At 38.0% G+C, this 72,089-nt stretch overlaps 4 protein-coding genes across 4 annotated transcripts; 3 read left to right on the top strand and 1 right to left on the bottom strand.

Moving 5' to 3' along the window:
• Positions 1-16,033: 16,033 nt before the first annotated feature.
• Positions 16,034-17,784, bottom strand: LOC141337524 (GTPase IMAP family member 4). Its single transcript, XM_073843363.1, has 2 exons — positions 17,665-17,784; positions 16,034-17,541 (listed from the first exon to the last, which is right to left on the bottom strand). The coding sequence occupies exons 1-2, from the start codon at positions 17,753-17,755 to the stop codon at positions 16,799-16,801; spliced, it is 834 nt and encodes a 277-aa protein (XP_073699464.1). The 5' UTR covers positions 17,756-17,784; the 3' UTR covers positions 16,034-16,798.
• Positions 17,785-19,991: 2,207 nt separating this feature from the next.
• LOC141337483 (GTPase IMAP family member 8) lies at positions 19,992-24,568 on the top strand. The gene is made up of 3 exons (XM_073843312.1): positions 19,992-21,321; positions 23,362-23,419; positions 23,924-24,568. Exons 1-2 carry the CDS (start codon positions 20,040-20,042, stop codon positions 23,412-23,414), a joined length of 1,335 nt encoding a protein of 444 aa, XP_073699413.1. The 5' UTR covers positions 19,992-20,039; the 3' UTR covers positions 23,415-23,419; positions 23,924-24,568.
• Positions 24,569-26,323: 1,755 nt separating this feature from the next.
• htra3a (HtrA serine peptidase 3a) lies at positions 26,324-38,937 on the top strand. The gene is made up of 10 exons (XM_073842736.1): positions 26,324-26,826; positions 30,355-30,454; positions 30,536-30,758; positions 34,317-34,511; positions 34,613-34,645; positions 34,737-34,851; positions 35,080-35,139; positions 37,250-37,307; positions 37,823-37,918; positions 38,074-38,937. The coding sequence occupies exons 1-10, from the start codon at positions 26,409-26,411 to the stop codon at positions 38,240-38,242; spliced, it is 1,467 nt and encodes a 488-aa protein (XP_073698837.1). The 5' UTR covers positions 26,324-26,408; the 3' UTR covers positions 38,243-38,937.
• Positions 38,938-67,799: 28,862 nt separating this feature from the next.
• Positions 67,800-70,892, top strand: gpr78a (G protein-coupled receptor 78a). The gene is made up of 3 exons (XM_073843106.1): positions 67,800-68,807; positions 68,904-69,017; positions 70,328-70,892. The coding sequence occupies exons 1-3, from the start codon at positions 68,137-68,139 to the stop codon at positions 70,587-70,589; spliced, it is 1,047 nt and encodes a 348-aa protein (XP_073699207.1). The 5' UTR covers positions 67,800-68,136; the 3' UTR covers positions 70,590-70,892.
• The last annotated feature ends 1,197 nt before the right edge of the window (positions 70,893-72,089 follow it).

Raw genomic sequence — 72,089 nt, 5'->3', positions numbered from 1 at the left:
GGGTATAAAATAAAGAGTATACCCACTTCTCCAGGCACCACTATACCAATAGCCAAAAATACATTGTATGGGTCAAAATTATTGATTTTTCTTTTATGCCAAAAATCATTAGGAAATTGAGTAAAGATCATGTTCCATGAAGATTTTTTGCAAAACTCCTACTATAAATATATCAAAATGTAATTTTTGATTAGTAATATGCATTGTTAAGAACTTAATTTGGAGAACTTTAAAGGTGATTCTCTCAGTATTTTGATTTTTTTGCACCCTCAGATTCCAGATCTTCAAATAGATGTATCTCGGCCAAATATTGTCCTATCCTAACAAACCATATATCAATAGAAAGCTTATTTATTGAACTTTCATATGATGCATACATCTCAGTTTTGTACAATTTAACCTTATGACTGGTTTTGCGGTCCAGGGTCACAAATGTGTTTAGTGATTTGAAAAATGTGCATTCTGATCATTGGTTGTGAATTATGTGTCTAGAGAAAAATTACATTACGGTTCTGTTATTAGTGCAAAAACGATTGCAAAAAACTGTAATATCTGAAATTTTTTGCACTGATCTGCTGTACTCCATTATGCAGTAGTTTTGTTGTTAGGATGACAAAAACCTTTACAAATTATATTTCAGCCCAACTTCGAAGTTGTCTTACATCGCTGCAGAACCACCGACCCAGTGTTTACAAAGTTTACCCAGTGTTGTTGTGTGTGTGTTTCTCTGTCTGCATTGGTCCCAGTTCTCCTGATTAAATATATACTGTCCCTTTAACATGCTTGAAATATTGCTATGGAAAGACTCATTTGAGCTTTTGGGGTTATTATTATGATTTCTTTTTTTTTTTCTTTTCTTTTTTTTTTTTTTTTTGCAATATCTGTAAATGATATGTAAATGATTTCCAGTAAGTTCTGATAAGTTTGGTGTCATGTCATGTTTATTGGTTAATGGTTTAATTAGTTTGTACTATATGATGTGTTTGATAGCTATATCATTCTCTATACCTTAAATGACCCTTTAGTGCAGCCACGTAGGCAATCAGATTACAGGTGAACTCAGATAAAATATGCACCCTTTAAAGATGAATAATGTACAAAGGTTTACCTTTTTTTAAAGGTAACAGCTTTTTTGCACTGAGAGTGCAAATACCCAGATCTTAGCTGTATTAATGCCATGTGACTACCAGACTTTCTATGTCGGTGTCTCTACAATTTAATAATGAAATATCACACCTTTTGTACAGTGCTGATCCAGATTCACCAGCCTTGCAGAAAATATATCCTTTTTGTCTTTCATTTTCTGAAACACATTCTGTCCCTCCTATAGTTTTTTATTTGTTTTTGCACTAATAACTGAACCTTAATGTAATTTTTCAAAACTCTAGACACAAAATTCAAAACAGTCATTATTTGTAACACAGGATGTCCAGTGTTCAAAACTTTGCATATTGTGTTCATATCTTTAAAGAAGCCTTGCATTTGCAGAAGCATTGTTTCAAAAAACAAATTTATTGTAAAATATCATAGGAACATTACATTAGATCACCCATACACAAGTTACCCATAGTTTCACTGTGTTTTTGCAAGTACAATCATTTTGTACAACCATAGTTGTACAAAATATGGGATTCAGGTTTCATTTTTTTACTGTAGACTGAGAACAGTACAGACACAGTGGTATCATTGAAAAACTGTAATGTGGAATTTACCGATAAAATAAATCTCAACATAGGTTTTTCGATTCAAAGTTTTAGCTGTTTTTATTTATTTTTTTACAGCAGGTTACAGTATAAAGTTTACAGTATACTGTATCCTGCTGGAAAAAAAAAAACAGCTAAAACCAGCCCAGGCTGGTTGGCTGGTCTTAGCTGGTTTAAGCTGGAAGTAGCTGGTTTTAGCTGGTGGTTTCCCAGCCTGGCCAGACAGAAAAGTCGTCAATACCACTCTTAAACAGGCCTGCTGACCAGCTATGACCAGCTAAAACCAGCCAAACAGTCTAGGCTGGTTTTAGATGTTTGTTTTTTTCAGCAGGGCTAATTTGTGTACCAACGTTCTTGATACATTCTTTTTTTCTTTTTCTTTTTTTACCAGGGTAGCCATTAACTCATTAAAACCACAAAAGCAATAACATAAAAATGACATCTTGCATTCAGTAATGTTGAATATGATAATGTGTTCTGTAAAAGAGGTATTATGGGGCCATAGAAACCATATCTGATAAAGAATAAAACATGACATCCATAGATACACGGTAAAAAAAAAGTACTGCAGAGGTTGTTCCTGGGCAACAAAACATACAGGTCCTTTTAAAAAATTAGCATATTGTGATAAAGTTCATTATTTTCTGTAATGTACTGATAAACATTAGACTTTCATATATTTTAGATTCATTACACACAACTGAAGTAGTTCAAGCCTTTTATTGTTTTAATATTGATGATTTTGGCATACAGCTCATGAAAACCCAAAATTCCTATCTCAAAAAATTAGCATATTATGAAAAGGTTCTCTAAACGAGCTATTAACCTAATCATCTGAATCAACCAATTAACTCTAAACACCTGCAAAAGATTCCTGAGGCTTTTAAAAACTCCCAGCCTGGTTCATTACTCAAAACTGCAATCATGGGTAAGACTGCCGACCTGACTGCTGTCCAGAAGGCCATCATTGACACCCTCAAGCAAGAGGGTAAGACACAGAAAGAAATTTCTGAACGAATAGGCTGTTCCCAGAGTGCTGTATCAAGGCACCTCAGTGGGAAGTCTGTGGGAAGAAAAAACTGTGGCAGAAAACGCTGCACAACGAGAAGAGGTGACCGGACCCTGAGGAAGATTGTGGAGAAGGACCGATTCCAGACCTTGGGGGACCTGCGGAAGCAGTGGACTGAGTCTGGAGTAGAAACATCCAGAGCCACCGTGTACAGGTGCCAGGTCAAGCCACTTTTGAACCAGAAACAGCGGCAGAAGCTTTCCGGCCGCAGCGTTGCATGTGGTCAGACCACCAGCTCTTGTAGCAGTCGCTAGCGAGAGACGGGCCGTGTTGTTAATTATTTTTAGGTAAGTCCAGTGGTTTTAGTGGACGATATACGCAGGTATACGGCGTATACCCACTATTTAAAACCCCTTTTGATGTGCATTATTCAGTAACGTTAGTGTCCCGCATTAGCCAAAATCATGACAGTCTACCACATCCAGTCATATGTGAATAAATGTAAATATTCGCTAAAGACAGTGATAATGCAGTCAGGACCGTGGCGCCGGCTTGCTTTGAAATGTATTTGATGATTGCGCCTAATACGCCCGCTCCCTAGTCATTTGAATCACTACGAAAACAACACCTTACAAAGAAAACTAATAAGATTTTTACGATCAAAAGTTTCTTAAACCAGCTAACCCCTGTAAACATTTTAGTCCAAGGATCCAGTAATGCTTTCAAATAGAAAGTTAAAAACGAAATTCATAAATGAAGCGTATGGCCACTTCTCCAGGCATTACTACACCACTGGGTAAGTCGCTAAAGGCAGGTCAGTTATTGCTAAAAGCCGATAAACAATGCGATGCATAATTTATGTTCATGTAATTTCGTAACCAGAACACAAATTAAATTACTAAACTTTTCTGTGTGATGTTTCAGTAGCATTGTAGCTGTTTTTTTTTTTTGTTTTGTTTTTTACACATTGTACTCCGAGATAAATAAGATAAAGATGATAGAAAATACGTTCAACTGTGTTCTTAAATTAACAATTTTGAAGTGACAAACTAACAACTAAGGTGCATCATAAGGCAACCATTAATATTTTTGTTGAGTTCAACTACTGTAGCAACCTACCGGTATTTAGACTTTTTCACACACACACACAATCTCAGGGTAAAGTTTGTTCCGCTACAGGTCTGCTCCTGTCGTATGCCCTCGTTTAAAATAATGCTTCTTACCTTTTCTGTTTATTACGGAGCCCCTTACGTCACCTGTAGAAGAAAAATAATTTATCCGTGGGGACGGTTTTGCAATTCGTTCCCTCAGTTTATAAACCGTACTCACGAATTCTTAAACTGTTCCCTCGGTTTAACAATTCGTGCCCACGGATTAACAAACCGTGCCCACGAATTTCCAATCCGTGCGCTCAGATTTTGTAAACCGTACCCTCGGATTTTGAATCCGTTGTTGTGCCTTTTTTCGACCCCTGCCAAATTATGACCCCCTCTCGTTGAAAGCGCTACCTGATTGCCTAATCCTAACCCCACCCCTAATCCTAACCCCTCCCCCACACCTAACCCTAAACCTACCAATACTAGGGGGGTAGTAATCTGGCGGGGGTCAGAATTGGGCACAACACCGTTCCCACAAATTAATAATCCGTGCGCACGCTTTTGCAATCCGTTCCCACAGTTTGTAAACTGCTCTCACGGATTTGTGGCCCCGCCCCCAAATTCAAACAGGACACCTGTTTAAGTGCTGGATGCATTGTTTTGCATTTATTAAACTTTATTTCTCAGTAGGCTATATGAGACTATGCAACACTGACAAAACAGAGTTTTTAGCTTTATTTTATATTAATCACCAATAGATTAGCTGCCAAAACATCATGTGTTTTAACCTATTGGTTATTAATGTAAAATAAACGATAAAAAGAAGCCTGTTTTGTAAGTGCCGTCATGGTACCAAAATAAAAGAACAAGTGAAGAGCGCTGTTCAAACGGCTTTGTTTTATATAATAATATTTTTCAAAATATAAAATTACCTGAATTAAAAAAAAAACGAGTTTTGGAGAGGAGAAGGTAAAAAGCAATACAAAACAAATAATGTACAGGTGATGTTACCATTCCTTTGCTCTCAAACTAAATGCAATGTAATAATAGGCCTTATTTAATAATAACATTAATAGTGCAGCATGCATCTAACTCTGGGTGAAAAGCTTATAATAATCACAAATCCGTGAGAGCAGTTTACAAACTGTGGGAACGGATTGCGAAAGCGTGCGCACGGATTATGAATTTGTGGGAACGGATTCAAAATCCGAGGGTACGGTTTACAAAATCTGAGCGCACGGATTGGAAATTCGTGGGCACGGTTTGTTAATCCGTGGGCATGAATTGTTAAACCGAGGGAACAGTTTAAGAATTCGTGAGTACGGTTTATAAACTGAGGGAACGAATTGCAAAACCGTCCCCACGGATTAATTATTTTTCTTCTACAGGTGACGTAAGGGGCTCCGTAGTTTTTCAACGTGTTGTTATAATAAACAAAGACACATTTTACTTGTTTGTAATATATATGGTCATTCAGGCTGCTGACCGCTGACAAAATAATGTTCAAAAGCGCCAGCTGGTTTCTGTTTTCAAACTCTGGTCAATTTGAGCGTGTTTTCTCAATTTACTCCGTTAAATTATTACAGCATTTATATCCAAATGCACATTTTTCCAAAGAATAAATTATACTTCTCCTGTCGATGCATAAATTTAAGAAATAAGCTTAACAAATTTTATTATGATCTTGTCATGTTTATTCCTGGGTGCATTATTCAACGTACATTCACACTGTCACGTTAATAATGCGAGGGAGAGCTCGTACAAAACACAATTATTTATAAAAAAAAAAAAAAAAAAGTCTATTTATAATGCACAAATAGACAGAACGATAAATAAATAATGTACTTGATTATAAGCACCCATGTTCAGAATTAATAGACATCTATGAGTATCTATGATGACCCAAAGCTGACAAAGTTTTAGAAGAAATGTTTGCTCCTTGTAGAAGTAAAACATCGGTATGTATCATAGCACCACAAACCACTCCCCTTTCCCGTGACCCAAAGCTAAAACAGCGAAAACAAGCATAAGGCTGCCTCCGCCAGCTGTGCAAGCTGTGCAGGCCGCAGGACTCTCCAGCATTTTCTTCCGCATATCTCAAGCTTCAGTGACCTGCAACTGAAACAAAAGCGAAGTTGCTTCCGCTCGCAACAAGCCTTAACATCTCAGTCTTTTCCTCCCGTTAATTCTAATCCTTTTCCTTTTCAGTGGCCTACAGCTCCCATAGCAGACGCTAGTGCGAGGCCGCCTTCACTTGCTGTACAGGCTCTTCAAGATGTCACAAACCGTACTCTCTTCCCGTTGAAGGAGGCATGAGGCTGTCTCCGTTTGCAACTTAGGCCCACACATCTCAGACTTTTCCTCCTGTTACTAATAACCTATTTCTTTTCAGTGGCATCCAGCTCCCATAGCAGACACTAGCCCTATTTAAGTATGAGGCTACCTCCCTGACAATTGCGGCCCATGCTTCTCTCCCTCACAGCTTTCTACTTCATTCAAAATAATGTTGTCTTTCTCCAGGTCAAGTTCTGGCTCTTAAGCATCAGGATGCAGCAGGCCATCAGCAAGCCTAGGCCTAGGCCCCAGACTCGGCCACTCCTCACTGCACGCTATCATGGCTTTTTCTCCTATATTTCCCATGCCTTTCCTTCTATCTCCTGCAGCAGACGCTAGAGTGAGGCTGCCTCCGCTGGCCGCTCAAGACCTCTTACTCTTACCCTCCTGCTACTCCTTTTCCCTATCAGTAACCAGGGGCTAATCCATGCGTGAGGCTGCCTCCGCAAACTGTTATGGCACCGCCCTATCTTCATTCTTTTCCTTCTTTTCAATCTAAACCTTGGTACACTTTATTCACAGCAGTCCCACTACTTACTCCACTGAATGCTGTCGCTCTGGAACCACCCCCTGGGCCTCATATCATCAAGTTCCAGATTCTTGCAAAAATTCAGAGCACTGGATCTGGAGGCGGGCCAATCGCCAACCCCAGTACCTCACTATTCGCAACTCATATTCCCATAACTCATCCCTTGAAACCGCTCCTTGACACGTCACTCGACTTTATCCTCCAAGCAATTTCTTTGGCTTGGAGATTTTCAGAAACCGCAATAACGTCTAAATTAAACGGCATCAGATTTACCCATTCTGGATAACGAAATTATCGCTTATTTGATTAAACAAAGACAAACCAAGAAGGAAAGGCTACTACATTGACATTTAACCTCCTTTCTCTAATTTAACCTTATCACACCCCTTTTATTACTTTCAATTTGGGGACGCGCAAGCTAAATCTGCACTGTATCCTCAATTTGTCGTCGACTCTAACCACCCCGTTGTATGTTAAATTTAATCATATTGTCACCACCAGCCGTCAAATTCAATTTCTTATTTAGCATCGGACGGGGCTCCCCCTTCCGGTGCAGCAGAGCCGCGGCTCCCTTCGGCCGCAGTGTGAGCCCTCCGTCTGTCATTCGAGTTACGCTGCGTACTCATCAGCGGATGGGCTCTCCCTCCCGGTGCAGCAGAGTCGTGGCTCCCTTCGGTCGCAGTGGGAGCCCTCCATCCGACGCTCGTCGCCTCGCAAGGGGGACTCTCCCTTCCGGTGCAGCAGAGCCGCAGCTCCCTTCGGAAGAAGTGAGAGTCCCTCCATCAATTGCCTATTTTATTGCCTATCCAGCATCGGACGGGGCTCCCCCTTCCGGTGCAGCAGGGCCGCGGCTCCCTTCGGTCACGGCGTGAGCCCTCCGTCTGTCATTCGGGTTACGCTGCCTACTCGACGGCGGATGGGCTCTCCCTGCCGGTGCAGCAGAGTCGCGGCTCCCTTCGGTTGCAGTGGGAGCCCTCCATCCGACGTGCCTCGCAAGGGGGACTCTCTCTTCCGGTGCAGCAGAGCCGCAGCTCCCTTCAGAAGAGGGTCCCTCCATCAATCGCCTAATCTTTATCGCCTATTCAGCATCGGACTGGGCTCCCCCTTCCGGTGCAGCAGAGCCACGGCTCCCTTCGGTCGCAGCGTGAGCCCTCGATCCGACGCTCCCCTCAAGGGGGACTCTCCCTTCCGGTGCAGCAGAGCCGCAGCTCCCTTCGGAAGCAGTGAGAGTCCCTTCATCAATCGCCTATTTTATTGCCTATCCAGCGTCGGACGGGGCTCTCTCTTCCGGTGCAGCAGGGCCGCGGCTCCCTTCGGTCGCAGTGGGAGCCCTCCATCCGACACTCCCCTCAAGGGGGACTCTCCCTTCCGGTGCAGCAGAGCCGCAGCTCCCTTCGGAAGCAGTGAGAGTCCCTTCATCAATCGCCGATTTTATTGCCTATCCAGCGTCGGACGGGGCTCTTCCTTCCGGTGCAGCAGGGCCGCGGCTCCCTTCGGTCGCAGTGTGAGCCCTCCGTCTGTCACATGTTACGCTGCGTACTCGACGGCGGACGGGCTCTCCCTCCCGGTGCAGCAGAGTCGCGGCCCCCTTCGGTTGCAGTAAGAGCCCTCCATCCGACGCACCAACCCTCGCTTCGCAAGGGGGACTCTTCCTTCCGGCGCAGCAGAGCCGCAGCTCCCTTCGGAAGCAGCAAGGGTCCCTCCATCAATCGCTTTATTTTTACACATTCAGCATCGGAATGGGCTCCCCCTCCCAGTGCAGCAGGGCCGCGGCTCCCTTCGGTCGCAGTGTGGGGCCTTCCGTCTGTCACACGAGTTACGCTGCGTACTCTGCAGCGGACAGACTCTCCCTCCCGGTGCAGCAGAGTCGCGGCTCCCTTTGGTAGCGTGGGGGCCCTCCATCCGACGCACCTCGCAAGGGGAACTCTCCCTTCCGGTGCAGCAGAGCCGCAGCTCCCTTCGGAAGCAGTGAGGGTCCCTCCACCAATCGCCTTTATTAAAAAAAAAAAAAAAAAAAAAAAAACCCGCCTCGCAAGGGGGACTCTCCCTTCCGGTGCAGCAGAGCCGCAGCTCCCTTCAGAAGCAGCGAGGGTCCCTCCATCAATCGCCTCATCTTATTGCCTATTCAGCATCGGACTGGGCTCCCTCTTCCGGTGCAGCAGGGCCGTGGCTCCCTTCGGTCGTGGCGTGAGCTCTCCGTCTGTCAGCCGAGTTACGCTGCGTACTCTACAGCGGACGGGCTCTCCCCGCCGGTGCAGCAGAGTCACGGCTCCCTTCAGTCGCAGTGGGAGCCCTCCATCCGAGGCACCTCGCAAGGGAGACCCTCCCTTCCGGTGCAGCAGAGCCGAAGCTCCCTTCGGAAGCAGTGAGGGTCCCTCCATCAATCGCCTCATATTTTGCCCATTTCAGGGTCGGACTAGGCCCCCCCTTCCGGTGCAGCAGAGTCGTGGCTCCCTTCGGTCGCAGTGTGAGCCCCCTATCCGTCGCTCGAGTTACGCTGCGTACTCGACGACGGGTGGGCTTTCCCTCCCGGTGCAGCAGAGTCACGGCTCCCTTCGGTCGCAGCTAGGGGGCCACATCCGACCATCGAATCGTAAAAAAATAAATAAATAAATAAATAAAAAATTGGCACTCTCCTCCTTTTCCTTACATAAATTTAGTTCTACGTATATTTTGGGGGGGGGGGGGGCTACCTAAATTTCTTGCTTCGTGGCAGCTGTCCTATGCATAAAAGCTTCTTTGGGGAGTTCTCTGGGTCCGGCCTGTATTCCGGCCCGGAACCCTTCCCCCGGACAGCACGCCAAAATATGCTTAATACTCGCTCAAGCAGATTAGATGTAAGGGCGAACTCGTGAAATGATGTTTGATTAAACAAGGTTCAGGAGGAGCACGATCAGATAATCAACCCATTCGGCACAGGTGCAACCTGTTTAACCAATCATTCAATCAGCGCATCCTCTATATATTACCAGCCGTCTTACCTCCATCCAGCGACAGTTTCTTGGCATCCCTCCTCCACCCCTACTCCCCACTTCTAATCTGTTTCTATCCTACACTAGCAGGGGGAGTTCTCTGGGTCCGGCCTGTATTCCGGCCCGGAACCCTTCCCCCGGACAGCACGCCAAAATATGCTTAATACTCGCTCAAGCAGATTAGATGTAAGGGCGAACTCGTGAAATACACACTTCAGTCAAAACATACACATTTCAGTCAAAACATATACACATATTTGTGAAAATGCTATTAGTTTTCATTTAACCAACACCGTCCTCAATGATCAGACACGATTGCAGACAGTTTCACACTGCTGTGATAAATAAAAAACACATTTGTAAAAAAAAACTAATTTTAGGAAATAGCATGTGCTAGATTTTTGGGCAGACATTGTTATGTAAGGGATCATTTCGATGACAAAACAAAATAGTGACAAACAACATTCTTTATGATTAGTTTGAGATATAGGGAGAATGAACACAAATAGGCCTACTATAAACTTACCAAGCACTGCACAACACTGATGCTGCAGACTGAATATTTCAAGTATTTATTTCAATTCAAGAAATACAGTATTTCTTACCATAATCAGTTACAGTAATCAACCAACAATGAAATCAATGAAACAAATAAAATCTGTAGACAAATAAAAATTACTGCATGAAGTACATACAGTTTGACTCTGGAAAAAAAAAGCAACACAACTACTGTAACTATTCCTCATCTCTCCGTCTGGCTGGATCAGGCCATCAGATTTCATCCAGATCATTTTTGATGAATACAGGTGAACTCACCTGCTGCCTTTTATAGCACACCTGAGTGCTGCGTTTTCAAAGTAGCACATGTGTGCTTCCACACCTTGTGGATGTGTTTATCCAATTTGTTCATTAGTGTGGTCATTGGCAATCCGGTGCTTTGTAATGACAAGGAAGTAACCTCACAATCCTTATCTGTGTCTAAGGTGTCGAAATGTGTGTAGAGTTTTACAAATCACTGTGTGTAATATTTTGCAAAAAGAGTGAAGCAGACATTGTGTGTAATGTTGTGCAAATCTGTGGCGGTGTTTTGCTCCTTGGAGTAGAATTTTGCATATTGTGTGGAAATGTTTATTTTAGAGTGTAAACAATCGTAAAAAACTGTAAACTTATGTTCAAAACAATAACATAATGCAAAACTGAATAAGACAGCAAAATTCAACAGCAATATTTTATTGAAACATATTTCAAATCTAAAAATGCGAGTAGATTAGCATTACTATTGTATCTGTATCAGTGGATGGTGTGTATACAAATTCTTGTATTTTGGAATTACTTAGTGCAAAAAAATAAAAATAAATAAACAACATAAAATATTGATGAATTCTGCATCATGTCTGATTCCTTCCAGTAACATATATTGCTGTTATAAACAATATATATTGCAATTATAAACAGAGATGTGTCCTTGTTTTACACAAGAAAACACTGTGTAATGCTACATGTTGTTACTGTTTTTTAGGTCATTGTTTTGTGGGTGACAAAGTGTGTTTGTCGGCTGTCAACCTTTGCTAGTGTTCTGGAAGAATGAGTTTTTTTGAGACCTGAATAAAGTGTTTTGGTAGTTGTAGTGCATTTTGAATGTGAAATGAACTGCTTTGCCAAGCTGAAAGTCGGTTAGGAGAATTGTGTGAAGAGTTTTGCAAAAGTGACCTAAGTATTGAGAAATGTGTCCTAGCGTCTGTAAAAAACTGTAATTCCCAAGATAAACACATTAGTTCTTAATCTTGCCTGTATGTTGAAAATGGCTTTGTTAATGTTTATTGTTCTGTCACATTCAATTACGAATTAAATATAATTTTTCCATTTTTAATTTTGGGTGACACTTCCTGTCAGGGTTCTGTCACTTCGGTCTAGTTTTCTTGTGGTTTTGTGACAGAGCCCTGACACTCTCACCATGTCTTGTTTTCATGTTGTCTGCGTGCCTTGTTTCTTGTTGGAGTGTGGTGTTCGGATCCCGGTACTCATGTCTTGTTGAGTTTTGGTATTGTGTCGTGGTTCGGACACTCACACTCCATGTTCCGTCCTGCTGTGGGAGAGTGCGGTCTTGAGTTTTCTCGGGCCGTATGCTCTCCTGTCATGTGGATTTGTCTTTTGTATTTTCTTGTCTTGTGGTGTTGCACGCGGCTTGTTTTCAGCTGCGTGCTTTCATGTCATGTTTTGTGTGTTCATGTCTTGTTTTGTTCAAGCACATGGCTTGTGATTTTGTATTGCTGGCCATGTGCTTGTGTTTTTGTTTTGTGTGAGCACATGGTTTTTGTCTTGATTGGTTTCTTGTGCCATGTGCTCTCATGTCTATTGTCTTGACCCCACCCATCTTGTTTCCTGATTATTGGTTAATTTGCCCCACCTGTGTTTCCCTCGTTACCTGCCTCATTTGCTCCCTACTTATTGTCCTTGTGTTTGCAGTCCTGTGCCAGTTTGTCATCATTTGTGTCCTGTCGTGCCGTGTCAAGCTCTACCTCATCCTGCCCGGCTGTGTTGCCAGCCAGCTAGTTTTTTCCCCCTTGGGGTAGTTTTTGTTGTTCTTGTTTGTTTAATTTTTATTGATAATAAAAGCCCCATCTCCTGCATAATTGAGTCCTCGCCTCTCATCTTTACCTGAACCTTGACAGTACAAACTGGCCAAAAGAGGACTCAGCAGAGATGGGCATCTTCCTCTTCCCATCTCCCAGTTCCTGGGGCTCCGTGAAGGATCAGATGGTCTGGACCATCCAGCATGTGTCCCTGTGTCAGAGGGGAACTGACATCCGGGACTTTGCCTGTGATTTCCTCGCTGTGATTCATGATCTAGACTACAAAGACGACAACGATCTCAAGGATGTGTTCAACAGCTGCCTTGATGAGCCCCTCAGTTCCTGGGAGATGGGGAGGCTGGGGTCATTGACATTCTGGGAGTTTGTGTACCAGATTTACCATCACGGGGGGCCTGATTTTCTGGACTAGGAAGAGCTCCCTCTGGTACACCACCACAACCCCAGTCCTCTGATGACCCGTTCTCGGAGACGGAGGAGGAAGAACGGCCACACATCACTCTGCTCTGCAGCATCCCCAAGGAAGGTTGAAGATGCTGCAGCTTACCCAGAGGTGGCCGAAATTACTGCAGCTACTCCAGAGGTGCATATCCGTGCTGCAGTTTCCCCTGAGGTGCTTGTACTCACATCACCTTGCCCTCGCAAGCGCAGGAGAAGGAGTGCTCCTGTTGCTTCCCCCATATCAGTGGCTCGCAAAGACCCAATCCCAGCGCTCTCAAGTGTGGTAATCCCAGAGCTCCCAAGTGCGGCGGTCCCAGAGCTCTCTAGTGCGGTGGTCCCTGAGCTTTCAAGTGTGGCGGTCCCAGAGCTTTCAAGTGTGGCAGTCCCAGAGCTCTTAAGTGTGGCGGTCCATGAGGACCCAAGTCTGGTGGTCCAGGAGGACCCGACCTCCGAGGTCCCAAGTCTAGTGGTTCAGATGGGTAACGCTCCAGTGGTCCCTGAACTCCCTGTCACAAACTCTGAGATTGTCTCTGTCAGTCCTGCCATGGCCCAGAGAGCCATATTTGCCTTTTATGTCATGGCCGTTCTGCGTGCTAAGGTCATGCACTCTTCTATGCTGGCTGCTTCTGATCCTGAACCTGTCTGCCACCCTGACCCTGCTGTCTGCCTGGAGGTTTTCCCAGAGCTGCCTGTTTTCTGCGATACGGCCATGGATGCCGTCACTGAACAGTGCGCTCTTCCTGATATGACCAAAGAAACAATTGAAGCCACTCTCTCCTGCTATGCCTTTGCTCTCCTGTGTGTTTGGGCCACACACACATCCCTCCTGGCTTCCTCGACTCCTGCCATGAAGTCTCCAGAGTCAGCCATGGTCAAGGAAGCCACCCCAGAGCCACTGGCTCTCTCTATCGTAGACAACACCCATGAGCCTGCCCCTGTCACCAAGAATCTGCCTTGTGAACATTATGTCAGCCGAGCTACTTTTGGAGCAGTAATCTATGTGGGGTTCCCCTTCCTTACCCTGATTCCAGTCCTGGCAAAATTTGATCGGCCTGTCCTGCCCAAGCTTCCTGTCCTGTTGGCCCCACTCAAGTCCCCTACCCTGCCAGCTCCACTTAAGTTTCCTGAGTGGCATGTTCCTCTGGCCCCGCCCTGGCTGTCCGCTGGGGTTCCTGTTAGGCCGGAGCCTCCCTGCTTGGTGCTTCTGGCCCCTCCCTGGCCGTCCGCTGGTGTTCCTGTTAGGCCGGAGCCTCCCTGTTTGGTGCTTCTGGCCCCTCCCTGGCCGTCTGCTGAGGTTCCTGTTAGGCCAGAGCCTCCCTGGTCTGTGCCTCCAGCCCCGCCCTGGCCACCTGCCGGGGTTCCTGTTTGGCTGGAGCCTGCTTGGTCGGTCCCTCCGGTCCCGCCCTGGCCGTCCACCGGGGTTCCTGTTTTTCCAGAGCCACGCTGGCTCGTCCCTCCAGCTCCGCCCTGGCCTTCTGCTGGGATTCCTGAACTGCCCGAGCCTCCCTGGTCCCATTTATTATTGTCTGGGCTTTTCTGTTGGCTGGCTTGGCTCCCCTCCCTCCCTCCCCTCTATGTTTTTGTGTTTTGATTTCCCTGTCTTGTGTTGTCTGTTGTTCTTGTGTTGCGTTGTCATGCCATGTTCCTGTCTTGTTTTTGTGTTCCACGTTAGGGACGCGCGGTGTCGTCCCTTTTGAGCGGGGGTAGTGTCAGGGTTCTGTCACTTCGGTCTAGTTTTCTTGTGGTTTTGTGACAGAGCCCTGACACTCTCACCATGTCTTGTTTTCATGTTGTCTGCGTGCCTTGTTTCTTGTTGGAGTGTGGTGTTCGGATCCCGGTACTCATGTCTTGTTGAGTTTTGGTATTGTGTCGGGGTTCGGACACACCGTATGCTCTCCTGTCATGTGGATTTGTCTTTTGTATTTTCTTGTCTTGTGGTGTTGCACGCGGCTTGTTTTCAGCTGCGTGCTTTCATGTCATGTTTTGTGTGTTCATGTCTTGTTTTGTTCAAGCACATGGCTTGTGATTTTGTATTGCTGGCCATGTGCTTGTGTTTTTGTTTTGTGTGAGCACATGGTTTTTGTCTTGATTGGTTTCTTGTGCCATGTGCTCTCATGTCTATTGTCTTGACCCCACCCATCTTGTTTCCTGATTATTGGTTAATTTGCCCCACCTGTGTTTCCCTCGTTACCTGCCTCATTTGCTCCCTACTTATTGTCCTTGTGTTTGCAGTCCTGTGCCAGTTTGTCATCATTCGTGTCCTGTCCTGCCGTGTCAAGCTCTACCGCATCCTGCCCGGCTGTGTTGCCAGCCAGCTAGTTTTTTCCCCCTTGGGGTAGTTTTTGTTCTTGTTTGTTTAATTTTTATTGATAATAAAAGCCCCATCTCCTGCATAATTGAGTCCTCGCCTCTCATCTTTACCTGAACCCTGACAGTTCCACTCAAAATGACTGAAACAAATCATTACAAATTATCAGGTTGCACTATAGTTTGTCTGAGTGAAAAATCACAAAAAAAATCTGACTTCTGGATTATTGTTGTTGTGTGTGTTTTTCTCAGTCTGCCTTGGTCCCAGTTCTCCTGATTAAATATATACTGTAGTATCCCTTTAACATGCCTGAAATTTTGCTGTGGAAAGACTTTTGACATTTGAGCTTTTGGGGTTATTATTATGATTTTTTTTTTTACAATATCTGTAACAAATAATTGATTATTCTGATCAAATGTAAATGATTTCCAGTAAGATCTGATAAGTTTGGTATCATGTCTTGTTTATTGGTTAATTAGATTTTACTAGATGATGTGTTTGACAGCTATATCATTCTCCATACCTTATATGACCCCTCACATTTAGTGCAGCCACGTAGGCAATTGTTAATCAGATTACAGCTGAACGCATATAAAATATGCACCCTTTAGGTAAATAATGTACAAAGGTGTACCTTTTGAAAAGGTAACAGCTTTTTGCACTGAGAGTGCAAATACCCAGATCTTAGCTGTATTAATGTCATGTGACTACCAGACTTTCTATGTCTGTGTCTCTACAATTTAATAATGAAATCTCACACCTTTTGTACAGTGCTGATCCAGATTTACCAGCCACGCAGAAAATACATCCTTTTTGTTTTTCATTTTCTGGAATACATTCTAATCAGTTATTCCGAGCACAAATGTAAATGACTTCCATCAGCATTTTTGGTATCATGTGTTATCAATAATAATGATAACAAACATGCTGACTATATTTATTGGTTGTTAATGTTTAGTTTTCAATGTATGCATATCATATCATGGTCAATATAAATGACTTTAAATGTATTACAATCACACAAATTGAACAAAAGGTTTATTCTGATTCAGTCTGTAAAATCTTTCCTATTATGATTCACTAAAATATGACAGATAAATTCTGTAGCAATTTTGGATTACTTAATGTCCTAAGTGAGATTATTAATCAATCAATAAAATCAGATAACTATAGTTATTTACACAACAAAATTATTGTATTTTATTATGATTTATTATATTGCAGTTAATTCATAAAATTACTGATTACCTACATCCAGTAATCATGCATGAAAACACCTAGACATAATTTGTTCATTTACTAATCAAACCTCAGTATCAAGCTCTAACAAGTCAATAGCATAATTATACAGCCCAGTAGTAATTTAGTTCAGTTACATACATACTGTATAAAATTAATCAGCTGTACATACATACTTATTGTTATATCTTATATGTGCATAATGTGCATGTATGTGTTTTACATGTGTGTAAAGTTTTGAGATATGGAGCCATAGTAAACTAGTAATCATCATCATCATCATCTTCATCATCATCTAAAATAAAATTGGATATAACAGAATTAAAAAAGGCAAAACACACTTACATAAAAGGTGTAGAGTCTGTACATTTCTAACCTAGTAAATTAAGCAGATTATTTGTACATTTTCAATCAGATAATTAAAAGAATAAATAAAGTGTACAAATATGTTTGAAAAAATGAATACATTACTTGTTAGAATATAAAATTGATTTAAAGTTTATTTTTTTTACTTGTTCATTTTATTGGCCTTTTTGTACATTTTATGAGATGCTGACATCACAAGCTTAAGTATGCTATAGTATGCTGCAAGATGACTTCTTGATGTCTGAAGTCTGTTTTATAATTTCTGTTTCTCTTTGTAATGCTATTATTTCCCTTTTTAGCTCAGCAATAATTTTCTCCTTGTCCTTCATGGTTCTCATTGCACTGTTGAGTTCATTTGCCATTGTAAACATGTGGTGGCTGTAGTAGCTGTTATGATTCTCTCTTATCATGGCTACAATCTTATTCATGAGCTCATCAACTTGTGTACGGTCTGACTTCTCTCTATTGTTGAATATATGGTAATTTCCTCCGCATGCGTTTATCACCACTTGTAGATCTGGTGCCTCTTTAATGTAATCTTCAAATCTCCTTTCTTCAAGATCATCTTCTCTGGTGAACAAGACAATCATGTATTTGAGTACTTCTGACCCAAACGCTCCGTGAATCAATCCAACTGTGTTTCTCTCTTCTGCAGTGAAGCGCCCGATGGCCATTACAAGAAGAAAGACGTGGGGACCTGGAGCTGCAAGTGTAAAGCATTTCACAACCTCATTTAGGACTTCTTCATTGGACAACTGTGTGTCGTATAGACCAGGGGTGTCAACAACACAAATCTGCTTTTTATTTATCATCCGGGATCCATATTCACACTCTTTAGTGATTGATGTAGCTCTTGACTCTGACACAAATATCTTGTCACCAAGAATGGTATTTCCTGTAGCACTCTTGCCAACTCCTGTTTTTCCAACCAAAACTATGCGTATGTCCTGACCTATTGACATTTTAAGAAGTATTTGTTAAAAAATATTTGAGAAGTTGGACTATATTAAGTAGCATTAAATACAGTTGTTAGCAGACATAAGATGGTAGATTGATAAAGATGTGTAGAACTTACTCATTGTAGAACTGTTAATAATTCTCTGCTGGTTGCATTGTCCCTTCAAAGATTTCAGAAGATCAGATGGCAGTCGGTTTGTTGAAGCCATCAGTACAGAGTTCTGTTTTTTGCCTCCTGTTTCAATAGTGCCCTAAGCCAACCTCTTATGCATGTGACTTTTATGACTGGATAGGCTTTTACTTGAACTATTTAGTAAGGGAGATGAGAGGAGGTGATTCAAAGGGAGATCCGTTTTCTGAAGGTAAGCCTTTATCACACAACTTACAGAAAGAAATTAGCTATAGTTGACTAAAATGGATTTTAGTTGTTATCATAATGCATGTAATAAATCTAAGATTTCAGACATTGTACAAAATATTTCATATAGCATTTCACACGATTATAGCTTGTTATTTTAAATACCATGATTGTCATTTAACATATACATACATATATATATATATATAATGTTTTCTTTTTTTCTCAGTGTTAAAAAATCATGTAGAATGAGTGATCTTTAACAGTTTTGGCTTTTTGCCAGACATTTATCGGGCTTACTGATAGTGTGGTAAACTGTGACATGCACACACTATCTCTCTTAATGTGGAATAGTCCTTAACCCTTGGTAACAATTGGTTGGATTATTATCCTGACATATTACACTTAAGATGATTATTTTCATAGTTTCAGTGCCAATTAATTTTGGCATTTTGTGTTTGCATACGATATAGCAAAAGCAACATATACAAAAAAATGAAAGAGGTCATCGATTGCAAATCTCATGTTGTTTGAACATAAATTTGTATCGGCAGTGTGTGTAGACAACCGCCCTATATTGATAAAAATCCACCCAGTACCATTTTTTTAAAATGTCAAATCAAGCCATTCTCAGCTTCTTGGCTGTGTGACTTCATACAGACTTAGGCTGCTCCAACAATGGTTGATTGACAATGCCGTCTTACTTTAGACCCACCCTGAGTGAGCTGTAAACAGTCCAGCTTACACCGACAAGTAGCTGAGAATGGGCATATTACTTTTAAAGATTAAATAAATATCACTGGGTGGATCTTTATCATTGTAGGGTGGTTGTGTACACAAACTGCCAACACACAATAATGTTCAAACAACATGTAAAAGTGAGTTTTGCATCCGATGACCCCTTTAACCATTTGCTCAGTTATCACCAAAGCTCTCTCTATTTTTTTGTATCGCATTAAATTATTTGTAAATGTTTGTTGCTGTCAGGGGTGTGTGCAGGACGAGACGAGACGAGAGACAAGATTAACAATTAACAATATATTTTATATAATACTTCAAGAAGAACAATGCAGGAACAGGCAGGATCAGGCAGGAACACTTACACACACAACATCCAACGTTAAAGACCGACAGGGAACTGAACTCAAAGACAGACTTTTAAAGACATACTAATTATCAAACACAGGTGACACAGATGACTAATAATTACAAGGACAGGTGTAACGGATGACGGTGACGAGGGCTAAACCAAATGACAAGAGAATGGCAGGGGAAGACAATGGGTGAAACCAATGACAGACAGAACTGTGACATCTGCATCATAAACCAAACCACCCTTTTCGTGAATTTCGTACCTCTCCAAATGTAGCCTACTGTAAATAGGCCTACTCCCAAGGGAGTGTGGGAAAGAAGCAGAAGCTTTCTGGGGGCCAATCTCATCGCATCTATTGCACACTTAATTTCATTATTTCAAAAGGAGACTACGACTAGATGAAAACATCTCAACTTTTTTCAGAATGCAGCAAGCACAACGCAGGTCATATGACAATAACCAACCAATGAGCTTTACACTGGACTATAGCTGGACTATGGACTAGAAACAGAGGGGGGAAAACACTGGGAAAACAGAACAGAACAGGACATAATGCTGACATAAATTTAGTAGCAGGGCTACTGCAAGCAATTTTTAGTGCAGGAAATCCATTCATCATTTGCTGAAACAGGTCATGGTTGCTTAGGCAGAGGGCACTGGAGTGCAAGCTCTCAAGCGCTTTGGAAAGAAGAGAAAGTGGCACTACTGGCATATTTCATGCGTATTTAAATGTGATGTAAACAGCCTCTTAAGTAATTGGCATTGAAAGTAATATTTCAAACATACACTTATTTTAAATAAATGATTCATACAGTCAGCTTCTACCGTTACCTCTTACTGGCATAATGACGTAACATTGATAAAAAAAAAGAGATGCTGAAAAATCCACATTTCTAATGTACATAAAGATAAGCAGAGTAAAATATGTTGACGCAAATACATTTTATTTCACATTATTAATAGAACACTAATCTGCATTACTCTTTCTTTTTTTATAGAACATATATTAGCTCTCTGGACAGTGTGACAGACTACCTTGATTATGGAAGCCCAAGATAGATTGCAGGTTGTCCTGCTTGGTACGACAGGGTCTGGTAAAAGTGCTGCAGGAAACACCATACTTGGTAAAAAGTTCTTTAAATCTTATGCATCCACTCAGTCAGTCACAGTATCAAACCAGACTGAAACAGCGACAGTCAATGGAATGGAAGTCACAATTGTGGACACTCCTGGATGGCACTGTACTAAAATCTCTGAGGATGAGGTCACATCACAAATAAAAGCAGCCACTGCATCGCTTAATGGGCATTATGCTTTTCTCATGGTCATCCCCATTGGTTCCTATACAGCAAAAGAGATGCATATGATTTCACAGTTATATAAAGTCCTAGGAGAAGATTTTTTAAATCTTACTACGATTCTGTTTTCATACTATGATAACCTTGAGTCAAAATCCTTTGAGCAGTTTATTACGGAAGAAGAAGGAGCATTGAAGAGCATTATTCAATGCTGTGGAAATCGAGTGCACACCTGGAACAACAAAGATAGCTTATCTGTGAAGAAACTGAATAAGTTGTTAAAGGATCTAAAAGAAACACAGAGAATGAATACAAATTCTATAGAGAGCTCCCAGAGTGAAAAGCAAGATGAAAAAAGGATTAGAAAACCAGAACAAGATCAAATCACATCTGATGAAACGAAAGGACATTCAGGTGCAGATAAGAAAAGTCACAAGAAAGACACTATAGAACCACTGGACAAGCCAAATGAAGTCAGAGTTCTTGTCCTGGGAATGGCTGGGGTAGGAAAGACCTCAACCATTAAGACACTTTTAGGAAATGATGATGAAAATGAAACTGAAAGCGCCAACGTTTATACAACCAAAAACTCTGAATTTAATTTAAAGTTGATTGATTCTCAGGGCATTAAAGAAGATACGGAAGTGAATGATTTAATCTCTCGGTCTATGTCATGTGACACTCCAAGGCCACATGTCGTTATGATTGTAATCAGAGTGGGACACGTTTCCAAGGAAACCTTCAAAATGATAGATTGCATAAACGCGTGTCTTGAAAAATTAAGAAAACGAACAATGATCATTTTCTCTGGAAAGGACGCCCTAGAAAACAAAGTTATTGAAGAATACATTAAAGAGAGTCCAGACCTCGAACGTTTGGTAAACATGTATGGAAAACGATTTCATGCACTGAATAACAAGGACATCAGTGATCAGACTCAAGTAAACCAACTGCTGGAGAAGATTACTGAAATATACCGTCAAAACAAAGAAAAGAGGAAATGTCCAGATCACAAAGGAGAAAAACGTAAGTAGCCTACTTAATAGGGGTGTGACCATAGATGTATATAGGTAGAAACCTATTGGACCGCTCCAAGCACGTAGATGCGTCCGCCATATTGGAAAGATCAACTTGACGTCATTCAACATACTATAGGTTCGTAGACCAACGGCTGTGCAGGACTGTGGCATTTCGAATATTCAGTTATTACTATGGTGAATTACATAGATCTATGGGTGAATGACGTCAAGTTGACCGCTGCAATATGGCGCACGGCTTACGTATAACGGCCCATAGAAACAGTCGCTAATGAGGCATCTACGTATATATACTATATATATCTTTGGGTGTGAATACTAGATCTCATACCATGATCTCATGTGATCTTCTGATATTCAAATGTGATAAGAGGTGTGTTCAACTTGAACCACAGCTCCAGATGGTGGTCAATGAGATTTGTCAAGAGCAGTCAGGGTGGAGTTGGAAACGGAGGAATCAAAGCAGACACTTTCATCTCCTGATAGTGACGCTTGATGATTAACTTTCAGAAACGTTTTCATGAGCAACAGAAACACTTTTTATATGCAGTGCCATCTGTTCAACAATAAAGTTTGGCATAAACACTATTTACATACTGATACAACATGCTTTTATCAGTGTTTTACAGTGTAAAAATAAAAACAGTAAAAAATACTTTTACTGTTCTAAAAACACAGGTTTGTGAGCATTATTGGAGTTTAATGCCACGTTCCAGGCAACCCGTTACTCGTGTTTTTGCAACCTTCTACCCGTGAAAGTGCACCTGAAGGGCAGTCAAACCCATGACTTCCCACTCGTGAACTCGTACTAGATCGATGTACTCCCAGTTCCGAGTTCTGACGTGACATAGCCCTCGAAACCACTATGTCAGCACCTACGGGTGCGGTGTTTATGCAAGTGGTAGCCTACACAGTGAAAAAATAGACTTTAGGACAATTTAGCGTTGCAAACAAATTAATTATAATGTTTTAATGTTACAATAATAAATGCGTTCAGGCAGTTTGGGGTGACTTGCCTGGAACACTACAAAGTCGTGAGTCGTGATTTGAAGTCGGGATTTACGAGCTCAAAAACTTGCCTGGAACGCAGCATTAGTGTCCGATTTCACTCACTCGTTTTCATTCACTCCTTCAAGAGAACTGTATGAGTGGACTAATGTAGGAAATAGTGAATAGGGTATAGGGGGCGATTTTGGATACAGCCCCAGAGAGCTAGAATGAGTCCGTGAATCCATGAACCGTGACACGTGCAGCCTGCATTGATCAAGTCGGACAAAATTTCTCACCGGCATGCACTGCTTCAAGTCAGATTTCGATCTGTCTCCGCAGCACTGTGTTCAAACAAACTTTCTTGTCGAGATGAAAAGCTGTCGATTTTGCCATGACGGTGTGCAAGGGTAAAATTAGCATAAAATGTGCGGCACACTACCTTTATATTACAGTGCCCACCTCCCCTGTCTTTTTGCTTTTTTGTATTAATGAAAAATGTTGAATTTAGTTGGATAATATCACATTCATAGCTGGGTTTTAATTACCCTGCACACAGCAAAATTTTAAAATGCGAATTGAAAATATGCTGCTTTTGTAAATATAGAAGCCAACACCTCCTACAATTAAAATTAATGCTGTGCTATACATAAATCTGTCAACATCCATTGCCACTGCTTTGATCATGGTTTCACTTATTGTTTGAATTTTTTGTTTTGTTTTGTCATTCATACTGTTTTTAGAGAAAATAATTTCAGTTAGGAAGCTAGGAGCTTATAATTCATGTACAGAAAGAGAAGAGAAATGACATTCTGAAATGATACTGATTACAAGATAACTAGTAAAAACATTTCAAATTGCCCCTGCAGACTATTTTGTGTGTAAAAGTGTAAAAACCTTGTCTCATCTCATTTTTGTGCACCCAACTTTTTGTCTCATGATCTCGACATGTGATGGAAGTACCTCATAATTTACAAACTTGTAACTATCAAATCCAAAATTGAATGAGGTTGTGACATTTTGTTTCTTTTTATTTTAACAGAACAACTCCAAAAACCAAACGGTGAAGGTGCTTTTCAGAGTGTAAAGTTTTAAAAGAGGTAATATGTGTTTATATATTCATGCACAGACATAATTCTGATTATTTGATTGATAAGCATTAAAGGCAAGTGTTAAAGTTCACCAAAAATTGACATTTTCATTATCATTTATGTTGTCCCAAACCTGTTTAAATTTGAATTTCTGTTAAACACAAAATAATATATATTGAATAATATATCAAAGACTAATATATATATGAATAATATATATTCATAGTATGGTATAAGACAGTATACCATATACTATACTATAGTATAGCATAGTATAAGACAAGGAATGGTTTGCTTATGAACATTATTAAAAAATATCTTCTTTTGTGTTAAACTGAAAAAAGAAACTCATATCATACAGGTTATAAAAACCTGGAAGTGAGTATATGATGATAGAATTTTTCATTTTTTGGCTGAACTATCCCTTTAATAGCATTTTCTGACTGGCTGTAATCTGCTATCTGCTTGATTGTGATTAAAAAAACAATCTGCCTTTTTTCTATCTTCTTTAAGGCCCCAAGAAATGTGGAAAAAAAGTGCTGGAAAATGTTTCATTTTATCATCCACACATCATTTTTTAATCTGCAGGGTCACTGCAATATTTGTATAAAAACATCAAATTTATGTTTGCAAATATGTCATATTTTCAATTATTAGGATTATGTTAACTAGACGGGTAACACAACCAATTTAAGACTACGCAGTGAAAAAAGGTGTGAAGTTGTGTCAGTGAGTTGAATGTTTAGAGGATTAGATTGGAAATGATCTAACATACTCATGAACACGCTATTAATTTAGCATATTATGCAACAAGTTTAGGATCAGGATCACAGTGCCATTCTGCGCATCCCATGATTTAAAATTTTGAGATAAAACTTTTATACTTGTCTATTGAGTGTAATCAATACTATTAAAATACTACTACACAGGGATGTAATGTATTATTTAAACACAAGACCATTTTTTGTTAATTGAAATAGCATTGCCTGCTGCCAACTGAATTCTATCATTTTTTTGTACTTAATGCAGTTTGTGTATTCTTATTTAGCCTTTCAGTGTATTTCTTTGTTTAATATTTGGTCTAATCACCATTTTTGGACATTTTTGGACTAGTTAACTTGTATTTGTAAAATTGAGTAAACATGAGGTTTAAACTGATTCATTGTTTATCTTTCTACTTTTCTCCTTTTTTCACCTTACCTTCTGCAGTAAAAAAAAATTTGTATTATGCAAAAAAAAAAAAGTTTATTATGTTGTGTTTGGTGTGGCTGTTTCATCTTCATACAAATATACACATTTGTCCTTTATTTATCACCATGCAGGTTATTTGAAATTTAAGTGTCAATATCGTGTCATTTGCAGTACTAATGTTCGCCTTTTGGTGGGGTATTTTCTCATTTTTGTAAGTGTCCCATTGTAGGCTGTTGCCTTTTATTTGTGCTGTCTTATTTGTTAAATGGTTGATTCATCAGTGATAATATACAACATACAGGCTACAATACTAGCCTATTATATATAACCTATAACAGTTTCATAAACATTTCATGTACAGGGATTGGGCAAAATAATAGGAACACCTAGGAAATATATTACCAGCATTTGCCTTTAACACATCTTCTAAGCATATCAGAATATCAGCCACTTGCTTCATGTTGATGAAAGGAATCTGCTCCTCACTCTTCTCTCCAAAACTGCCTACAGTGTTTTGAAAATATTTCCGTGAGATGATTTGTCTGGCCAGGGGAGATGTTGAAGTTGAAGCTCATCTTGGTGCTCCAGCTGTCCAGGTTTTATAATCAGAACGCCATATTTGCAGCATTTTGACACTGGCATCTGTGAAGTTGCAGATCTTAGTGAATTTGTGAGGCTCAGTGGTTGGATTTTTGTGGAAACAGGGTCTTAAAGGTTATAACTGAGGTTTGCTTAGTTTCTTAGGTTCTTTAGTGTTTGAGAATCCCTGTCATCCCGGCATTTTTTTTTTCACTGTTCTACTTTGTTGATTAAGGCTGCAATGTTTTGGCTACAGTCATTAAGACTATTGCACTTAAAACATCAAACTTGGGCAGGGCAGTTCACTCAAAATTGAAAATTCTGTCATTAATTACTCGCCCCATGTCGTTCTAAACTCGTAAGACCTTCGTTCATTTTCGAAACAGAAATTAAGATATTTTTACTTAAATCCGAGAGCTTTCTGACCCTCATAGACAGCAAGCAACTGCGTTCAAGGCCCAGAAAGGTAGTAAGAACATGGTTCAACCTTAATTTTATGAAACTATGAGTTTTGTACGCAAAGAAAACACAAATAATGACTTCATTCAACAAATTTCTCTTCCCTGTCAGTCTTTCACGCATTTTCACCAGATGCATGACAAAGAATGCGCATGTCGTGGTACTCTCGTGAACGCGCGTCAAAGACTGACACAAAGAAATGGTTGAAATAAGTCATTATTTTTATTTTCATTGTGAACAAAAAGTATTCTCGTCACGCCAATATCAAATTATTTACATATAGTATATTCCCTAAAAAGACAATAAATGTGGCAGAGTCAACTACATTATTGAGCAGACAACCCGTCATATAGGATACAAAGCATTTTTTCATCCACTTCATAAAAGATCTGCGAATAATATTCTAATTTGATGTGTCTGATCTGACTGTATTAGATTGTTGAGTATGACTCTTCTCTCGGTCCTTCACTCCACTGTGTATGTTTAGCCTTCAAAAGCAGTGAAATGGAGGGAGTAAGTACGTGCCTGAGAACGATAAATCAGGAAGATTTATCCAGCACTGTATTTAAAAATGGCATTGCATAAAGAGCACAAGGAAGAACATCCGAGACTAAAGTTTCAACCTCAGGAATTTTCATATCAAACGCACACACGTCATTAGCCTACATCAGCGTGTGATGCTCTCTGAAAAAATCTCACAGAGAATTAAAGTCGTAGCTCATTGAACAACTACATCTGAACTCTATTTCTCTACTTGGAAACCGACGGAATGCGGGTAATTCTGTTTGCAGCAATAGTGCTCTTTGTGCACAACCTCGCTGTGGCCGAGCCAAAGACGAAATGTCCGTCCAAATGTAATGTGAGTAAATGTCCGAGCCCAAGCTGCCCGAGCGGGTATGTGCCCGACCACTGCAACTGCTGTCTTGTGTGCAGCCTGGGTGAGAGCGCGCCGTGCGGTCGGAAGGATGATGCTCCGTGTGGCGACGGGTTAGAATGTAAATTTCCAGCCGGTAAGCGACTTTCCAAAGGTGTTTGCCAATGTAAAACAACGCATAGCGTGTGTGGCAGCGACGGAAAGACCTATGGGAATGTATGCAAGATGAGGGCAGCCGCGCGTAAAGCGCAACAGCGAGGGCTCCCCGTAATAACCCAAAAGCACAAGGGTCCATGTGCACCATCAAACTCAGGTCAGTCACTGATCACTTCAACTACTTATTTTATGTATGTGTTATACATTTTAGACGTGTATATAATGTACATGTTTATCCATTTTAAACCCGTCAATACGAGTAGATATTATAAAAGTCAATATGTATTTAAAACATTTGTTATAAAAGCATATAAACATTCAAAATGTTTGTATACATGTTATTTTAGTTTGCATATATAACCAAACTTTATTAACATGTAGCCTATATACATATTTTACTTTTGAGATTTCATATAGGCTAGCATGCTATAAGCTTATATCTTCACCTGCCCAGAGAATGCATGTATGTGAAAAGTATGTCACCTTATTGGTTGCATAAATATTGCCGTATATTTAGATACTATCAAAGTTGGTACTGCATGGTGGATCTGGACTAATAACTAAAAGTAGTCGCCGATCCAAATGAAGCATGAAGTCACAAATACTCTTGAGTCAGTCAGCTGTAGGACAGTTGTTATATCTCCACTTCCTGTGTGATGTCTGATTTTGTCTGATTGAGAATTTCACACTGTCTCCAATTGCTTCTAGTATTTTATATTTACCTTTCTATACATAATAACAACCTTGTTTTTTTTCAAGAGGCAATTACTTAAACCCCTGGATGAAGTGCTAAAATTTGCACATAAGGCAGAAACATCAGTTGACTTTGGATGTTTAGTGAGATGTAGACTCTTAGTTCCTCTTACTATTCCAGTGCCAACTCCAGTTACACTCAGAGCCAGGGAACATAAACACCATCTAAATGCAGCTTTGGACCTTTTGTCAAAGCTTTGGAAATGAGGAAACAACCTAGGCAGACTACCATCTGTGTCTAGCCCACACAGTGTGAGGGAAATAATAAATGTGACACACCTAGTCACAGATGAGCAGAGATCCAAATTATTACAATGGATTTCTTATATCTGTTTGGTGTTGTATGCTCAATGGGAGCATCACTAGCACATGAACCTAAGAGAACATTAAGTACTGAGCAGCAGTGTGTAGACCACTAATAGTTACACTAAAAACTGTAATATTGTGACATATTATAATTTAAAATAACCTTGTTCTATTTTAATATCAAACTAGATGAGTAAAGTTGGCCTGAAAAGCAGTTGTAATGTAACAAGGACGGTCAGAGACGTACGGATCCATTTGCAGCATTTATTGAAACAAAACAAACACAAAGGGGCAGGCAGAAATCGTAGTCAAAAAACAGGCAGAAAGGTCAGGGCTGGCAGCAAGAATCAAACACGGGAGGGAGTCCAGGAATCAAAACACAGGGAAAACAAACTCGGGAAGAAACGCTCGGAAATACAGACCATACGGAACAATAAGACTTCGCAAGGTGGCTGTGTGTGTCAGTGGCTTAAATGCATGAGAGTCAATGTGAAACAGATGTGTGCAGCAATCAGTGCAGTGGGAAACAAGGAGCAGCTGTGTGCAGTGATTGGTGCAGTGGCTTATGGGGATTGCAGTCCAGAATGTGTGTGCAAGAGTTCATGACGACAAGACGACCAATACGTGACATGTAAAAGCTTGAAATTGAAATGCATAATATGCATATGATTAGCATACTTTTAACATGATGTGCATGTTGTTAGAATTGCTAACATGTTTTAGTATATTTGTGACCCTGGTCCACAAAACCAGCCATAAATGTAAATCTGTCGAAATTTATATTCTTACGTCATCTGAAAGCTGAGTAAATAAGCTTCCTATTGATAGATTGTTTGTTAAAATAGGACAATGTTTGTCTGAGATAAAACTGTTTGAAAACCTGGAATCTGAGGGTGCAAAAAAATCTAATTATTGAGAAAATCGCCTTAAAAGTTGTCCAAAAGAAGTTCTTAGCAATGAATATTACTAATCAAAAATCAAGTTTTTATATATTTATGGTAGAAAATTTACAAACTATCTTCATGGAACATGATCTTTACTTAATATGCTTATGATTTTTGGCATAAAAGAAAAATCGATAATTTTGACCCACACAATGTATTTTTGCCTATTGTTACAAATATACCTGTGCTACTTAAGACTGGTTTTGTGGTCCAGGGTCACATTTTAGCATGTTTTAATACAAGTTTAATGTTTCTAGTATGATTAGCATGTTTTTAGCATGCTTTAACATGTTTACAGAATAATTAGCAAGTTTCTAACATGCTTAGCATGTAGTTAGTATGTTTCTAGTATGATTAACGTGTTGCTATCATGTTTTATCATGATTAACATATATTTAACATGATTTTTAGCATGTTGTTAGCATGCTTAGCATGTTGTTAGCGTGCTTCTAACACAGGCTGCGTCCGAAAATTAAAAAATGCTGCCTTCGAAAGCCGCATTCCAAGGCAGGAAGACTTCAAAGCATGTCCAAATCCAAATTCTGCTTCACTTCCTGTCTCTGGAGGTATCTTCTTCTGATCGAATTTTAAAGATGGCATCTGAAAGTTGGGTTTGGTGGTCAGCTTTTGTGTAAATGTTTATTTCTGACTAACTTTTTGCACTTTTCATGTAATTTCTAGCGAGAAATCAGTATTATAGTAGCTTATTGAATATTTGTTCAGTTATCATCAAAACTAGCTCATTCTCGTTTCATGAGGTGCCTTTGTGCAAAATTGCTGCCTGCAAAGTCATTGCCTGATAAGGCAGTGAGGCAGCAAGTCAGCTGCCTAAACGTTCGGATGCAGCCATGATGCTTTTAAACGTTCGGATGCAGTATCATACTTTTAGTATGATTAGGATGTTTTAGAATGTTTTTTAGCATGATTAGCATTTTGCTACCATGTTTTTATCATGCTTAGCATGTTGTTAACAGGTTTCTGGCATGATTAACATATTTCTGTTTTAACATGATAATGTTGCTTGCATGTCATTATGTCATATCATGACGGCATGTTGTTAGCATGATCAGCACATTGCTAACATGTTTCAGTATGTGGGATAGTCAGTAGGATAATCATTAAGCTTTACTGGTGACAAATATCTTAAATACTGTATTGGTTTTGATAATCTGGTTTTCAAAACCCACAAGCCAGATAGGTTAGAACAGATAAAGGACACTGATTCAGAACAGTCTGAAGGTCTGACCAGAGTTTTGTGGTTGTAGCTTTAAATCTGTAAAAGGAGTACTGACTCAATCTAGTCTCAGAAGAATAACAGAAAGTTTAAACAGCAGATCAAGACAACTATTAAAAATCAAACTCTTTGTTTGACCAAAAATATTAGCATATTAGAATGCTTTCTTAAAGGGGCTATATGTAACTTTTCCCCCCAAAATAAACGTAACAATAGCCTTTTTATTTGACCATTTATGACCCAAACATCTCCTGATGAGCACACTGACACCTTGTCAGCTCACAGTGGGTGCACCTATAAGCCTGTATCCTATTTTTCCTATTTTCTGTCGGGTCGGATTTTTCGCGCGCTGTCTGCGGATGTGACGTCAAGCGCGTTCATGTTAAACGTTTCAGATCACTCTCTTCATATCTGGCATTGACATGAATAATTCTTCCTGCCAGTATAGGTCCTGCACATCTGAACAGCCCAAGGTACAAGTTTAACTTCATCGCTGATGTGGTGGAGAAGATTGCCCCTGCTGTGGTACATGTCGAGCTCTTCCTCAAGTAAATATCATTCTGGTCTTCATGATATAGTATTGCTGGTTTGGTAATGCAATAACCACTGTTTTCAATGTTTTTGTCCAGCCATCCGTTGTTTGGCCGTCATGTACCTTTGTCAAGCGGTTCTGGATTCATAATGACACAGGCTGGCCTGATTGTGACCAATGCTCATGTGGTTGCTAGCAGTGCACCAGTAACTGGCCGCCAGCATCTACGAGTGCAGCTACATGATGGCCAGACATACGAGGCCTCAATCAGAGACATTGACAAGAAGTCTGACATCGCCACTATCAAAATTAACACAAAGGTGAGAATCATTTCACAGATATTAAAAGAAAAGTTCAAAATGTTCATGTCTTTCTTTCTTCAGTCGTAAGGAAATTATGTTTTTTGAGGAAAACATTTCAGGATTTCTCTCCATATAGTGGACTTCAAAGGGATCTAAATGATCCCAGCCGAGGAAGAAGGGTCTTATCTAGTGAAACAATTTGTAATTTAAAAAAATTAGAATTTATATACTTTTTAACCTTAAATGTTTGTCTCGTCTAACTCTGCATGTACTCTTTGTACATGTTTTTCAACATACCCTAACTGTCTTGAACTGGAATACACAGAGTCAAGCAGAGCTAGAAAAGATGAGCATTTGAGGTTTATTACAAATTAATAAATTGTAATTGTTTTTTAGAAAATAACCAACCGTTTCGCTAGATAAGACCCTTCTTCTTCAGCTTAGATCATTTAGAGCCATTTTAAGCTGCATATAAACTGCATTTTGGATGTTCAAGCTCACAGGCACCATAGAAGTCTACTATATGGAGAGAAATCCTAAATTTTTTCTCAAAAAATTTCTTTACGACTGAAGAAAGAAAGACATGAAAATCTTGGATGAAGGATGAAAATTTTTGTTCTGGCAGTGAACTTCTCCTTGAATGATGACATCTTTTGAGACTGTTCAAAATAACAGGACTATTATTTATTTGTAACATTTTATAGTGTTTCCCTGGTCTCCTTTATTTTTTATTGTACTGTAAATGTGGAACAAAGCCTTGAGGCTGAAAAATTGTAATCTTCAACCTTTCTTGCCGTCACCATATTTTTTTACAGTGGATTTTTTTCTGACAAACTTCCAGAGTATAAAAATTTAGCACAAATCATCCATAAATGGCTACACCTTTGACTCTTAAATCCTGTGTTTATGACTCCAGAGGCAGATGGTTTATATCACACAATCCGCCCTAGTCTAGACACATTTGGACATGTTAATGGTAGCCTGCTGCACATGTTGACCTACATTTGTGTGAGGGAATTCAAGAGGTGTTGTGTTGTAAGAGGTGTTTTGTTTCCTGATGCATGTGGATCTGATTATGCAGATGCGCAAATGGTCCAATGCTATATTTCCATAGCCCATTTTTGATTATCAAAGAAAAAATATTCAGCGTAGGGGCCGCTTTCGAAACAAAAATTGAGGAATGTTCCCACGTCAGAGAGACTGGATTGCTTGCAGATATTTTGTTCTGTTTATAGCAGCTCATGTCATTTCCCCATCTTTTGCTCTCAAGCCTTAAGACTTTTTCCACACTGCACCCAGTTCTGATTTGTTTTTCAAATCTGATCTTTTGGACAAACTGTTCATGTGTTTTTGCAAGTAATGAAATCAGTTCAGTTTGTTCAGGTAGTGTTTATCATGTTGGCCAAGTCATTGATAGAGTGGCGTGAGATCCAATGCAAGCAGTTTATTAGAATGAAACAAAAACACAGAAATCCAAGAAACAAGGGCTGCATACAAAATTGCAATATTTGATAAAAGAAGTACAGTTGAAGCCAAAAGTTTACATACACCTTAAAGAATCTGCAAAATTGTTTTACCAAAATAAGAGGAATAAGATATTTCACATACATTTACATACAGTCCACAAGAGAAAATAATAGTTGATTTTTAAAAATGACCCTTTTCAAAAGTTTACATACACATGATTCTTAATGTTGTGTTGTTACCTGAATAATCCATAGCTGTAGTTTTTTGTTAAGTGATAGTTGTTCAGTTGTTAACAGTTTAACTGCCTGCTATTCTTCAGAAAAATAATTTCCATTAATGACTGTATGATTCTGAGATCCATCTTTTCATACTAAGGACAACTGAGGGACTCATACACAACTATTACAGGAGGATCAAATGCTCACTGATGCTCCAGAAGGAAAAACTATGCATTATGTGCCAGGGGGTGTAAACTTTTGAACAGAATGAAGATGTGTACATTTTTCTTATTTTGCCTAAATATCATATTTTCTTCATTTAGTACTGCCCTTCATAAGCTACAGAAGATACTTACATGTTCCCCAGTAGGCAAAATACCCCGATCTTCAAGTTCAAAAAGTTTTCACCCTGGCTCTTAATGAATCGTGTTTCCTTCTGGAGCATCAGTGAATATTCAAACCTTCTGTAATAGTTGCATATGAGTCCTTCAGTTGTCGTCAATTTGAAAAGATGGATCTAAAAATCATACATTCATTATTGAAAAAGGTTCAAGTACACAAAAATGCTGAAAAACCAAAGAATTTGTGGGACCTAAAGGATTTTTCTGACAAACAGCAGGCAGTTTAATTGTTCAGGATAAACAAGGGACTCATGAACAACTATCATTAAACAAAACAAACAAAAAAAAGTAATGTAGTAGGTCATGTGATAATGACAACATGGCGATAGTAGTACATTCAGATAACATTTGCATGCATAGAAATATAGAACATAAGTTTTTAGTGGTTGTGAAATAATTACTTATAGGCAAAATAGGTACATACTCATGAGAGTATGCTATTTAGCATGCAGCCAAAAGCTAATATACACAGAAGTAAACCGGATTTACTAGACACAACTGCAAAACAATGAGACTAAAACTATAAAAGTCCACAAACAAAACAGGGACACAAGAACATGAAGAACATGACAGTGTCCCCATCCCAGCTGGGATTTCAGTGTTTATTCTTAAGTGAATCAACTTCATGGAATCAATGTTACATTTTTATTAGATTTTGCAAATCAAATCAACGTTGATATTTTGACGCTGTTTCAACATCAAAAAAACAATAAACATTGTTTTAACATTTCAGTGCTGGCTGGGATAACTGTGATTTGGACAGCTTTTTTTTAGGTCAACAGGATGTTTTTGAACAAATAATAAGTATTGAATGTTTCACTCATAAATACAGTGACTTAAAGGGATAGTTCACCCAAAAATGAAAATTCATCATGTCGTTTCAAACCCGTAAGACCTTAGTTTATCTTCAGAACACAAATTAAGAAATCCGAGAGCTTTCTGAAGATGAACGAAGGTCTTATGGGTTTGGAACGACATGAGGTTAACTTGTAGTAACATCTACAAGCAATATGAATGCTCCTGAGCTAAATTTCAACTGTTCTAGATGGTATGAATACTTATGCAATGGAATCATTTTTTATTTGTAACCAATTTGCAAAGATGTTAAAAACCTGTTTTTTTGCTTTGTCATTATGGTGTATGGAGTGTAGATTGATGTGGAAAAAAGTAATTTAAAGCAGTTTAACATAATCCATTTTTGGGATGAACCAACCTTTTAATTAAAAAGAACCACACTACTCGTACTATTTCTGCCATATAAACAAATAAAGATGTGACCTATAAATAAGTTACAAATATAGCCAAATTACTATTTTTTTAGTGTTTTTTAATTAATCATTTGAACAAATGATTCAAAGACTCACACCTATTGGTATAACCTGCAAAATGTAGGAAGTGTCAATAAAAAAATCCATCAGTGCTGCAGAGATTGACTGAATCATATTTTAGCTGACCTAATTTGTATAAATTGTATGTTATTTCTCCTGCAGAAAAAATTACCAGTGTTATCACTGGGTCGCTCTGCTGACCTGAGGCCTGGCGAGTTTGTGGTTGCCATTGGAAGCCCATTTGCACTTCAGAACACTGTCACGACAGGCATCGTCAGCACAACCCAAAGAGATGGAAAAGAGCTCGGCATCCGTGACTCTGACATGGGCTACATCCAAACTGATGCTATCATCAATGTAAGACAATAGAGAATGCTGTTTGTAGGCTACAACAATTGTTTACAAGATTGTTGGCTGAATTTGATTCTCTCTTTCTCTCTTTTATAATCGATGGCAAGTATGGAAACTCAGGAGGTCCACTTGTTAATCTGGTGAGTAATAATGAAGATTTACATCTGGTTAGTCACTGGTTAGATACATTTAACAGTGCTAGCTTTTTACATAATATTTCTGTCATGTTAGGATGGTGAGGTGATCGGAATAAACACACTAAAAGTCACTGCAGGAATCTCTTTTGCAATTCCATCAGACCGAATCAATAAATTCCTTGATGAATCTAATGATAAAGAGCACAAAGGTAAGCATCAAGCACAGAGGTAATGCACTAATCGCAAGTTCTAGAAAGTTCTTATTCCAACACGAATGTTAGCACACAAAAACTTGAGTTGCAAATGGATGATCTGAGATCTCCCCTCTTTAATGATCTTCTGCCAAATAAAACAAATGGCTACAAAGCAAATACTCTACTGTATGTATGAAACCACACTGTCCGTTACATCATTGGTGTCCTTTACTTTGATTTCAGTCAAACAAAGGGTAGTCAGGACAAACTTCACGCAGTCTCAAGCTGCGAAGACTGCCTCAGGTGAGGTAATTGCTAGCAAATTTCACTTTGCTAGCTAGCGGCTAGTCATCTTGCCAGCCTGATGACATCAAACATGCATCAATATTCAACTGGTCCGTCAAACTATTAAAGGGATAGTTTACCCAAAAATGATCTTGTTAATTACTCGCCCTCATGTCGTTACAACGTCCTTTCTACATTTCTGGGCCTTGAACATGATTGGTTTGTTGCTTTCTACAGTGGGGAAAAAAAAAAGTTAAAAGTAAATTGATTTGCATTTTAATGAGTGAAATAAGTATTTGACCCTATTTGTATTTGGCCACCAGGTTTGCTCACATCTCAGGAGGGATTTTGTCCCACTCCTCTCTAAGTCATTAAGGTTTTGAGGCTGACGTTTGGCAACTCAAGCCTTCAGCTCCCTCCACAGATTTTTTTATGGGATTAAGATCTGGAGACTGGCTAGGCCACTCCAGGACCTTATTGTGCTTCTTCTTAAGCCATGTCTTTGTTGCCTTGGCTGTGTGTTTTGGGTCATACCCATCCACGATCCATTTTCAATGCCCTGGCCCTGACGGTAAATGGCCCCGTCCATTGTCCCTTTGATGCGGTGCAGTTGTCCAGTCCCCGTAGCAGAAAAACGATGCGATGCGGGATGGTGTTCTTGGGGTCATCGGCAGCATTCCTCATTCTCTTCTTGAGTTGATGCCAAAGATCTTAATTTTGGTCTCATTTGTCCACAACACTTTCACCCAGTTCTCCTCTAAATTATTCAGATGTTCATTGAAAACTAGACGAGGTAAGATCTTGCCTCTCATCTCTTCATCTAGCATGAAGTCCCAGACAGAGGGAGATTGATAGTTATTTTATGTTTCTTTTATTTGCAAATAATCGCACCAACTATTGTCAACTTCTCACCAAGCTGCTTGGCGATGGGCTTGTAGCCCATTCCAGCCTTGTGTAGGTCTACAGTCTTGTCCCTAACATCCTTGGACAGCTCTTTGGTCTTGGCAATGGTGGAGAGTTTAGAATCTGATTTATTAATTGCACATGTGGGCAGGTGTCTTTTATACAGGTAAACAACTGAGATTAGGAGCACTCCCTTTAAGAGAGTGCTCCTAATCCCAGTTTGTTACCTGTTTAAAAGACAATTGGGATCTAGAAATCTTGGATCAAATACTTATTTCGCTCATTAAAATGCTAATTTATTTATAACTTTTTTGATATGCTTTTTTCTAGATTTTTGTTGTTATTCACTGTCAAAATAAACCTAGAAATTATAGACTGATCATTTCTTTGCCAGTGGGCAAACGTACAAAATCAGCAGGGTTCCCCACTGTATGAAGAGTCAAAAAGCTCTCAGTTTTCATCAAAAATATCTTGATTTGTGTTCTGAAGATGAACAAAGGTCTTACAAGTTTGGAACGACATGAGTGTGAGTAATTAATGACAAAATTTTCATTGTTGCATTAACTAACCCTTTAAACTACCCTGTGAGAGGAACTAAAGAAGATACATATTGTGGATGTTTATGCCAGAATGCTAAATTGGGTTGTGGACTGTTTACCAAACATAATGTGAAACTGCATTGCATGAATTTGTCTCAGTAACCTGCTGTTAGCTAACTGCAAGTCGATATAACTGCTTCAGTGTTTAATGAATAAAATAGACAGACCATTATTTGTTTCGTTTCACGTTATAATGCAAATGTCTGTGCTAAGCTGTTTGTAAATAACACTCAGTCCAAGGTACTACAGTTATCTACTGTAATTGTGTTTCCCAAGTCCTCCTGGGAAGTTTGTATTTACGAGTTGGGAAGTCATAATTACAAAGTCAGATGCATTAAAATCAGCAAGATGACAATGTATAATCTACAAGAAATACAGCAAGATTTTTAACTCTATTAAAAATGAAGACTAAAATGCACATGAGGTGCGCTTTTGTTTGTTGTTAAATTTAGAAACTTGGACACATGGAAACTCACGTCTTAAAAGACATCCTGAGTTTCCCAGTCGTATTTACTATAGTGTGGTAGTATTTATGTGCGTTCAACTCAGAAATACAATCTTTCTGATATGATTTGAATGCACCAAGAAATTGCACAAATATCTAAAACTAATAATTTCTCTTCCAGATCTAAACATCCCCAGAAAAAGGGTTATTGGAATCAAAATGGTCACTTTAACAGAGAAGTATGTTTTGTCAATCAAACACTTTCTTATTTAATAGTGTCAAATTTACAAAGTAAAGCCAACATAAACTGATTTCAGTGATTAGAGTCAAACCAAAATTTTCACATTATTACAGTTAATTCGCTATAGTTTAGAAAATAAGCCAGGAGTTAGAGTGTGATAGAACAAATTCATTACTTTGATAGAAAAGTTTGTAACAAAACAAGGTCAGGTCAAAGTGTCAAATCAAATTTTTGGTCCCAATTTTTTTTAATCAATTTTACTTACAGTCCACTGTATGCAGAATTTTTGGGTATAATATGTCACAGTCTACTTTATTTTGCTATCCTCACTTACATAAATGAACTAGTGTCCTGCACTCACTAGTAAAATAATATCAAAATTATATCTGGTGTCTCAATAAGTTTTGGTTTGACTGTATCCAAGTTCAATCAGTAACATTTTCAAGCGGAGTCATCTGTGTCTGCTTTCTTTTCCTCAGATCTCAGGTTTTCTATTATTATTCTTTTCCTCAGCCTTGTCCAGGGATTAAAATGGCATAATCCAGACTTTCCAGATATCGGCAGTGGAATTCTTGTCCATGAAGTTGTCCCAGACTCCCCAGCTCAGAAGTATGTCTCAGACAAAAATAGATTTTTTTCAAAATGCCTTTTAAGCTTAAAATTTTGATGATGCTGTTACATAAGATATGTTTCGACTACATCACGCATGGATTTATTCAAAACAAATCACACGTCATTCTTCTTTCACTGGTTCATTTTCACAGAGGTGGGCTCGAAACAGGTGATATTATAGTAAAGCTAAACGGCCATCCTTTGGTCAACACTGGAGAATTACAGGAGGCGATTCAGGAAGACATTCCCCTTCTTCTGGAAGTTCGGCGTGGTGATGATGATCTACTTTTTAACATTGAGCCTAATATCCTTATGCAGTGACGGTGTCAGAGATGGGGAACCAGAGGAGTGAACACAAGTGAAGCAGATTGCTAAAGACTGATGTGGATGAATGAAAATGTGAAGATAGAAGATCACAATTAACAACCCGTCACATTTGGGTTTTTAAAAATCAAATGGAGAAAAAAGGACAATTTCCTACAGGACTACTTCAGCTTTATCGTTTTTAATAATTTGTCTCTTAAACTGAATGTTATTAACTTTGCAGCAAAACTCCACAGTGTCTTTCTTTTAAGACTAACTTGGACAGATTTTAGAGATCAGTAATCATTTAGAAATATTAAAAATAGGCACTATTTTCATACACTTTATACATGGGCTACTGAATGTTTTTTGACATATGAAGTACATTGTTTTAACTTTATATGATACAGTTTCTTACAGGAAATACACCAGTCAGAGTGTTCTTTTGTAAAGGCAATTGCTGATATTGTCTATTAGTTTATTGAATGAAAAATATTTGCACAATGAATATGTATTTTGATAAATGACTATTCGGTACTCTGGAATAACTATGTTTTCAAAGCTGACTTAAAGTGTTTGACACTGTTTAAAATGTACAAAGACTTTTAATGATTGTAGACTAATACATTTTTAGGATTACACCAGAATAATTGTACTCAATTTGTATCAACCAGCAGAAAGAAGAGTGAATAAAAAGCTACATTTCTTATTTATATTTCTATTAATTTATCACATTTTTTTTTTTTTTGCCAATTTGTGAGATCCACAGCAAAGTCAATCTTGTGGGCACTGGCTCTATACAGATTACCTCATTATTATGATGACAAGTGAGTGTCTTTATGAGTCATTTGAATCATTCACTTAACTAATTCATTTAAAAACACTGACACATTCAAGAGCAAAACAAGTTTTGTTCATTTAAAGGTCCACTGAAGTGCCTTGAAACACGCAGCTTTATTCTAAGTGGTGACATAATTTTAACTGAAACAGGAACACTTTGCCCACTTCGCCACTTCTTTTAAATAGCCAATAGCGTTCCATTTATATCTGCTCTGGCCAGAGCCGTTGAGTTCGGTAAAGCCGCATTTGTAAGCTTATGACAGCCACAGTCTAATAAATTACCCCCTAGATTCAATATGACACTCTTACTAAAACAAAATAGTGATCATAATCATGCTGAGACTGTGTAGTTTAATACATGTTGACTCGCGTATATGATCTGCTCCATGCTATCGCGTCTCTGGACCGGGGCCAAAATCGAGTAGACTGTGTGCGCTGCTGCGGTTCACATGACACAACGTGAAACCAGACCTCATTTGCCCCAATAGAAAGCAAATTTAAACTGTCTGAATCATTCTCTATCGCCTACATTGTGCACTACATGCTATTCACCATACAGAAAACAAGTGACCGATCTCAGCCGCAGCTTCAGCATCTATTTATTGTGTCGGGGGTAGGGTGCTACAGACTCTAGAGGGCATTTGATTGGACAGAACATTTGATGAGCAGCTGAAGTGCAACATGATGTCATCAAAATCATTGATTCATATTGGCGGAAGTGAGAGACTGAACGTTTTGAATGCCCATATCTTGTAAATGCGAATTTTGTTGTTGTTTTGAAACACACTAGCTTATAACCTTAAAGGAACACTCTACTTTTTTTTTTTTTTTTTTTGGAAATAGGCTCATTCTCCAACTCCCCCCGAGTTAATAAGTTGATTTTTACCGTTTTGAAATCCATTCAGCCGTTTTCCTGTTCTGGCGATATCACTTTTAGCATAGCTTAGCATAGATCATTGAATCCTATTAGACCAATAGCATCACGTTCAAAAATGACCAACGAGTTTCGATATTTGTCCTATTTAAAACTTGACTCTTCTGTAGTTATATCGTGTACTGATACCGACGGAAAATGTAAAGCTGTGATTTTCTAGTCCTAGATTAGGAACTACACTCCCATTCCGGCGTAATAGTCAAGGAAGTTTGTTGCCGTAATATGAACGCAGCAGGCGGAGTAATATCACGCAGTGCCTGAAATTAGTTCCCAGCTAGGATAGCATTTGCACATGTGCTGCGTGATATTACTGCACCTGCTTTGTTACGCCAACAAACTTCCGTGACTATTACGCCAGAATGGGAGTGTAGTTCCTAATCGGCCTAGAAAATCGCAGCTTTGCATTTCCGCTGGTATTAGTACGCTATATAACTACAGAAGAGTCAAGTTTTAAATAGCATGCTAAGCTATGCTAAAAGTGATGTCGCCATAACAGGAGAATGGCTGAATGTATTTTAAAATGGTAAAACTCAACTTATTAACTCGGGGGGAGTCGGAGAATGAGCCTATTTCCAAAAAAAAAAAAAAAAAAGAGTGTTCCTTTATGGTTAATATATTCATACTAAAAGCCCAAAAACTTTTATTTTGATTTCATGGGGACTTTAATAACTTACTCAACCAATTTGTTCAAAAGCACTGAAATATTCAGGAACAAGCTGTGTTCTTGTCTGGCAAAGGTCCCTTCTGGGCAAGAAAAAAAAAAGAAACTATAACAGAATTTGTAATGGCTTTATTGTTTACAATAGGAATTGTATTGATTTAATGGAAACCTTAAAGGTCCTTTTGTACGGTGGCCGAGAGAGGCCAACGCGCTGCAAACAAGAAAACACATGCAAACAGAAAAAAACGACAACAAATTAAGAAAACATCTTTATCAATTTGACAACACAGGCGCTGCCAATCCTCGCAACGCAAACACAAATACGGAAACGCGCTGCAAATTCTCACAACACAACCAAACTCAGAAACGCGCTGCGAACACACAAACGCGCTGCATATAACACGGTCCACAACGGAAAGTTTGGTTGTGTTGTGAGAATTTGCAGCGCGTTTCCGTATTTGTGTTTGCGTTGCGAGGATTTGCAGCGCCTGTGTTGTCAAACTGATGAAGAGGTTTCCTTATTTGTTGTCGTTTTTTTCTGTTTGCATGTGTTTTCTTGTTTGCAGCGCGGTGGCCTCTGTCGGCCACCGTACTTTTGGGTCTCTACTGGTAATTTGTTTCCTTCCATTGGTGGCTTGTCAAAACCACTACATTGTAAGGAAATATGTCCCAAAACACACTACAGGAAACCATTTATTATTGGTTAATAGTTGATGGTTTGTATTGTAGTGGAAACCGTTAGAATTTCTGTAATGGTTTATGTTTTTTTTTTTTTTTCCAGCAGGTTGTTGGAACTATTTTCGGTTTGGCAAAAACAGACCAAGCAATAATAGTTAGGGTAAATTTAGATTATTTTGGACATTTTTCCAGTCATCCAAAAGACTGTCTATATTTGTGTCTAAAATATAAGTAATATAAGTAGGCAATATTAACTTCTTCTTTTTAGAAAAACAAATACTCCAAATAACTTATAATAATTTTTATGCAAACGTGATTAGCCGGACATCTTTGACTGTTGTGCTTAAACTCCACTCCTCGCTTCACATGTTCAGCGTATTTTGAAGAATGATGCTGGATAAGATGTTCTCAACAAATTGTAACCTACTTTCCTTTTAAGGAGATCTAAGACACTCAAAAGCAGTTCTGCGGTGTTATTTCATCAAGGTACAATCCAAAACAACCAGGAAAGCCTTGACTCCACCGCTGTCTTGAAGACAGGTAAGTGTGATTGGTGGTGGAATGTAACACTCGTCTGTGCAAACAAACACATCTCATCTACACAGACAGTACAAACAAATGATAACACACTTGATTTTGTTTTTCCAAACATATTAGCAGTGGTTGCAGAAAAAAAAAATGTTAGGTGTGAGTTTCACATAGTCACTGCAGACACAATTTCACCCACAATTAAGTCTGAAAAATTAGGTAAATGTTTAAAAAGTAAACAATTTGGTTCAACCCTCAACAGATGATACATGTTGAACAATATATCTGAGGCATCCTGTCTTGAGTGGATGATTCATGTCAAGTTCAAGTTCACAGGCGACCATTTTCTAGAAGTAGGTCACTTCTGAACACGTGTCCACTCTCTGACTCACATGCTAGTTCCTCTCTATTCTGTTCTGAGGTCGTTTAGAAGCAAAGTGTTTGTGTATCTTGAGGAGTTTGTCGTTTACTAGATAGAAAAGTGAAGACAAATATTTTTAAATGGAAAATCTTTAAGGCTATGTTTATGGAGTCATTTTAACTTTTTTGCACTTTTTCACATGGGCTGTGACTGTGAGATTATGTCAAGAGCAATAATTTAGTATAGCATAAGGACAAGATGGAAACATTATTCAATATATACAATATTCTAGTTTTGGTAACATTATTCTGGTATATTTGTTGTTCTCAGCTTGTCTGTGAGCTGTTCTTCCACCAGAGGTTTTCTTCAGACTCACACTGCAAGTAACTTTCTTTTTTTTTCTTTCTCCTTAGTAATTTAGATATTTTAACATTACCTCACCTCACAAATTTTTGTTAGATTTATGCCAATTTTAAAAAAAGTCAATTCAACATACTGGATATTTTCTGGAATCAAGTCTTGTTAAGAAAACAAGACAAAATAATTATTAATGAATGTAGATACAGTTGAGGTCAAACGTTTAATTAACAATGTTAATTGTTTTACCAAAATAAGAGGGATCATACAAAATGCATATTATTTTTTATTTAGTACTGACCTGAATAAGATATTTCATATAAAAGATGTTTATATATAGTCCACAAGACAAAATAATGTTCAAAAGTTTACATACACTTGATTTATTTTTTGTTTTGTTTTGTTTAGTGATAGTTGTTCACTTGTACATGTTTGTCCTGAACAGTTCAACTACCCACTGTTCTTCAGAAAAGTCCCACAAATGTTTAGTTTTTTCAGCAATTTTGTGTATTTGAAAATAGTGAGTAAGATCTTGAATAACGCGAAGAGTTAGAAGGATGATGTAGTATTCTTTTTGGCAGCCAACACACTTTCTCATGTCTGTGTCCTAGTTTATTTTGGAGCAAGTAAAACCAAAGCTGTGACAAATCAGTCTCAAACCTCAAGACCTTTACTGTGGATTTGATCTGAACTTCAGCAAACTTTTGTATGGTTATTATGGTTCATGTTGTGGTAGAGCTGTGGGATTGTGACGTTGTGGATTTTGAAGCAGACTTCAAAAGTAGTTTTTGTATTTTCTAGAATTTCTTTAGTATGCTCTAATACCTTAGATATACTGGACTGCGTTTGACCTAACAAAGTTCTGAGGTTAATACCAGAGCCACAACACAGCAGTAGCACACAGGCTTATGCCACATACGGATTTTACTGCTCCTGTGAGGAAACAAATCTGAGGCCAACAGCGTCATTTCCCAACCCCACACAGTCCTCCTCCCTCCTACTTTTTCCTGCCATCATTCTTTAATAAAAGGCATAAACTTTTCTTGGCAAATGCTAAAATGACATCAATGACATCTCCATTTCTTACAATCTTGGATACAGCTTAAGGTGATAGGCAGACAGATACTTTCTGTCCAGTCAGGTTTATGAGGCTATACTATTAGAGATAGTGGTGAGCTCCCTCTGTAGGAACAGACCTTTAGAATAAAATCAAACCAGCTCATGCCACATGCACCTTGTAGTTACTTTAGAAATAAGGATATTGCAGATAGTTTGATCTTTACTGACCATATTATTATTGTTATTATTATAGTGCTATTTCATTCATATATTTACATGTCTGTTTTTTGTAACTGTGCTGTGTATAGTGCTTGAGTGCACTTGTTTAATGTAACTGCATGTTTTGACAAGAAATTCTTTGAGATGTTTAACTTTTTTCAACTTTACAGTAAACACTGCTTGTGACTCCAGCTGTGACTGATCTACTCAAGCTGCCAATAGATATAAATATTTTCTCTTCTTTTTGAAGCTGTTACTCTTGACTTACCACTAGATGAGGCTGTTTGCTTAGACATAAGTCAAGTCCTGCTCTGAGAGACGTGGCACAGTGCTGCATCTACTTTCTTATATTTATTCTAGTATAATTGTCTTTCTCGGATTGCTTGTAAGTACCAAAGTTGATTTTCCAGTGGAAAACATGCTAAAAAATTTCCACCAGAGGTTTGCTTAACTGTCATCCTGCAAAAATGTTCTTAATATTTTTTTTTCTTGCTTACAGCTGTTACATCTCATGAAGTAGTAACAAGTAACAGTCCAAATTCCCAATATTGCAAATATTTATCCACTCGTTGATATAATAAAAAAAAATCATTCTCTCTCTCTATATATATATATAGTTATAGTGGGTACGGAAAGTAATGTTGACATTTTTGCAGATTTATTAAAAAAGAAAAACTGAAATATCACATATCACATGGTCCCCAGTATTCAGACCCTTTGCTGTGACACTCATATGTGACCCTGGACCACAAAACCAGTCATAAGGTTAAATTTTACAAAACTGAGATATATACATCCTATGACAGCTCAATAAATAAGCTTTCTATTGATGTATATGTATGTTTGTTAGGATAGGACAATATTTGGCTGAGATACATCTATTTGAAAATCTGGAAAATAAGGGTGCAAAAAAATCTAAATACTGAGAAAATCACCTTTAAAGTTGTCCAAATTAAGTTCTTAACAATGCATATTACTAATCAAAAATTACATTTTGATAGGTTTACAGTAGGAATTTTACAAAAAATCTTCATGGAACATGATCTTTACTTAATTTCCTAATGATTTTTGACATAAAAGAAAACAATAATTCTGACCCATACAATGTATTTTTGGCTATTGCTACAAATATACCCCAGCGACTTAAGACTGGTTTTGAGGTCCAGGGTCACATATATTTAACTCAGGTGCTGTCCATTTTTTTCTGATCATCCTTGAGATGGTTCTACACCTTGATTTGAGTCCAGCTGTGTTGATTATACTGATTGGACTTGATTAGGAAAGCCACACACCTGTCTATATAAGACCTTACAGCCCACAGTGCATGTCAGAGCAAATGAGAATCATGAGGTCAAAGGAACTGCCTGAAGAGATCAGAGACAGAATTGTGGCAAGGCACAGACCCCTTCCTAGAGCTGGCCGTCCGGCCAAACTCAGCTATTGGGGGAGAAGAGCCTTGGTGAGAGAGGTAAAGAAGAACCCAAAGATCACTGTGGCTGAGTTCCAGAGATGCAGTCGGGAGAAAGTTGTAGAAAGTCAAGCATCACTGCAGCCCTCCACCAGTCAGGGCTTTATGGCAGAGTGGCCAGACCGGAAGCCTCTCCTCAGTGCAAAACACATGAAAGCCTGCATGGAGTTTGCTAAAAAAAACACCTGAAGGACTCCAAAATGGTGAGAAATAAGATTCTCTGGTCTGATGAGACCAAGATAGAACTTTTTGGCCTTAATTCTAAACGGTATGTGTGGAGAAAACCAGGCACTGCTCATCACCTGTCCAATACAGTCCAAACAGTGAAGCGTGGTGGCAGCATCATGCTGTGGGGGTGTTTTTCAGCTGCAGGGAAGGACGACTGGTTGCAATAGAGGGAAAGATGAATGCGGCCAAGTACAGGGATATCCTGGACAAAAACCTTCTCCAGAGTGCTCAGGAACTCAGACTGGGCCGAAGGTTTACCTTCCAACAAGACAATGACCCTAAGCACACAGCTAAAAAAACGAAGGAGTGGCTTCACAACAACTCCATGATTGTTCTTGAATGGCCCAGCCAGAGCCCTGACTTAAACCCAATTGAGCATCTCTGGAGAGACCTAAAAATGGCTGTCCACCAACGTTTACCATCCAACCTGACAGAACTGGAGAGGATCTGCAAGGAGGAATGGCAGAGGATCCCCAAATCCAGGTGTGAAAAACTTGTTGCATCTTTCCCAAAAAGACTCATGGCTGTATAAGATCAAAAAGGTGCTTCTACTAAATACTGAGCAAAGGGTCTGAATACCTAGGACCATGTGATATTTCAGTTTTTCTTTTTTAATAAATCTGCACAAATGTCAACAATTCTGTGTTTTTCTGTCAATATGGGGTGCTGTGTGTACATTAATGAGGGGAAAAAATGAAATTAAATGATTTCAGCAAATGGCTGCAATATAACAAAGAGTGAAAAATTTAAGGGGGTCTGAATACTTTCCGTACTTTCCATATATATATTTACAATGTTTTAACATCACCGGATATCACTAAAATTGATTTATTCAATTTGTTATTAAATTTATAAAATTATCAAGTAAATAACATTTGGTTTGCACAAAGATCCAGGATAAAATGCATGGTTATATACTGTAAATACTGGCACTGCATGATCTCTAGGGCTCTATGATTTCTGCGATGAGGAAACATTGACAGAATCACGGAATTCAGTCATAAAATGTAATTTACTGTAAGGAGTGTCACAGAATTCAGCAAATTTTGGATGAATAAATGAAAAGTAGGTCAGTACACATAAATGAAAACATGATGTGAACAAGTGTATGTGAATATTAAGCCGCAAAAGAAGTTATGTAAATATAATTTGCATCTTCTGTGTGTCTCTATGTGAATAAATGGCACAGACGCATGGTTTCGTTTACTAAACACATACTGAATAGTGTGTTTTCAGCTTCTGCTGCCTCAGTATATAAGTACATGAACACATAATCTCTAAAACTACTCTAAGAGTCACATCATGAGCATTTCATCCTTTCTTTTGACAAAAACTATAGAGGGTTTGCACCTACAGTACATCTTGTTTTGGTCGGTTACCTGGATGCGCAGCCATTGTGGTGATATGGATGTAAACAGCAGCATGGATTGCAATTTCTGATGTCTAAACCACAGAAAAAATGTGTGGAAGCTGAGAAAGACTTAGTAAGCAGTCTTACTTTACTAACTAATGTTAAAAGAGCTCAACGCTAAGCAGCAATAGTGTTTTCTTGGTTACTGCTGTACACAAAGCTGCGCTACACTTATTATCACGGCTTTCTAATGCATTATACAGATGCTAGGTGAAAAGAAAAAAAACATGTAAACTTTTCTGAAAACAGTTCCCCTTAGAGATACGGTCATATGAACTCCTACCCCCAAGTCATTATTTAGAAGTTTCTTTCAATATTTTGTGCATTGTGAACAGTGAGATTGATGTGCCTGCTATATTATTTTCTCTGTCTCCAGCATTTATGACCTCTGTTAATGTTAATTTTGGAACATGAGTTCAGTGAGTGTATGAATTGCACTGGGCCATGGCGGCCATTGTTTACATTTAGTGCCGCCACAATAAATGACTTCCAAATTGATGACACATTGTTGTGAAAACACTCATACAAAGGTCTTCAAAGCAACCCGTCAAAATAGTTTGGTTTAACATTAAGAAACTGTGACAGAAATATACAGTGCTTTTAGAAAGCATATAGCACCACCAGCACATTGCCTAGATCACGCTGACTGTCCAAAGCAGATGACAGAGCCAGGAGAACATTCATAAAAGAAGCTACCAGAAGGCCAAAGGCAACTTTGAAGGACTTACAAGGCTTTATGGCTGGGTCTGGTCAGTTAGTGCATGTGACAACTATCTCCCAAGCTTTATACAAAGCTGGCATATATGGCTGAGTGGCACAAAGCCTTTCTTCTTTGCGCTATGCAAAATTGTATTTGGAAGAGTCTGATACCTTCTGGCAAAAAGTGTTGTTTGCGTGTTTTTGAAAAGCAAACACCACTAAAAACACACCATACCAACTGTGAAGCATGGTGGTGGCAGCATCATGTTGTGGGGTCCTTCTCTTCAGCTGGGACTGGGCGATTGGTCAGGATTGAAGGGACTGAAACAACAAAATGGCTTAAGAATAAGAAGGTGAATGTCCATGAGTGGCCAAGTCAGAGCCCTGACCTAAATCCAACTGAAAATCTGTGGATGGATTTGAAGAAAGCAGTCCATTGCCGCTCACCACAGAATTTGACTGAACCTGAAATTCTGCAAGAAAAAATGGGAAAATATTCCTCGATAATCAAGGTGTGCAAAGCTGGTACAGACATATCCAAAAAGACTGATGGCTGTAAAAAAAAAAAAAAATGGAATCCAGAAAACAATTATTTTGTAGGACCTTAAAATGTACCCTTTGTTAAACATTTAATAAATTGCTGGTAAATTGTATAAATTTCATCATTTAAATTAATTAGACATGTTTTTTTATTAAGATTTTTTTATGTAACCATTAAAGCAGAGTCTAGAAAAGAAAAAAAGGGAATCCAGGCAAAAATAAAACACATTTCATAAGGCCCCTGGATCTCTTTCATATGTTTGTGTAAGTCTGTCACACTGACTGTATTAGTAACAGATCATTCCAAGCCATAAGTCATCTATATGTTCCTTTATAATTTAAGTCTTTTTTTCTTTCGCTTCCTGTTTCTTTGCAATATTGAGCATCACTCACAGAAACATACAATTACACATTGAGTTGATCCAGAGGGGCCCTTCCACATAGAGACTGCCTAAAATATCTGGGTTTTGGCTTTGTTTTCCTATTGTTTTCATATTGGAAAGTTTGACCAGTGGCATACACACATGCATGTATGAATGTACATAATCAGTCATAGTGTGCAAGAAGGTAGAATCTACAAAGAACTGTCAAAGCAATGCATATACACATTCAATGTATGAGGACTGTAGAGAGCACATAAATAAGGAAAACAATGCCAAAACCTGGACAGTTTGGACAATCCCGGTCAGCACATGTCCCGCAAAAAAAGGGCATATGATCACTCTACTGTAGCATGGATTTTTCTGCAAACGGTAAAAAAAAATGTATTTCCACCTCTGTTATACACATATTGTAGACAAAAGCAGTTAAAAGCCGGTCACAGACACACTGGCATCTGCTCCACTGTCACTGCGCCAGTACAGATAATCTGTTTCCTGCACACGCTGTGCTAATACTCATGTTATGACATCTGGTTTATGAATAATAATAAAAAAAATATTTTTGGATGATAATTAAACATTGTTTATGTCATTTTGTATACAGCCAAAAAACCCAGCCTCAAATTTACAGATACATATATAAATTTATAGGAAGATGTCATCCTCTGAACCTCTGAGACTGAATGTCAGTGAATGTCCTTTTTGAGAGCCAGCATGCAAATTTCATCATATCTAGCTCATCTATGGACATAATACTGCAGCATTTAGATATTCTGTGTGTCATTGCAATTGATGATTTGCCAAAGTTTGTCTAATGGCAGTCACTCTCTTTCAGGCTTTTGTCTTGATGTCAAACAAAGAGTAAAGTAAATGTTTGCTTGCAAGCTTGATGCAAACAACCTCTTTTACTCAGAATATAATTACATTAGCTTTAATGCTCCTCAAAACATCAGTTAAAATCATTTGTGATTGGTCAATTGTTTTCAGTAAAACATTATGCTGAAAGAAACCACTGAGTAGAAACACTGAATGTTTTGGTGGATCTGCCGGTTTCATGGCTGTGATATGTAAATGACCCATCTGTCAGAGAAAGTCATCCACATGGCAACTACATTTCAATGAGTCCTGAGTTGACCCCAAAAAGCCCACAAGCTATCGATGACATTTTGTAGTCTCACAGTATATAATTGATATAGATATGAAACTTGCTATCTTTAATGCATGTCAGTCATACAGTGATTGATTATGTGGTAAAGGTCACATGAGGAGGCAATACAGGAACTTATTGGGTCAAACCCAGACAAAAGAAACTGTGCAATCAGGGATAATCTACAAATCAGAACAGATAATCATTCTAATCTCTGGCACTGACAGTTAAGAGATTAGTTACAGCTGTTACTAAGCAGCATCAGAATGGGGGGAATATCTAAAAGGTAATTTCATGATTTTATGACCTAAAGGTGTATTTTGATTAAAACTATAGTGGCTGAACTGTATGTGCATGAGTTTGTGTCTGTGTCTGTGAGTTACATCTCAGAGAAGAGCCTGATTCATGTATTGAATCTATGTTGGACTGCTGACTAATGCTTCCTTGGGCCTAGAATGTCATTTGCAGTGTTAGCAGTGATGACACTGACTACAAATGACAATTAATTTATGAGTGTGGGTTAGAACAGCTCATGAGTTTCTAGATTTAATGTAACCCTCGTGGCAATGTAATCTGTGATATGTGATTTTTACACATGTACATTCTCTAGGTAGATGAAGATATATATTTATAGGATATATAAACTCCCTATAGTAAAATTTGTACTTATGTTAATAATATCTACAGAGCCTTGTGAAAGTATTCATACCCCTACATTTTTTTTCACATTTTGTTGTGTTGCTGGCTTATGTTAAACTGTTTTAAATTACTTTTTTATCTACACTCCATGCACCATAATGACAATGCAAAAAAAGAATTGTCGCAACATCATACATTTAGTAAAAAAAAAAAAAAAAGTACTTTGCTTAAGTTTTTGGGTATGATGCAACAAGGTTTACATATCAACATTTTGGCAATTATCTGGTATTCTTCGCCTCACCTCTTCACCTCTCAAGCTCTGTCAGCTTGGATTGGGTCTGGTAGACATTTTTAGGTTTCTTCAGAAATGATTGGGTTCAAATCCATGCTTTGGCTGGGCCACTCAAGAACATTCACAAAGATATCTAAAAGCCACTCTTATTGTATGCTTAGGGTCATTGTCATGTTGAAAGGAGATTCTGAAGAAGATTCTGCCCAGTCTGAGGTTCTGAATGCTCTGGACTGGGATTTAATTACAATTAGGGCCTTTAACGTTAATTTAGATTAATTAATTACACAAAAATAACGCGTTAAATTTTTTTAACGCATTTTAATCGCACTTAATTTTGCACCGCGGAACGTTTCTCACTGGATGAGTTTCAGCGGACCCAGTGTTGCCAGATTGGAAATGTCCAAGTATCGTACCAGAAGCTCAAAATTATCGTATTTGGGAGAAAATTATCGTATTTTAGTCAAACGTTCAAAATAAAGATATTTATCTAGATGTTACAGCTATTTCTCCTTTTTAGCACTCATTTTCTATACCTTATTGCAATGCTAAACTAATTATCTTACCCGAGTCAAACGTTCAAAATACAGCTATTAATCTAGATGTTACAGCTATTTATCCTTTTCAGCACTCATTTTCTATACTTTATTGTTAAACTAACAACCTCAGTTTTGAAACAACTGACCTAAGTACGACATGAACGTTAACTTGTGCTCGTGAGAGAGAGCCATTCTCCACGATGATTGGTTGAGAAGACGTAAGATTGGATGAAAGGCATGCGTAACGCACGTTCACGTCTCCTCACAATCATGAAGGTAGACGTAGTAGCTAGATCTTTGAGAATAGAAACTCTTATAATTACAACGACCATGGTGTCACAAAATTCTGAAATTATCGTACATTGTGGTATTATTGATCGTACATCGTACAGAGGTCAAAATTATGGTACAAATACGATAATTATCGTACGTCTGGCAACACTGAGCGGACCTATTATACTGGAGCACCAACTAGCGTTCAGACAAAGGAAAGCGCATATCACCGCAGCACATCGAGTCTCAAGTATCACCTCAATGCTTTTACAGAAGGTCTACCTACCTATAGGGTATCTGAATTTCTGAAATGTAGGCTAGTATATTTCTAAATATCCCAGTGTTTCCCCTACCATTATCTTAGGGGGGCGCGTTTACAATGTCTCCTCCAATAAAACACGGACTGGATCGGGGACTCCATTCATAAAAACCGAATGCCACGTAAATTCGTCGATTTTTGGATTGATAAATCAAAAGTTGGTCTGTCACTTAATTCAAATCGCGATATGGACTAGTGTCTGTGAAAACTGAAATGCAAAAAGACCGTTTTAATATGAATCCTGCATGTACCGTTTGCCTCTGTATGTTAGAATGGCAGAGAGGCTTTTTTTTTACTGCACGCGTGATGCTCCCGTTAATTTTTGGCATTTGCATCTCAAATGAACAGATAGACTCAATCTCCAAAGCTACTGTCAGTGTCACTTTTACCGTTTCATTTGAGAAAACTAGCATCATATTTACACACAGAAACTTCACGGCAACCTGTCAAAATAAAAGTACGGTTTAACATGAAACAGAACAATATTCCTATTTAAATAATTGACAAAAAACAATATATATGATAAAAAAATAAATATAACAACAAGATTAACCACTTAATTTTAGAAAAAAATACGATTATTATTTAAATGTTAAATTATTATTATTTATTGATTTTAACAGCAAACCTCTGTTTGTTTGCCAAAAATTAAAAAGGTTTATTTTTCATTGGATTAAAAATAAATAAATGTTTATGCTTTCATTTGATTATGAGAAAAATTAAAACACAAGAATTTCTTAAAAAAAAATATATAGCAAAAGATTGTAAAGCCCTATTGTTCAAAATGTTAAAATAGAGAGTTTGGGATTTATTTTTTCACTGAAATAAATGTTTTCGTTATTACACAAAGTAGGGTAAAGTACAGAGAAAAAAAAGTATGGAAACCTAGGGGAAACACTGTATCCTATTGCTACACTTAATGGCAATATTGCACTGGTCTGTTGGACTTGGTTGAACAAAAATAAACAATATTTTGTTGCTTAAGTTTATGTATTCAGTCATTATTCAATGGTATACTAAAAATCCATATGAAAAAACTTACTTCTCACTGTTCTCAGGTCAAATATTTATATGCGATTAAAATGCGATTAATTTCGATTAATTAATTACAAAGCCTCTAATTAATTAGATTAATTTTTTTAATCGAGTCCCGGCCCTAATTACAATATCTCAATATTTTAGTGCATTGAGCTTTTCTTCTACTCTGATGAGTCCCTCAGTACCTACCACTAAAAAACAGCACCACAGCATGAGGCTGCTACCAGCAAACTTTACTTTTGGGATGGTACTTTGCAGGTGATGAGCAGTGCCTGGTCTCTTCAAACATAATGCTTGGAATTGAGGTTCATCAGACTAGAGAATCTGGTTTCTCACAGTCTGAGTGTCATTTAGGTGCTTTTTTTGCAAATTCCAAGTGTGTTTTCATGTGTCTTCGTTAGAGAGAAGATTGAGTCTTGCTACATGCTACATTGCTATATGATCATGGAGCTCAACTAGAGTGTTCTGGGTCACCACTCTAGCAATACCATCAATTGCTCCGTTTGGCCAGGAGGCCAGCTCTAGGAAGAGTCGTGATTGTTTCAAAATTCTTCCATTAAAGGTAACGGAGACTACATGCTTCTGTGAACCTTCAGTGCAGCATGTTTTTTCTAAACTCTTTCCCAGATGTGTGGTTTGATGCAACCCTGTCTCTGAGCTCTACAAGCAGTTTGTCTGACATCAGGGCTTGGTTTTTGCTCTGATATGCATTTTTAACTATTAAACCTTTTATTAAGATATGTGTGCACATGTGTGTTATTAAGATGTGTGTGTTCCAAATCATGCCCATTCAATTGAATTTGCCACAGGTTACCTTCACTCGAAGTGTAGTAGTAGTAGTAGTAGTGTAGTAAATTGTATCTACATGCAATATAAATACTCCTGAGCTAAATTTCAACTGTCCCAGTTAAGGTATGAATACTTATGCAATAGAATAATTTAGGTTTTTTATTTTTAATAAATTTGCAAAACATTTAAAAATCTGTTTTTTGCTTTTCCATTATGGTGTATAAAATGTAGATTGATGTGGAAACGAGTAATTTAAAGCAGCTTAACATAAGACAGCAACATAAAATGTGAAAAACATAAAGAGGTATTAATACTTTCGCAAGGCAGATATTAAAAAGAGCATATACAAAAAAAAAAAATATGTGTGGGGTGGGCGATATACCGATAGACACGATTAAGCGGTAGTTGCTGTGCTACGTGTTCACGAAAATTTGCACCCAATTTTAAGCATTGCGATTTAAAAACAAGTGATTTTAAGCAAATGAAACTCAATCAGCAGTGAAACATAACTCATTTGGCTATATGCGTGTGCTGTCTGAGAGAATATTTCTAAATGCTGTCAAGAGATGCACACGCACATGAAGACGGTGTTCATATAGCACGGAAGTATGAGTTATTGAGTGTTATGAGCATTTTGCCTCTTTATAGGCTTAAATACACACACTTGTATGTGTCAAAATTCATGTCTTTGCAGGTATCCTAGTAAATGCAGTATTTCAGAGCTTAATTGATGGCAAACAGCTAAAAAAGAAGACGCGTGTAAAAGTATATTGCAGCTCTTAAAGTGTTTTAATACATTTGATTGCATTATACAATGTATGTAGCCTTTCTGCTTTATTTGTTCAAGGCTACTGTAGTTTTTTTGTCCTATTGTTTGTAACCAGTTTCTTATTCTCATTTAATCAATGACTGTTTACTTGTATTCAATGAGCAGTGGGCTTGAGTTTTTTTGTTCACTTTTTTGTTTTTTGTTTCTTTTATGTCTTAAAAGAGACATTTGTACAATATATAGTTTAGTGTACCCACATACAAAACTTTTTGACTGATGACAGCGTCTTGTTTGCTGGCTTTATGTAGGCTGCAAAAGGTTTATGTTTGTATTTTAGGCCTGTAATAAACCATGTGGTAAATTATATAGTGGACTACTGTCTGACATTAAAACCAAACCAAAATCCAGGATGTGAAAACTGATTTAAGGCCGGATTTAACAATAAACTAAACACTTGAGGGACGTACAGAGGCCCGGTAGTTTGAGACTCCTGATCTAGACTGTTAATATCTCCTTTAGATATTAGATATTATTATTGTTTTTCTCTTTTGTCAGTACTACCTGCTTTTTTCCCAGATGTTATTTGTTTTCAACAATTGAGGCCACCCTGTGGTGTTCTGATGAAATTCTAGACAATGGGCCAGGTTTCGCTGATAATTTTGTATGAATACACAGCAGGTGTGTACACTACACACATACTGTATTTGTTATGTTCCTTGTAATGTTGATGATTCCGACTTATTCTAAAAGAGAGTGTACTGTCCACAGCTATTTATTTGCACAAAACACACTCAAACCATGTTTCACCTCTTTCTCTCCTGCTTGATGCTATCACTCTCATGTATTACTCTTGCTTGAGCTTCAGCTGTGTAGACAGGCTACATTTTGTCATTTCCTTTTTATTTATTGTTATTCAGAAAAAGCAATACTTGGCTTGGCTGATAATATACACTACAAGCAAATGCTATTGAAAGAAGTCTGTTATGCTCACCAAGACTCATATACAGTCAAGCCCGAAATTATTCATACCCCTGGCAAATTCTGACTTAAAGTTACTTTTATTCAACCAGCAAGTTTTTTTTTTTTTTGACCAGAAATGACACAGGCTTCTCCCAAAAGATAACAAGACGATGTACAAGAGGCATCATTGTGGAAAAAAAATGTTTCTCAGCTTTTATTTACATTTGAACAAAAAGTGGCATGTCCAAAATTGTTCATACCCTTTGCAAACTGTCGCAGTCTGTGGGAAAATCCAAAGTTCTATACCATTCTAAATAGTCCAAGGTGTTCTAAAGCATCCTAATTACCCTGATTCATTGGGAACAGCTGTTTTAATCAACTCTACAGGTGAAAAACAGAAGCTCTCTGCTGTTGGTTTGTGGACAGTCATGGCTAAGACAAAGAAGCTCACTGAGGACCTGCGGCTGCGCATTGTGGCTGCTCACAAGCCAGGAAAGGGCTATAAGACCATATCTAAATGTTTTGAAGTTCCAGTGGCTACAGTGCAAAGTATTAGTAAAAAATACAAGACGTTCTGCACTGTGAAAAATCTCAGAGGACGTGGTCAGAAGCCAAAAGTGACACCTGTGCTGGCCAGGAGCATAGTGAGAGAGGTAAAAAAAGAATCCAAAGATCACCACCAAGGCCATCCTGATGAATCTGGGCTCTGCTGGTGGCAACATCTCAAAAAAAAAAAAAAAAACTAGCTGGTTGAATAAAAGTAACTTTAAGTCAGAATACCAGGGGTATGAATAATTTCAGGCTTGACTGCATTTGATTAAAAACATATATATTTTGTGATGGCAAAGCTAAATCAAACAATCAGAAACCATTCAAGTATTATTTTTTCAAACAAACAAACAAACAGATCTTACCAAGCCTAAACTTTTGAATGGTGACTTTTTTTTTTTAATTGCATTTTTATGCTTTTACATTTTGTAATTTAGTATACATTTTAGTGTGAACATATTGATGAATCTTTATTTTACTAAAAAATTTTTACAAAAATGTGTACAAGCGGTTAGTAAATGAGACCCAGTGTCTATGTGTATATTGTTGTCCACTTTTGAATTTTTCTCATAACCTCAGAGGAACAGACTTTTAATCACTCACCCCTTCAGAGTTCTATTTTGGGAGACTGAAGTAAGCACATGTGGCCATTTATGCAGCCCGCCTCGCTAGAGAGTTGGTACACAGACTGATAGGGGAGAGGGAACTGCAGAGAGTGCTTTTGCACAATTGTGCTCTGGCAATTGCTTACTGAATCCCAGCTCCACAGAGACACACACTAAACACTATAACAAATGGAGCATCTAAGCCATGGAAAAAAATCACCTTTGAAGCTAATCTGGACACATATTATGTAGAACCATTGCGAGAAATGAAATAGCAAAGGTGATGGAGATGATGAAACCAAGCAAATAGGGTGTGTTGTATTTTCCTGGTTGAAAACTGGCAGTGTTTGAAGATTTCAAATAGCAGACACATTTTCTCTTAGCACTCACCAAGATTAAAGGCCTTCCAGAAAGCATATTATACTTTTTCCTCATACTTTTTCCACATATTTTCTCTCTAATTCCTATTTCTGTCGGTCTCTTTTCCATTTCTGTTTTTCTTTTGTGTCTTTCTCTATTATCGTCTTTTGTCTTTGTCCAGGAACCTCTTTTCAACCACATTCTTCACATTCTTTCAATTAATTCTACTCTACAGATCTGCCAGCCGATAGAAAGAGGATGAGAGCACTTGCTTTGTTTTTTATGTATGTCACTCCAGCAGTAGCAGACCCACCGTCTTTCAGAGCAGCAGGTGCTTGTGGGTGATAAGAAGTACCTGTCAACTTGTTCACTTTCACCTGTCACATTCAGACTGCTGTGGAGTGCCAGACACGGTCAAACCACTGCATTGTGTGTGGCTGTGTACATCGAATGAGTAATACATGTATTAATTAAAATGAAAGCAAAAAATAAACAGAAAAATCAGCTTTTTGAGCCTTCATTTTGGAACCTAATGAACATGAACCACAAATAAACAATACTTCTGCAACATTAATAAATCTTAATGTTAATTTCGGACACTCACTAATAGGCCTACATACAGGTGCATCTCAATAAGTTAGAATGTTGTGGAAAAGTTCATTTATTTCAGTAATTCAACTCAAATTGTGAAACTTGTGTATTAAATAAATTCAATTAGAACAAACAAATTAGAATACTTAAGTCCAATAAAAAAACATTTTTAGTGAATTGTTGGCCTTCTGGAAAGTATGTTCATTTACTATGTATTACTATGCTCTTTTTGCTTTAATTACTGCCTCAATTCGGCGTGGCATGGAGGTGATCAATCTGTGGCACTGCTGAGGTGGTATGGAAGCCCAGGTTTCTTTGACAGTGGTCTTCAGCTCATCTGCATTTTTTAGTCTCTTGTTTCTCATTTTTCTCTTGACAATACCCTATAGATTCTTTATGGGGTTCAGGTCTCGTGAGTTTGCTGGCCAGTCAAGCACACCAACACCATGGTCATTTAATTAACTTTTGGTGCTTTTGGCAGTGTGGGGAGGTGCCAAATCCTACTGGAAAATGAAATCAGCATGTTTTAAAATCTGGTCAGCAGAAGGAAGCATGAAGTTGTCAAGTAAAATCGATTCAAGAATTTGGGTGAAGTTCACAAGAAATGCACTGAGGCTGGGGTTAAGGCATCAAGAACCACAACACACAGACGTGTCAAAACTGTGGCTACAGTTGTCATATTCTTCTTGTTAAGCCTCTCCTGAACCACAGACAACGTCCAAGGCATCTTACCTGGACTAAGGAGAAGAAGTGCTCTAAAATCTCTTGGTAAACAAGTGCAACACCAGCAGATGACACTGCACCCCAAATTATCACAGACTGTGGAAACCTAACACTGGACTTCAAGCAACTTGGGCTATAAGCTTCTCCACCCTTCCTCCAGATTCTAGGACCTTGGTTTCCAAATGAAATACAAAACTTGCTCTTATCTGAGAAGAGGACTTTGGACCACTGGGCAACAGTCCATTTCTTCTTCTCCTTAGCCCAGATAAGACGCCTCTTTGGTTGTCTGTGGTTAAGGAGTGGTTTAACAAGAGGAATACGACAACTATAGCCAAATTTTTCGACATGTCTGTGTGTGCTGGCTCTTGATGCCTTAACCCCAGCACATTTCTTGTGAAGTTCAACCAAATTCTTGAATCAATTTTACTTGACAAGACTCTCAAGGCTGCGTTTCTCTCGGCTGGTTGTGCATCTTTTTCTTCCACACATTTTCCTTCCACTTAACTTTCTGTTAACATGCTTGGATACAGCACTCTGTGAACAGCCAGCTTCTTTGGCAATGAATGTTTGTGGCTTACCCTCCTTGTGAAGGGTGTCAATGATTGTCTTCTGAACAACTGTCAGATCAGCAGTCTTCACCATGATTGTGTAGCCTAGTGAACCAAACTGAGAGACCATTTTAAAGGCTTAGGAAACCTTTGCAGGTGTTTTGAGGTGATTAGCTGATTGGTATATCACCATATTCTAATTTGCTGTGATGCTGAATTGGTGGGTTTTTGTGAGCCAAATCATCACAACTAAAATAACCAAAGACTTAAACTACTTCAGTCTGTGTGCATTGAATGTATTTATTAAATAAGTTTCACAATTTGAGTTGAATTACTGAAATAAATGAACTTCTATAACTGCTATAAACTACTTTTCCAAGGTCGTACTGATGAGTAGTCTGATACATTGACTAATTAAATCAAAATGAACCTGAATTGAGGTATTAATTAATCCAATGATTTTGCAGCGATCCCTTAGTAGAAGAACCATTTTCAGATCCCCAAAAAACCTTTAAGTCAACAGTTCTCAGTTCTGAATTCTAGAAAAAGTTGTGTCTGCTCAATTGTGCTCCTTTCTGCAAAAAATGATATCTATGATTATCTATGATTTTCAGGTTTCAGGCCCCATCACAGCACGGAAACTGCACTTAAAAATTACAAATGACTTTCTTCTTCTCCTTGCTAGTTTTTCTTGATCTTAGTGCTTTAAAGTAAATTCTTTGAAATGTCTTCTCCTGTTTTCAATTTTGCGAAAACAATTCCTTGAATTGTTCTATCTGTACGGTGCATTATTGTATGTGGTCTGTAAGTATTGGAGACTATGAAAGGACTGCGATAATCCTGTGGAGCCAGCACTGATTACAGAGGTGCTGTTTGCAGTAAATAAATTACTGGGGGGCTTACACAATTCCATTATAAACAGGGCAAAATGAAGCTAAGTGGCTCGTAAAAACAAAAAGAGAGATGGTTTACAGGCAGGGCAAGAATGGCTTCGTCACACGGATTGAATTAAGAGCCTATAAGTAAATAAAAACGAACCACAACTTTCTGTTATAAATACATATAGTTGGTAAAGTAACTGTACAGTAAGTGTGGGGCAGGTAAGCTGACAAGATGCTAATAAAAAAGGCCTTTCTGCTTTAAAAGAGGGACAAATATTTATAGCCAAACTATGCACTTTAATTTTCGACAGATAATAAAGTGTTGATAATATCTTATGATGCCAATAGATAATACGATAAAAAAAACTTTTGACTTTGGGATATGATATATGGTGTACTCATAGTGGAAAGCCCATTAAATCAAAAAGGGAAAACGAGCTCATTGCAAAACTGAAATTCCAGTCATTTTAGTGTAACACATTGCTAACAAAGGAATTAAACAGGAACTATTACCCACAGCAGTGAACTCCTTCAAACCCCACAGTGCTTGAGAGGCTGGAAAATTTATGGGATTTTTGTGTAGGAGTAGTGTATTTCACAACAAGCTTTGAGTTCAGTCCAGGGTAGCCTGGCTCGGGGTCCACTTTCACTCAGTGTGATTAAATCGTATTTAGTGTTATTTCATCAACATTATTCTTGCGAACTTACCCTCTGAGATGATACCAATCAGCCTCAACTTTCAGGCATAAACCATCTGGATGTGTTTTCAGCCACCATAGTCACACAAGATGTTAATCAGCACTCACAACATTATGTAGCAAACAAGATAAGAAATGCAAACAAAGCAGTTTTCCTGAGAAAAACATGTAGTACAACATATAGATGTTTACACTGTCAGTTAGTGACAGAATACAGCCTATAGTTGTCAAATGTTGAAGTTGAATAATTTATGGAATGTTTTTACTGCCTCTTTCTTTACATTTTATGACCTGATATTTTTACCTGAATGTTGTGAAATATCAGGTCTGTTGAGGTATTTAGAGCTGCTGTCTGTGGGAAAGATGCTCTTTAAAGTGTCCAATAAATATGACACGGGTGTGACCCTTTTATAGAAACAGAGGAAGCTGTTTCCCATCCTTCCCTTAAAGGGATAGTTCACCCAAAAATGACAATTCTGTCATTAATTACTCACCCTCATGTTGTTGCATACTTATTAGACCTTTGTTCATCTTGGGAACACAAATTAAGATATTTTTCATTTCAGAGGATAGCGAGTGCATGCGTCATGATACTCTACAAAATGATGGAGAGGAGAAGAATTGTTGAATAAAGTCATTATTATTATTATTTATTTATTTTTATTTTTTTTTTGCGCACAAAAAGCATTCTCATGAAGTCAAGCCGAAATTATTTATATGCCTGGCAAATTCTCACTTAAAGTTATTTTTTTTTTTTCCAATCAGCAAGTTTTTTTTTTTTTTTCTTAATGACACAGATGTCTCCCAGAAGATAATAAGACGATGTACAAGAGACATCATTGTGGAAAAAATTATTACTCATCTTTTATTTACATTTGAACAAAAAGTGGCATGTCTGAAATTATTTATACACTTCTCAATTATCAATAGAAAAGCCTTTATTGGCTATTACAGCAATCAAATGCTTCCAATAACTGCTGACCAGCTTTTTGCATGCTCCACTGGTATTTTTGCCCATTCATCTTTAGCGATGAGCTCCAACTCTTTCAGGTTGGAGGGTCTCCTTGCCATCAACCTGATCTTTAGCTCCCTCCACACATTCTCAATTGGATTTAAGTCAGGACTCTGGCTGGGCCACTGCAAAAAAATATTGTTTTTGTCTGCTAACCATTTCTTCACCACTTTAGCTGTGTGCCATGTTTGACAGTGGGGATGGTGTTCTTTGGGATGAAGGCTTTTCCTTTTTTACGCCAAATGAAGGCTACATCATTGTGGCCAAACAATTAAATTTTTTTTTCATCTGACCATAAAACAGAAGACCAGAAGTCTTCTTCTTTGTCCAGTTGAGCGACTGGAAAGGCCAAGCGGGCTTTTGTGTGCCTTATCTGGAGAAGTGGTGTCCTCCTTGGTCTGCGTCCGTGGAACCCAGAGGTGTGCAGTGTCTGTTGGACTGTCTGCCTTGAGATGTTGCCACCAGCAGAGTCCAGATTCATTTTTTACCTCTCTCACTATCCTCCTGGCCAGCACAGGTGTCACTTTTGGCTTACGACCACATCCTCTGAGATTTTTCACAGTGCGGAACGTCTTTTTAATAATACTTTGCACTGTAGCCACTGGAACTTCAAAACAATGCGCAGCCGCAGGTCCTCAGTAAGCTCCTGTTTTTCACCTGTTGAGTTGATTAAAACAGCTGTTCCCAATGAATCAGGTTAATTAGGATGCTTTAGAACAGCTTGGACTATTTGGAATGGTATAGAACTTTCCATAGACAGTGATAGTTTGCAAAGGGTATGAATAATTTTGGACATTCCACTTTTTGTTCAAATGTAAATAATAGCTGAGTAATATTTTTTTTCCACAATAATGCCTCTTGTACATCGTCTTATTATCTTTTGGGAGAAGCCTGTGTCATTTCCGGTCAAAAAAAAAAAAAAAAAAAAAAAAACTTGCTGGTTGAATAAAAGGTAACTTTAAGTCAGAATTTGCCGGGGTATGAATAATTTCGGGCTTGACTGTAGCTTCATAAAATTATGGTCACATGGACTATTTTAACAATGTCCTTAATACGTTTCTTTGCCTTGACAGTAGTAGGACCCTTGCTATCTACAGAGGGTCAGAAAGCTCTCAGATTTGATCTATAACATCTTTGTGTTCTGAAGATGAACAAAGGTCTTCTGGGTTTAAAACAACAGGACAGGAAAAAGATTTATGGAGTAAATACGTACTATTAATATTTAATCTTTAAAACACAATTACACATTGATATGACTGAGTAAACATGCCTACACACAAAACAACAACAAGAACTGCACACAGTTCTAAACTCAGCTGAACTTTCAGCGACAGGAGTTTTAGTGAATTATTTACTAAAGACTGCAGTGCAGAGAAAAAAAAAACATGTTGCTTTTAAGTGGTTTGTGTACCTAATTTTTTTTAGATTTTAGTATTTGTCAAGTACATATAAAATAAAATGTATAAATCCAGTACATATAAAATATATAGTACATACACATTCTTCTTTATCGGCAGCAACAGTTCTATTAAGAACCTTTAACATCCGTAAAATCTTCGGAATCTTCTTTATAGAGGAAAAGCATTCTTCAGATTGTTAAAATTTTCTTTACACAGAGATTCAGTTTACTGTATGTGTTTGCAAATATAGACTGTTTACATTACAATGTCCACTTCATTTTGAGTAATTTACATCATTACTATATCAACAATATCATTTGATTTTCATGGAGAAATTAAAAATTGTGTTAGGAGGTGTTTCTTAACTAAAAGTGCATTGTTTTCCATCGATACATGGATGAAATAGTTTGATCTTTTTCAAATGCTAGCCAGCCTGTTGTGTGTGTGTGCCTGCGGTGTAGGGAAGCTGTAGGGGGTGGATGGTCAACCTGTCTTGTCATATTAACATAACTGAAGCAACAGCAGAACAAAGAGTCATCTCTTCCTCTTCCACTCTTTTTCTTATGTGTTTTCGCTACTTGTTTTTAATAAATGAAAGTCTGTTTACAGTAAATTCAAACATAATTATAGTGTCCCTATTGTACCTTTGACAAATATGGTGTGTAATACTGGAAGACATGGTTTACTTTGGTTAGCAAACAGTCTGTTGATTGTATGGCATTTTATTAGGTCGCTTAATTTGATATAGACTAAAATTTAGCAGCAGATGTGATCCAGGATCAGATCAGCGCAGGTTTACTGTTGTTGACACGATAAATGACAATGTGATGTGCATATGTCACCTTTTCCTATACATCACTATTCCCACAAAGATGATAAAACGTGAAATCATCATTGTGGGTGCTAACTATCAGTCATCATGGGGAAAATAGCTGGTTAAACCTGCTATATGTGACCCTGGAACACAAAACCATTCTTAAGTAGCACGGGTATATTAGTAGCAATAGCCAAAAATACATTGCATGGGTCAAAATTATCAATTTTTGTGCCAAAAATCGTTAGGATATTAAGTAAAGATCATGTTCCACAAAGACAGATATAACAGAACTTAAGTTTTGATTAGTAATATGCATTGCTAAGAACTTCATTTGGACAACTTTAAAGGCAATTTTCTCAATATTTTGATTTGTTTGCACCCTCAGATTCCAGATTTTAGTTGTATCAACAAAACAAAACATTCATCGATGGAAAACTTTATTCAGCTTTCAGATGATATATAAATCTCAATTTCAAAAAATTAACCCATATAATTGGTTTTGTGGTCCGGGGTCATATTGTCTCTTCACCTAAATGCAGAAAGGTTTCTACAAAGGGCAGGGATTAGAAAATATCATCTTGGTATAAAAACAGTAAGTTGATGGAAACTCTCTACTCTGACAGAAAAACAAATATGTGTTTTTGAGAATAGTGTTTGTTGTGGCCTACTGTTGTTTATTCGAGGAAAAATGGCTAGAGGTGTCCATGTGGATGTGATTCAGTTTTCTGACTCACATTGTACAGTAAAGTACACCTCCATATGGAAAATAAACAACCTCATCCTGACTTCTAGACATCCTGTTATGTAATGCCCCTCGCTCTTTATATATATGAAAATAGAGAGAGGGAGTGAAAGAGCAAGGTATATCCTGACTGTTGACATCTTAAGTGGTTCTGCCATCAGCACTTTATTGCGTAATGTCCTCTCAGGGTCTGAACATTTGAACACAAAAAGGTTTCCTTCTTTACCACAGGACACTTCCTCTGCACTCTAAAGAGGTTTCCCATCAACGTACTGTAAAATAACTATTATCAGAGCTAAAAGCAAAACACAACCAGAGCATTACACCTATTATCTTAGTGTGTGGCAGTAAACCATTTAAAGGGTGAGTTCACAAATTATGTCATTAATTACTAAGACCTTTGTTCTTCTTCGGAACACAAATTAAGATATTTTTGCAGGGTCAGAAAGCTCTGGGATTTCATCAAGAATATCTTAATTTGTGTTCTGAAGATGAACAAAGGTTGTACGGTTTGGGACGACATGACGGTGAGTAATTAATGACAAAATATTCATTTTGGGTGAACTATCCCTTCAAGCACTGTTTGAGCCTCTGTACATGGTGTTGTAATCTGTTTTATTTGGGGTTTAGTACATAAACCAGAATGGCAGACATGTTTCATTTGATTTCATTTGATTAAATAAGTAGGAAAACAAACTCAAAGATGGAAAAAGAAAAAGTCCAAAATAACTTCACAAGTTGCCATGGTGATGATGAAAAAATAGCCCTGGCTTTACCTGCTGAGAGCAGTCGTGCATGTGTTTGCATGTGCGTATAAAAGAAACACGTGTTTCACATTTGTTCTCCCAAGAAAGTAAGAAATGCAGAAGGAGGTGGAAAATGTTGTGTACCCATCAAAAAAGCCATTACAGTACCATTCGCAAGAGGTTGTGCAATATATAAATTACAGTACCTCTCAATCCTTCACTGATCAGCAGCTAACTTCAGGTGTTTATTAGTCTTTATTTCCATTTTATTAGGTTCCAGCCTGTTAAATCGAATAGTTCATCAAAAAATGTAAAAAATTCTGAAAATGTACTTACCCTCAGGCCATCCAAACAGATTGAAACAGATTTGGAAAAATTTAGCATTACATCACTAATGGATGATATGCAGTGAATGGGTGCCATCAGTATGAGAGCCCAACTCCAAGCAGCTGATAAAAACACAACAATTCACAAGTAATTCACACAACTCCAGTCCATTTATTAACATCTCTGAAGCGAAATCTGTGTTTGTAATAAACAAACCAATTATAAGATGTTTTTAAATGGTTCATGACATGTTTTTTTTATTATTTTAAAATGTTCCTTTAGGTATTCTTTTTTTTGTTCACACAAAAAAAAATAATATAAATAAATATGTAGAAAAAATGATTATTTTCAACCCTCATTCAGACCCTCCGTCTAAAACTACCTGTTTTTAAGTGGCGGGTCCTTTAAGGCTCCGCAACTTCGCTATTGCATGTGAGTGTTTTGGCAACACAATCATAATAAAACTGTAATTTCAAGACAAAGCATTATGAAACCATTTACTTACAGTTTGTGATGCAGTCAGATCTAATAGCGCTTCATCTTTCAACAAATGTTTTTTTGCAAACTCTCCATGACACTGTGTCTTATTAACAAAACAAAATGCTCTGATCACTCCTTTGACACGATCTGGGATGCTAATAAAAATAAACTATCCACTTGTTCCTTACGCTGGGATCCTTCTGATATATGTAAAAAGACGTGAGCTTGAACACGTCAAAGCAAATGTTCTTTCATTCCATTTGTCCTATTGACATCAGACTCCAGCACATGGACTGTGTCAGAAAGTAAAACGTGCATCTGTATACTGTATCCAGTCTAGACAAGATAGCGACAGTGATTGTAATTAGGGGTTCAAGTGAGTAGCGCTAAAACACTATAGTAATTATAGTGTAGACCAAGGATCAGCGATCTCCACGTAAAACTAATGGCGCAGACCAAACCGTAAGTCACAGAGACTTTAAACTGGGAGGGATGGTAGTACTACTCACACCACCACCAACAACATCACCAAGGCTTGTTACAATCGTATCTCAAAAAACAAACAAAAACATGGCCGCCATTGGCCAATGAAGATTGAGCACCTATAAGACAAGGTTAACAGAGGTTGATTGTAACAAAATGTTTGATGAACGCGATATCACATTTTTCTAGGGTCTAAGCGATTGTACGTTACAAGGTTTTTCACACATACACGTGATATTTGTATCGTAAGATAAAACTTCTCCTTCTGGACAACTGCTGTCAAATTGTTTGTTAAACGTTTGACAAGATGTAAAAAAAACCTGTTGCAAAACATGTTTGCAAACTAGCCCTAGGTATTTCGCTCAATCTGGAAAAAAAAAACATTGCAGTACAATTCTCTGGACTCTCTAGGTTAATAATTATCAAAAATGGTTGAAATTTACCTTTTGGGAAGCTATAATGGGGTCATTTAGTAAAGGGGCCTGTCCAAATGTATCCAAAATCCTATAAAACCTAAAGGAAAACTCAAAACACAAAACCTGGAGAGCACATGCAACAGGTGATTCTTAAGGAGATTGGACCACAGCTGGCACTATAACAATCATAAGCATTAAAAAACATAATATTTATGTGGTAAATTACCTGGATTTGCCAAAAAAAATGTTTGTTTGTTTTTTTAAATCATTGATTAAGGTGGTTACAGGCTTGCTAAATAATGTCTTTTTTCATATCTGCTTAAATGCCTTAAAGTGCTTGAATCCTGATAATCGCTGCTTGCAGCAATATTTTCAATTTGCTTTTGACGTTCCATGGCACTCGCATTCATCTGTGCCCGGATAATGTCACCCTGCACCTTGGATTCAAACAAGCCATTTTCTATGGGTTATTACATTTATGTTTTTTCATTGATGGTGAGGACATTTTAAGCTATGAAACTTCCAGGATGTATCAAGCATACAAAGACTTCTTCTATGTCAAAAGATAAGGGAAATTTGGTTCCTCATGCTCTTAAGCTTCAAACTGCAGCTTTTCATCTGAATCAGGTTAGAAAAATGCACAAATCAAGCCACATTTACTTGTTAAAACAGTCCAAAAAAGTTCTGAACAAATGATGGTGGATGAATTGTGGATGGACTTTTTGACTGGAGGAAGCCTTATTATGGATTAAAACATATTTTTTGGCTGTTTTTGACAGTCTTTTGGTGTCAGTGTCCATTACTTGTGATGCCTTTATTGTGTATAAACAAGTTTAGTATTTTCTGAGATATTTTTTTATTTCACAAAGCGCAAAAGGTATATGCTACTGCATAACATGAATTATTTTACTTTTGAACAGAGCTCAACTTCCTTTGGCTTTAAAGAACTCATATCTTCCATCGACAATCTCTCCCGCTGGCTCAAGTGCAGTTTATCAAGCAAACGTCACATGTAATAAACTGGCTGCACGTGAGCCGGAGCGCTCAGAGAAGAATAATTCCAATGCGCATGAGCACGCGTTCCGACTGCGCTCTCACAACTCGCCTTCTACTGTCGAGCGTGTTGTATAGTGGCTAATTTAAAATCAAACAAACATTACGATTTCAACTCCGTAGATGTGGACGACAGGATTCAGTTCAATTAAAGGTGATGATGCGACGATAATCAAGCCAGACCTCTTCAGCACACTGGACAGCACTCATCGACAATGACCGATACTTAACGGCGTTCGTTTTTACCAAAGCAGAATGGAAAGCAGCAAAGATGAGCCACCGAGGACCCAAAGGGAGATCACGGGCAAAAGCAAAAACTCACGACAAATCAGCTGCTGTTGACTTTGGACGGAGACATGAACTTATTGGATATATTTCTAGAGTTACTCATCGTTGTCATTGCTGTTGTGTCACTCGTGGCGAACGTGCTGGTGTTAGTATGTTTCACCTGCAGCGCACAAGTTCGTGCACAGGTGCCGGGGATCTTCATCATGAACCTTTCATTTTGCAACATCCTCATCGCTGTACTAAACATGCCTTCTACTCTGCTTGGGGTCGTGAAACACCAAAAGCCTTTCAGCGACCACTTTTGTTATACAGTGAGTTTTATGGATACTTTTCTGACTACCAACACAATGCTGAGCATGGCAGCTCTCAGCATAGACCGCTGGATAGCCGTTGTTTTTCCTTTGACTTATTCTAGTAAAATGAGACTCAAGAATGCCGCACTAATGGTCAGCTATGCCTGGCTTCACTCGCTCGCATTCTCGCTCACTGCTCTTCTGCTGTCTTTGGTCGATTATAGTCCCGCGTACGCATCATGCACCGTGCACCTGGGAGAAGATGCCGAGAGCCACGGTCACTTCGTGGTGTTCACCACGGTGTTCCACGCATGTACTTTCGCCCTCTCGCTTTTCATATTATGCTTTGCCTACCTGAAAGTGCTACAAGTAGCGCGCTTCCATTGTAAGAGGATTGATGTTATAACGGTGCAGACACTTTTACTACTTGTCGACATTCATCCAAGGTACATTTAAAACATTATATAACAGCAATTTTACAGTATTGTGTTTTACATATTATAAGCATGGGTATTCGTGACGTGTTCTTTAAAACTTTTTAGTGTGAAGCAACGGTGCTTACTGGAGCAGAAGAAAAGAAGACGGAGGGCCACTAAGAAAATATGCATATTCATCGGGTCGTTCGTCCTGTGCTTCGCCCCCTATGTCATAACACGGTATTGCAATATAACAGTACATTTTAGTAGAATTGAGACCATAAAATAATACAATTAATTACTATTATAAAAAAAAAAAATAGACATACTTTTGGCATGATATAGTATCTGTGAGAACAGATACACCACAGTCAAAAGATTTGTAATGTTTTTAAAGAAGTCTCTTCTGCTCACCAAGCCTGCATTTATTTGATCCAAAATACAGCAAAAGCAGTAATATTGTGAAATATTTTTACTATTTAAAATAACTGCTTTCTACTTGAATATATTTTAAAATGTAATTTATTTCTGTGATCAAAGCTACATTTTCAGCATCATTACTCCAGTTGTCAGTGTCACATTATCCCTCAGAATTCATATACTGATTTGCTGTTTATATTTATACCAACACTGTACCATTCAAAAATGTGGCATCTGTATAATGTTTTTTTTTTCTTCTTTGGGAAAGAAACTGTAGAAATTTTCAACATAATAATAATAATAAATGTTTTTTGAGCAGCAAATCAGAATATTAGAATGATTTCTGAAGGATCATGTGATGAGTTAAAATTCAGCTTTGAAATCATATGGATATATTACATTTTAAGACATTCAAATAGAAAACAGTTATTTTAAATAGTAATATATATATATTTTATTTTACTGTTTTTGCTGTACTTTGGATCAAATAAATGCAGGCTTTTTTACATGACATGATGGAAACAGCTATTATGATAATTCAATCGCAGTAAGTGTTCATATGGATAACAATACAAGGAAGACCGGGGCTAGTTGTCACATTTTTTTACTCCAGTGAATATTTCTCAAAGTATGTTTATTTTTTAAAGACAATTTCTGTATATGTACATACCTTAAATCAATGGATACAGTCAATTTACTGAACATTTACACTGTTACTGCTATGTAAAAAATGTATACTATTAATAATAATAATAATAATTATACCGTTTGTTGCAAGTAGGCCCTATTATGTAATATGATTAATAATGAAGAGTTCATTTGCAAAAACAGATACAAATTCTAACAATTTTCAAAAATCATGTTTATTTTATTGTGCATTCCAATTAATCTCAATTAAACTGCAGTTGGGATATTTTGAAATAAGTAAAAATAACTAAAAATACAGCTAACTAACAGAATAAAACACAATAAAAAACATGATAACATAGTAAAAACATGATTTAAACATGAATAAAACTCTGTATTAATCCGACTACTACACTGCATGCTAGAAAATACTAATTCATTTTGTTTAGTACAGTGCCATATTAATTGTTTCTATAATAATAGAAATCATTCTTTTCTCCTAGACTGACTGAACTGGCTCCTTCAGTAAAAATCGACCGTTATTGGGGAATCATGAGCAAGTGCTTGGTGTATGGAAAAGCTGCCTCTGACCCTTTCGTCTACTCCCTCTTGCGGCAACAATATAAGAAGGCCCTTTTTGGAGTGTGCAACAGGATTTTGGGACGGAACTCATATACACTTTCTGGTCACAGCACTCCCTCGGGCATGGAAAATGAATGCTACTCACAAAGGGTTAACAAGCTGATGGAGGATAACTGTCACTAGAGAAGGTGAAAAAGACTGACACCTTCAGAAATTGTGCTCAGCGGTGGGCTGGTTAGTCAGTGGCTGAATGCCACACCAAACTGCTTATAATTTCTGAAATAGTAGTGTATACTGTATCAGTTCTGTCTGTAAAAACCTTGGTAGGTCAAAACATTTGCCAATCGCTGGATTTTTTTTATTGAGTTCAGACCATGAAGTTTTGCACACTTATCTGTTGTAAATGTATGACTCTTTATTCACAGCATAGGAATATAATATGTATTATAATGTACATTCTGAATTAAAATTATAGTGGAAACGTAACAGTTGTATAGGTATTTTATCATTGTAAAAAATAAAGATCTGCACTTACTGCAAAATGCAAAATACGTACCAATATGTACATACCACTGCAGTTTCCAACAGAAATGAACATTACAGGTGGTAAAACAGCGAGCACTTGTTATCGTTTTCATACACAGTTTTGATTACAGCTCCATATGTCTGAAAAACAAGCTAAAATGGCATGCTTGCAATTGCGTTTTTTGTCACATTTGCTTTTGTTCATACTATTGGGTAGGTTTAGGTGTAGTGCAGATGATACGTTATTTTAAAACATCACAGAGCATTAGAGTTATAGCGCCGCTCAACAGACATTTCAACTGCAGTGACAAGTACAAAACCAATGTCACATAAAATATACCATATGTATTTTCATCTGTTTAAGGAAAAAAAAAATAACACTCTTTTAGCGCCACTCAGTGGACATTTCACATTGAAAATGTCACGAAATGTACATGGAGGTATGTATTTCACATTTTGTGACAAAGTTCCCACAGGTACGTTTTCATCATAAGATTAGTTTAGATTTTTATTAAGGGGAAAACCTCCACTAACCCTACCCCTCACAGAAAACTTACTGCATTTTTAGAGTTTTCAAAATACCCCGTTCTGTATGATTTCTAAGCTGCTTTTCTCATGGGGACCAAAAAGAAAAAATATTCTGTCCCAGTGGGGACATTTGGTTCCCATAACATAAGAAATACTAGGACCACACACACACAAACCATAATGGTGCATTAAATAGCATGAAGAGAAGCCTACGTTTCTCATGTAATTAAATTATTAAATATTTAGAACCTAACTCTGCCAAGTGCAGCCTTTGGCTGGACCGCAAGTACATTGAAAACTGTTCTGAATCCACTCCAGTGTAGTCTTGAAAAGGTGTTAACTTGTAAATTTTAACATATAGTTTAAAATTTCTGTTTCTGTTTGATTAAGTATTCTCTTCATGCTCATCAAACTGCTATTTTTTCAAATGACAGTTGACAGTCTCGTGAAAGCAAAGAAATCGTATGAAACATCTATCATACCAAGCATGGTGTTGGGAAGGTTACTTTTTAAATGTAAGGTTACAGTAATAGTCTATTTAAAAAGTTACTTTATTAATATAACTGATTACATGTGATTACATTATGATTACCTCTCTAAATTTCTAACTGTTTTTAACTGTTAACCATT

This window comes from Garra rufa, chromosome 6 (assembly GCF_049309525.1).
Source record: "Garra rufa chromosome 6, GarRuf1.0, whole genome shotgun sequence".
In the NCBI taxonomy this organism is placed as follows: Eukaryota; Metazoa; Chordata; class Actinopteri; order Cypriniformes; family Cyprinidae; genus Garra; species Garra rufa.
The sequence above is the reverse complement of the archived record's forward strand: the minus strand, read 5'-3'. Positions and strand labels throughout refer to the sequence as shown.

Coding starts and splice junctions, on each gene's coding strand:
- htra3a (XM_073842736.1), top strand. CDS start 26,409: ATGCGGGTAATTCTGTTTGCAGCAATAGTGCTCTTTGTGCACAACCTC. Junction 30,759..34,316: donor CTATCAAAATTAACACAAAG/GTGAGAATCATT, acceptor TTTCTCCTGCAG/AAAAAATTACCAGTGTTATC. Junction 34,852..35,079: donor TAATGATAAAGAGCACAAAG/GTAAGCATCAAG, acceptor CTTTGATTTCAG/TCAAACAAAGGGTAGTCAGG.
- LOC141337483 (XM_073843312.1), top strand. CDS start 20,040: ATGGAAGCCCAAGATAGATTGCAGGTTGTCCTGCTTGGTACGACAGGG. Junction 21,322..23,361: donor AGATCACAAAGGAGAAAAAC/GTAAGTAGCCTA, acceptor TTATTTTAACAG/AACAACTCCAAAAACCAAAC.
- LOC141337524 (XM_073843363.1), bottom strand. CDS start 17,755: ATGGCTTCAACAAACCGACTGCCATCTGATCTTCTGAAATCTTTGAAG. Junction 17,542..17,664: donor TATTAACAGTTCTACAATGA/GTAAGTTCTACA, acceptor AAATGTCAATAG/GTCAGGACATACGCATAGTT.
- gpr78a (XM_073843106.1), top strand. CDS start 68,137: ATGAACTTATTGGATATATTTCTAGAGTTACTCATCGTTGTCATTGCT. Junction 68,808..68,903: donor CTTGTCGACATTCATCCAAG/GTACATTTAAAA, acceptor AAAACTTTTTAG/TGTGAAGCAACGGTGCTTAC. Junction 69,018..70,327: donor GCCCCCTATGTCATAACACG/GTATTGCAATAT, acceptor CTTTTCTCCTAG/ACTGACTGAACTGGCTCCTT.